Below are 72,089 nucleotides of genomic sequence, written 5' to 3'. Positions count from 1 at the left end.
TGGACATTTTTCTGCTCAGAAATTGAGGGCAATTGAGATAATTTCCAAATGAGAGAACTTAAAACCTCATTAATGTATTAGATATTATTTTACTTTAGAGGTTATATAATAATCTATCACAAACAAGAACCAGTTGCATTGTAGACTAGACTAGACTAGACTAGACTAGACTAGACTAGAATAGAATAGAATAGAATAGAATAGAATAGAATAGAATTCTTTATTGGCCAAGTGTTATTGCACACACAAGGAATTTGTCTTTGGTGCATATGTTCTCAGTGTATTTTTTTTATAAAGGTTTTTATTTATAAAACATATACATAAGACAATAAGACAAACAGAAAACTAAAAAGAAAAAAAATGGACAATTTTATGATGTGCCTTTGTTACATTTCTATTAGTGTTTCTTTAGTATTACACAGAATATACTTACATCATATATACAAGATCTAGGTAATGGTCTTAATTAGGTATATCTATCTTTTTTCCCTTTTTTATCCGAAAACTCTGATCTTTATTCCTCAAATTTCCTATCACTTGTTAACTCTCTTTGTTGTTCTTTTTTTTCTCTCCCCTTTCTTCATAGCCATTTGTAAAATTTATCCCAACAATTGGCAAAATCTTCCTCATCTTTGTTTTTTATTTTCTTGGTTAAGGTGTCCATTTCCGCACATACAGTTATTTTTTCAATAGTGTCTTCTTCAGTTGATATAATTTGATTGTTCCAGTATTGTGCAATCGTTATCCTTGCTGCTGTTGTTATATGCAAAATTAGATATAGCTGATCTTTATCAAATTTCTCTTGGGCAATTCCTAATAAAAATAATTCAGGTTTTTTCCTCATTTTCCTTTCTAATATACAGTATCTTCTAGCCAAAAATGTATTATTCGCCAGAATTTTTTCACAATCCCACTACATATGCTAATTTGAACCAAATTCTTTGTGGCATCTCTAGCATCTGGGTGAACGTTTTTTATCTATATTCGCTATTCTATCTATCTATCTATCTATCTATCTATCTATCTATCTATCTATCTATCTATCTATCTATCTATCTATCTATCTATCTAGTCCAATACACAATGAGGGATTTAGTGGGTATATATACATATACACATAGTAAAATACATGATGAAGGTTATAGAGGAGATACTCATAGTAAAATATATCTAAGAAATAATAGAGAAGAAGATATAGTAATAGAACATATCAATGAAAGAATAGAAGAAGAGATATAGGAATAGAAGAAAGGTATAGGAGATATAGGAGAGCAATAGGACAGGGGACGAAAGGCACTCTAGTGCACTTGTATTCGCCCCTTACTGACCTCTTAGGAATCTGGATAGGCCAACCGTAGATAATTTAAGGGTAAAGTGCTGGGAGTTTGGGGATGACAACTCGGTTACTGAAGTCATATTTTTTACAGTCAAGTTTGGAGTGGTTAATATTAAGTTTAAATCTGTTGTGTGCTCTTGTGTTGTTGTGCTTGAAGCTGAAGTAGTCGCCGACAGGCAGGACGTTGCAGCATATGATCTTGTGGGCAATACTTAGATCTTGTTTAAGGCGTATTAGTTCTAAACTTTCTAGGCCCAGGATTGAAAGTCTAGTCTCATAGGGTATTCTATTTCAAGTGGTGGAGTGAAGGGCTCTTCTGGTGAAGTATCTTTGGACATTTTCAAGGGTGTTAATGTCTGAGATGCGATATGGGTTCCAAACAGATGAGCTGTATTCGAGGATGGGTCTGGTGAAAGTTCTGTAAGCTCTGGTAAGTAGTGTGAGATTGCCAGAGCAGAAGCTACGTAGGATTAGGTTTACAACTCTTGAAGCCTTCTTGGCTGTATTGTTGCAGTGGGCTTTGGCACTTAAATCTTTTGTTATTAGTATACCAAGGTCTTTAACCGAGTGGGGATTATCTGTGATAATTTGATTATTCAGTTCGTATTTGGAGTTCAGATTATTCTTCCCAATGTGTAGGACAGATCATTTGCTAGTTGAGATTTGGGGTTGCCATCTGTTAGACCACTCAGAAACAGTGTCAAGGTCTTTTTGGAGAGTAGTTGTGTTATCGGTGGTGTTGAAGAGTTTTACATTGTCGGCGAAGAGGACACAGTTGCTTGTGATGTAATCGCAAAGGTCATTGATGTAGAGAATGAAGAGTGTTAGTCCCAGTACACTACCTTGGGGAACACCGCTTTTAACTGGGACGGGGGTGGATATGGTGCTTCCTATATTGACCACTTGTTGTCTGTTTGACAGGAATGTTGTAATCCAGCTATGGAGGGATCCTGAGATGCCATAGCATTTGAGTTTTAGGAGTAGTTTGTCGTGGACCACTGAATCAAAGGCTTTGCAGAAGTCAATACAGTAGTACCTCTAGATACGAGTTTAATTCATTCCAGAAGGGAGCTTGTATTTCAAACAACTCGTATCTGGAACAAATGGCTTTAGACTTTGTTTTTCCCCTCTGAGATAACCAGAAGCAAGGATTCTTGTGCCACCTAGTGGACGCTCGGCTCGTATCCCGAATTTGAGCTCGGGTCTGGAACAGAAATTTCTCTCCCCTTGTGGCTCGTAACTTGGAATACTCGCATGTGGAGCAGCTCGTATCTAGAGGTACTACTGTATAAATTGCATCTGTAGATTTCCCTTGATCTAGATGAGTTATCCATATATTTTTGCAGTGGAGGAGCTGCAGGTTGCAGGATAGTTTTTTTCTGAAACCAGTTGTGTGGGTGTTAATATGCCATCTGAAATACATCTTAAACCAATTTTCTTTGTAGGCCGTGGCTAGTGTTAATTTTTTTATTTCTATTCCATATCTTTTCCCATTCATTAAGATTAATATTATATCCAAAATCCTGTGCCCACTTGATAATATTTTCCTTTACTTGTTTGGTCTCCATTTTATAAAATAATAGATAACAATACAATTTCTTAATCAATTTCTTCTCCAGACCTAACAATATTTTATCTAATGCTACTTTTATTTCCATATTCTCTTCTATCTTTTCCTAATCTTGATTTGATCTGTAAGTATTCCCACCATTTCAGGTTAATCCCCTCTTCTTTCAGTTCCAACCTTGATTTTAAGATCCCTTCTTCATTTATTACTTTTTTATATGTTATGATTGGACCAGTTTTTCTAAAATTTGGGTGTGTAATTGCGCTGGGGGAGAAAACCAATCTGGGATACCTCTATACATTTGTGTTTTTATTCTTAACCATACAGAGAGTAATGAATTTCTTATAAAATGTTTGGTGAAATAGCGATGAGTTAAATATTTTTGTCCCACAGAAAATAATGCCAGCCACCATGTAGATCATAGCCTTCAAGTGTTAGTATTTTTTGGTTTCTTTAGGTTCTCTCAATCTGCTACTTAAGACCAATTCCTATTGAATTTGTGGTTGTTTCTTTCTGACATCTTGTATTTCCTCCCTCTCTTTACAGGCAGCCCCCTATTGCTCTTCTTTATTTTTGGATTCTTTATTTGGTTGTTCTGTACTATTCAATCAATTTTGCACGAAAAAAGCTCTTGCTTGTTCTACACTCTCAATCTTGATCTTTGCACCTTGCCAAAATAAGGAAAGTCCTTCTGGTACAAGCCAACGGAAGGTTATATTTTGTTTAATTAGTACCGTAGTAAGGAAGTAATATTCTCTTCTGATTTCTCTCACACTTCTTGGAACTTGTTTTAAAATTATAATTTAGATTTTGTTCTAAACAGGATAAAGATTCAGCAATTGAAAAAAGGTTCCATACCCATTTGCACTATTTATGTGACCCTGAGGACACAGATAAACTTCCAAATGAGCTCAACAACTTTCAGAAATACTGCTAACGACCTGATGATTGCAAGGAATATAAATCCTTCCAAATTCCTCCATTCAGTCAGAACTGAAGAAGCTTCTTGAATGAGAAGCGAAACATCTTCTAGGGAAAAGAAAGATCAGTTGTGTTTTGAAAAAGAACCTTTAGGAGAAATCAAGAATATGAAGTGTTTAGCCCATTGAATTGCATAAATGAAAGATATCATTAAGTATGTTTGATGGAAATGAGAGCAGCTAAAAAACTCATGTACACAATGATCAGTGGTAGGAGAGAAAGATAGGGACTATAGAGAAAGCTAGATGCTGGAGGTTTCCTAAGAAAGTAAAGATGGATATATATGGGCAAAAAGGAAGCTGTATGCTCCTCCCATATACCAGGGTGACTCAACAAAAAAAAAAATCAAACATATCCCTTCCCTGGTACAAGCTGATAAGGAGGCGAGCCTGTAGCCTAAAGGCTAAGGCCACTGCCTTACAAGGAAGAGGTCCAAGTTCAAATCCCAGTAAGGGTAAGGGTATGCCTACCTGATGAGAGCAAATAACCTCAAAATAGATCTATAGCAGTCTCCCTTCCTTTTCATTATCAGCAAAAATATGTTACACACACACACACACACACACATGTAAAGCCTGTGTTAAAAGCACTGCCCATGTTAAAAGCCTGTGTTAAAAGTACTGTCTAGCAAGGCATACCCAACCCAGGTTCGAATCCTAGAAAGGTATGGCTTGGCTGACAAAATTTAAAAAGTTTGAAATAGATCTATAGCAGTGTCCCTTTATTTCTTTATCAGTTCTTTGCAAATTTGAATGTGTGTGTGTGTGATTTTTGTCGAGTTTTTGTCTCCCTTCCTTCTCATTATCAGCAAACTATGTTACATATATACTGTATCTCTATCATCTCTCTCTCTCCCTATCTCCCTATCTATCTACTGGTCAGCCTACCTGCCTGCCTGCCTGCCAACCTACCTACCTACCAACCTACCAACCTACCAAACTATCTATCTATCTATCTATCTATCTATCTATCTATCTATCTATCTATCTATCTATCTATCTATCTATCTATCTGAAACCACTTTTGCAATGGAACAACTTTCCTTTGGAAAGAAGAATAAGGCAAAGAGTCTGTTTTGGGATTTACAATGGAGATTGATAGAGGAAGAGAATGACCTTTCATTTGCCCCTGGCAAGCAGAGTAATTAAAGTTCATGCCACTACTCCTTGACTCATTTTGCTCAATGTGCTCCTGAACTTCTGGAAGCAAGTTGATTTCAGTAAATCCTTCTAATTCATAAATAGCCCTGATCAATCTTTCTTAGAATCATAGTGTTGGAAGGTACCTCCAGGGTCATCAGGTCCAACCCCCAGCTCAATGCAGGATTCACCATCCCAAAAAGATGACTGTCCAGTCTCTATTTGAAGACCTCCAGTGAAGGTGAGCCCACCACCTCCTGTGGCAAACTGTTCCACTGGTTTATCAACCTTAGTGTTAGCAACGTTCTTCTGATATCTAATCTAAATCTACCCCTGTGCAGTTTCATTCCATTGTTTCTAGTCCTTCCATGTGCTAATGAGAACAATGCTGATCCCTCTGCTCTGTGACAGCCCTTCAGATATTTGTAGACAGTTATAAAGTCTCCTCTCAGTCTTCTCCTTTGCAGACTAAACATCCCTAGATCCTTTAACTGTTTCTCATAGGACTTGGTTTCCAGACTACTTACCATCTCCTTTGAACTTGCTTTAGTTTATCAATGTCCTTTTTAAATTGGACCCCCCAGAACTGAACACAGTATTCCAAGTGTGGCTGTACCAAAATACTGTACAGAGGAATAATTATTTCACATGAGCGAGATTCTATGCTCCTCTTGATGCATCCCAGGACTGTGTTTGCCTTTTTTACAGCTGCTTCACACTGTCAACTCATGTTTAATTTGTGATCTCCCTATACACCTAGGTCCTTCTCACCTGTACTGCTGCTCAGACACATTCCTCCCATTCTATATGTGCTGTTTTCATTATTTTTGCCCAGATGTAGTATTTTACATTTTTCTCTGTTAAATACCATTCTGTTAGTTTCAGCCCATTGTTCAAGCAAGTCTAGATCTTTTTGAATCCTATCTCTATCTGGTTTACTATTAGCACCACCGCCTAACTTTGTGTCATCTGCAAATTAAATAAGTTTTCCTTTAATTCCTTCATCTAGATCAGACCTGGGCAAAGGGCAGCCCAGGGGACCGCCTGCTGTCTGTGACCAGCCCTTGGAGGTTGGAAGGAAGGAAAGAAAGAAGGAAAGAAGGAAGGAAGGAAGGAAGGAGAAATGGAAGGAGGGTGGAAGAGAGGGAGGAAGGAAGGAAGGAAGGAGAAATGGAGGGAGGAAGGAAGGAAGGAGGGAGGGAGGGAGGAAGGAAGGCAAAATTCTCTTTCCATGCTCTTTTGCAAAAGTCCAATAAATGCTCATTTTTAAATTGTTAATTGGTTTCATTGGCCTTTCCAAGAAATTTAAAGCAAACCTCATCTAGATCATTTATAAATATGTTAAATAGTACTGGGCCTAGGGCTGACCCTTTTGGTACTCCACTTGAAACATTATTCCAATTGGATGAGCAACCATTTATTACCACTCTTTGAGTACGATCACTAAGCCAGTTTTGAATCCAACTAACAGTTCTTTTGTCAATCACATACTTTTTGTTTATGTTTAGATGGTGCCTTATTCAAGATGTACAGAAAGCTGCTCCCCAGGTTATGCCAAGCTTGTGAGACAGGGAGCCCCAGTTTGTTGCTATGACTGTTCTCTCTGTGTGGAAGGAACATTCTCTGGGCAAGAAGGTAGAGTAAGTGCTCCAAACACAACAACAAAAAATTAGTATGCAATCATTATTCTCTATTGCTTTTTCTGAGGATATTTGATCAAGGAGCAACCAAAAAAATGACATTTTCACAAACATTTCAAAGATTGGGCGCTATCACCAAATTTTGTATAATGATGTGAACATTAAAATAAATAATGAAAGATTGCTGCTTTCTATTGAGTTGTTACTTTCTTACTTGGTTTTGGGAAAGAGGAAAGGTTTTCACATAATCACATTCATCTTTAGCCTTTAACAAGAGTGTTGATTGTTTTAAATAATGTCGTGTCATATGGATATCTTTGGACAGAAATATGATATTATTCCTTGCAAGTGAAGTAATGGATTTCTGATGCTGTTTTCATGCTCCTACAGCTGCAGAAACAGATATATACTAACCAATTTTTTTCAGATGCAGTCCATTGTGAAAAGTGTCCTGATCATCAGTATTCCAATAAGAATCGAGATCAGTGTGTCCCCAAAAATATAAGCTTCTTATCCTATGAAGAATCATTGGGACTCACCCTGGCTTTCTTTGCCATTGCTTTGTCCCTAATCACCACCTTTATTTTGGGAATCTTCTTTAAATACCAAGACACTCCCATAGTCAAAGCCAACAACTGTGAACTCACCTACATCCTCCTGGTTTCACTCCTGCTTTCTTTCTTGACCTCCCTTCTATTCATTGGTCATCCCATGAAAATGACCTGTCTCCTTCGACAAACCATTTTCAGTATTATTTTCTCAGTTGCTGTTTCTTCCTTGCTGGCCAAGACTATAATGGTGGTGGTGGCCTTTCTGGCTACAAAGCCAGGCAGCAGCATGAGGAAATGGCTGGGGAAGGGTCTGGCCAACTCTATAGTTTTATCTTGCTCTGGTATTCAAGTAGGCATCTGCATGATATGGCTGGGAATCTTTCCCCCATTCCCAGATTCTGATTTTCATTCCCAACCAGAAGATATCCTGCTCCAGTGCAATGAAGGCTCTGTCACCATGTTCTACTCTGCTCTTGGTTACATGGGTTTTTTGGCTGTCATCTGTTTCTTGGTGGCCTTTCTGGCTCGAAATCTGCCAGGGGCCTTCAATGAAACCAAACTGATCACCTTCAGCATGTTGGTTTTTTGTAGTGTTTGGATCTCCTTTGTTCCCACATATCTGAGTACCAAGGGGAAGTATATGGTGGCTGTGCAAATCTTCTCCATCCTGGCCTCCTGCCTGGGTTTACTGGGCTGCATCTTTATCCCCAAGTGCTACATTATTATCCTGAGACCTGCCATGAACACGAAAGAACATCTGATGCCAAAACAACATTAAGGTTCTTTATGTTGGTATCTATTTTTGTACAGTTTATAAGCAGTATAAAATCACATACTTTGAAGTAATGTTTTATGTGTTGTATTTTATCTTTCTTCATTCCATGTGGATTTTGAATTATAATAATAGTATGGTAAATTTTCTAAAACAACTTAAACTATTTGAATTAATCATATCCTTCAATTGTCACAATTTGAAATCATGTTAAATCATAACCATCATAAACTGTTACCAGTAGTGTTCTGATATGCTTTTTGATTAAATTAAAGACAATGGCTAATGATAATGTGTTCTTGTTGTTGTATAACTTGGCGTTATATTTTAGGTTGACTCAGCCTTCCAGCCTTTCAGTAAAATGAGGACCCAGATTGTTGGGGGCAATATGCTTAATCTCTGTAAACCTCTTAGAGAGGTTTGTAAAGCTCTGTTAACTGGTGTTCTATCCCAGACTTTTCAGATTGAAACAAAAGGCTAAAGCCCACAATTTAATCTTTGAATTACACTCTTTATATGAAAAAGCAACATTTACAGGCAGAATGCAGTCTTTAAAGATCATGGAATAAATTGCATTGCTACAAAGTTATTAGATAGGCCTCCGGGAAAGATCCCAGCATCAGAGCTAATGGCATTCCAGCAAGATAACACAGGCAATAAGTAATAGGGTATACAATTCAGCTCACCACATTCTGCAGGCAGGCAGCTTCTAGCAGATGACTTTTGCAGAGCAGAAATCAGTTATTTAGAAGAATGTTTTCTGCAACCCCAAATCTAACACAGCATCCATGAAATCAATGTTGAAACTCCATCCAGAATTGCCCATCTCTCCTGAATTGTGCATCTAAGAGTGGCTCATCCACTCTAATGTCCCCTTCGTTCTCTGACTTGGACCAATCCCCCCATTGACATATCTACCACCTCTGGTGGTTCCTCGGGTTCATCCAGGTCTATTTCTCCATCACTCTCACTCTGTGCATCAGCTGGCAACCCTATTGGCCCAGGGTAACCAGATGGGCTTGGCTCATCCTCCTCCTTATCTTGGTAATCGTCTCTCAATGGCATTACCTCCGATGTCTACACTATCTCTCTTTGGCTATTCAGAAAGCGTTGGAAAAGCAAAGCCCTCCCAAATGCAATTGCAATGTATTTTTATTCAGGTACTGATCAATTTCATTCATTCATTCATTCATTCATTCATTCATTCATTATTTATTTATTTGATTTGATTTGATTTGATTTGATTTGTATGCCGCCCCTCTCCAGAGACTCGGGGCGGCTAACAGCGACAATAAAACAGTGTACAATAGTAATTTTGTATTGATGATTAAAAATCTATCGATATAAAACCCAAACATACATACATACATACCATGCATAGAATTGTAAAGGCTTAGGGGGAAAGAGGATCTCAATTTCCCCATGCCTGGTGGCAGAGGTGGTTTTTAAGTTGTTTACGAAAGGCAAGGAGAGTGGGGGCAGTTCTAATCTCTGGGGGGAGTTGGTTCCAGAGGGTCGGGGCCGCCACAGAGAAGGCTCTTCCCCTGGGTCCCGCCAGGTGACATTGCTTAGTTGACGGGACCCGGAGAAGATCCACTCTGTGGGACCTAACTGGTCGCTGGGATTCGTGCAGGAGAAGGCGGTCCCTGAGGTAATCTGGTCCGGTGCCATGGAGGGCTTTATAGGTCATAACCAACACTTTGAATTGTGACCGGAAACTGATCGGCAACCAATGCAGACTGCGGAGTGTTGATTAGGATTCTAGATTGTCCTGATTTTGATTTCTGTCATTCTAGTGCCATACCTATCCTAGCCACATCAGGATTACCTGCAAATATGAGAAACATTTCCTCCTTCCAATCATTTATCAAATCAAAATGTCCAGCACTCAACAAGAATGAACTCAATAAGAATGAAATAGTATAGGGATTCCTCCCTAAGCAGGAGGTTGGACTACAACACCTCCAAGGTCCCTTCTAACTCAATTATTTTATTCTTTTCTAACTTGGTTGTGTCCCATATGCAACATGTCCATTAGAAGATTGCCTCATTAAGATTACCTCAGAAAAATCCCACCATTCATTTGCAAGAGTCACACATTTTTGGTTCCCAGGTATAGAAGTATATATGTGTGTATGCATGCACATATGTACAGTTTGGCTTAACCTGGAAGTATATTTTCTCTCATTTACAGTGAATGGCTATGAGATCAGATTCAGATCAGAGCTGAAGAAGCTTCTGGGATGAGAAGCAGAACATCTTCAAAGAAAAAGGACAAAGTCCAATTGGATGACCAAGAATGTCCATAATCATCATCATTAACAACAGATGTTCAACTCATCTAAAAACAAGCCTATGAAAATTTCCCAGTAATAGTTTGTACTGGTTTCAGGCAACTTATATAAGTTCACCATGGGCTTTTAACGCATTTGTTTTAAAGAAGATGAATTCTGAAGATTACTTCCTCAGTCTCAGTATAGGTAGTTCTTGCTTACCAATAGCAATTGGGCCAGATTTTCTGTCTCTAAGTGATGTGATCATCAAGTATGGTATCCTGTGATTACACTACTTAGTGAAGGCAATTGTTGTAGTGCTCATTGCTGTTTTTAAGTCCCAATTGTGGGTCACTAAGGAAAGAACTCAAATGACGGCAACATGCAACTTCCTGCAAGAAGCTGGCAGAAACTCATAATCCTGGGTCGCTTGTAAGCAGGCAGGTGAATGGGTGAGTGCAATGGAGTGAGGTAGGATGGGAATACTGTGCTAGCTGGGGGGAAATGGTGAAGTGAAATATGAGTGCATGCAGGCTAAGGACAGACTGCTGTGGCACAATACAAATCCATGTGAGCTGGGGATAGAGTCCTTCTTTGAGGCACAAGTGCAACTGAGCAAATAATGGGGTGCTGCGTTCTAAGTTCACTCTATGGATTACAAGATCTGTGTATCTTGTATTCTCTAGTGAAACTGCTTGGGGGGGGGGCGGAATATTGTGAGACTAACTTGGAAACTTCCCTACCATATGCCCTTGTAAGGAAAAACCCAGGAGACCAGGAATAACAAAAGCAAAAACTTTATTTCAAATAAAGTCAAAAGAAAAACCAATATGCATATTGAGACCAGAAAAAGTACAGAAAAAGCCCATGTGTATCTAAGGTAACTAATACGTACGGAATATAGCATTTCAATACATTTTTCACTCCCTTATCCTCCCATATTGTACACTCCTAATTTACTCCCATATTGGGGTGGTTCCAGATTCAGCACTTCCACTGTCCATTTTCCCTCTCCTTTTTTGGAACTTTCCAGAGTTTCTTCATCATTGATATTCATACCTTTATTGGTCCTACAGTTACTACATAATTTCCACATCTACTGTTCATTCTTTCTAAAGTCATTTGCACATGGGCCTGTGATACATTTCCATATTTGTAGAGGAACAGATCTCCTTTTATAGGAACAGGGCTCTTGTGTTTTTAACAGAAACAGGGTTGTTTGAGGCAATTAGGACACAGGGCCTTACGGGTTTTTTTATAACTCCTCCCTTTCCCTTTCACCTAAGGAATCGAAGCCCTTAGGATTCATCAATATTCTGTAGCATAATGCTAATTTCCCTTTTGGACCTCCTACTTTCCCTTTTGTACAACCCTGTTTCTAACCTTTCCAGCAGTTCATACATATGGGTATACATTTGATACAGGTATAGGTTACAAGACTTAAGATAATAACTAGAATGTTTCCTATAAATATATAAAGGGAAAGGAAACCCACAGTCCCCACTTTCTCTTATCCAACAAAGAACTCACAACTCACTTTCCTTTCCCTAACAAATCTTAAAGTCACAAATCCTGACTGCACCCTGCTCTATTATACATAAAGGAGACCTCTTTCACACACAGATTTCTACACTAACATGAGAATTCAATAACATGAAATTTATACCTTCCCTACTAACTGCCAACTAAACAGCATAAACCTTTCAGGGAACTAATGTCTTTTCTCTCATTCTCAAACCGCTACGTCAATAAACAAACACAACAACTCAGCTATGTAACTGTAAACCTTCCATCCTTGTTCTAATTTTTCTAATATATGCCCAACCCTGTATTACCACACACCACCTATCCCACTGCATAGTATAATATTCAACATACTATTATAAATTCTATCCCTCATCAAGAGTACCTTCAAAGAAAACATATTCAAAATTCCCTTATTACCTGTTGCTTCCTAGATCAATGGATTATTTTTTGTTCTTTACGTCTATACTAAGAGCCCCAAAACATCTCTTCAATAACTGTAAGTTTACAGCCTAAAAGGGATAAAGCAGTTCTCCCAACGTGGCACCAATATGGCATTCACATTAACTCTTCATATTCCCTGTCTTGAACAAGCAATACTATAATCCCTTAAATTCATCCCTAAATGAATTTCCTGGCTCAAGTCCTTTAAACAATTAACAAAAGGACATTTAATTAACATGTCCAATTAAAACACACATCCTCCCACTTATTAAAAGTTCCCATTTATAAAACATTCACTAAGAATGTACTGTTTATTTTTCCCTTCTATGGGCAATTCTAATGGAAAGCTCTTCACCATACACAAAGCTTACCATAGCTCCAGAAATTTTATTTTTCTGTTTATCAATAGGTTTCCCCAAACTCCTAACCCTGTCAAGGGATTCTTTTCTATCATTTGCCATCATCTTGTTTTCTTGAAGATCAGTATAACTATAACCATATATAGATCCTTAAGTCAAAAGAGGTAATATACCATAACAAATTTATTTATTCAATTTATTTATTTGATCAATTTTTTAATGGCGCCCAGGCCCACCCTGATCTAGGGCCAGCCGTGGCACACGGTTTTTGGACTATAAGTTTGGAGTTAGCACGCAGAATCGCTACTTCCCTCATCAAAGAGGGGTTGGTCTTGGGGGTCTTCCTTTTTAAGTAATTGATTCAGTCCTATCACGGCACAAGACCGTCATAACCCAATCTATTGGAGGATAGCTCCGCCCATGAGGAAGGGCGTATCAGTGTATACCAACGCCCCTTCTCCTTAGACTCAGGGCAGCTTACAACATGTTAGCAATAGCACTTTTTATGCTATTGAATGAAGGAGCTATTGCTACATTTCACATCTACTATTTCTCTTCAGTTTTTACACTTGTCCCTTTTGTCTTTCAATTTGTCAGAGAGTTCTTTACACAGTGATGCTGGTTTCTTTTATGATCTATTATTTTTCTTCTTCATTGATATTGAACTAGTCTGGGCTTTTATAATTTAACTTTTCAAAATTTCCCAAGCTTCTTGAGTTGTTTTCCCTTTGAGTATTCTCATCCAAGGAATCTTTCCCACATTCTCTCTAAATTTATGGAAATTAGCTCTTTTAAAGTCCAAGATGATAGTTTGAATTTGTTCTAATGTTTGTGTTTGCATAATGTTTAATTCCAATATTGCATGATCACTTGCCCCCAAGGTTCCTGTAGCTTCAACACCTTTTATCATTTCATCTCTGTTAGTGAGAATTAAGTCCAATATGGCTGATCCCCTTCTTCCCTTCTCTACTTTTTAGGTAACAAAGTTGTTTGCTCCATTTGTTAGGAACTTGTTTGATCTTCCCCTTGGTGCAGAGTTTGTCTCCCAATTGATGTCAGGGTAATTCAAATCCCTCATTACTATTGTCATGTGCTTCCTATATACCTTAATTAGCTGATTAGCAAAAAGTTCATCTACTTCCTCTGTTTGGTTGGGTGGCCTATAGTATTGACCTATGGCAATGTCATTTTCCCCACCCCCTTTAATACTGACCCAAATGCATTCAAAATGGTTTTCATTATTGTTGTGCTCTATTTCTGTAGAGGTGTATATATAGTGCAATGGCACCTCCTCTTTTATTTGGTCTGTTTCTTTTAAAATAATTTAAATCCCTCTAGTTGTATATTCCATTTATCAATTTCATCCAACCAAGTTTCTGTAATGGCAACTATTTCATATCTTCCCTCATTTACTTGAATTTTTTTTTTCTGGGTCCAACAACATTTATTTATTTCATTTTATAAAAATTTTATAGCCATTCATCTCACAAGTGTGACTTTTTGCAAAACACAATAAAATTAACAATTAAAACCATTTAGAAACAGCTAAATAGAAACAGAAACAGAAACAAGATCAGGAACTAGGATGCATCAAAATCTTGCACTTTGTTTTAATTAACTTATCTGGGACTGGAGGCTAAAACATATAAAGAACGGTTGCTGGAACTGAGTATGTCTAGTCTGATGAAAAGAAGGGTAACACGATAGAAGTGTTCCACTATCTCAGGGACTGCCACAAAGAAGAGGGAGTCAAGCTATTCTCCAAAGCACTTGAGGACAAGACAAGAAGCAATGGGTGGAAACCAATCAAGGAGAGAAGCAACTATATCATATCTTCCCTCATTTACTTGAATTTCTAATTCACCCTGTTCATTCCTCATACTCTGTGCATTGACGTATAGATATTTAAGTCCATTTTGGTTGACCCTGTGTTTACTGTTTACATAACCTGTCTTGTGCCTGACTGCCCACCTTTCTCAGTGTATCATTAAACATTGTACCTTACGATTCTTGATGAAAGTTTTTTTATGTACACTGAGAGCATATGCACCTAGACAAATTCCTTATGTGCCTAATCACATTTGGTCAATTAAAAAATTCTATTCTATTCTTCTATTCTATTATATTCTATTAGTTAAGTATGTATTTTCTTTATTATATTCTCTGGTAATATACCCAACAGGAATATCTCTGGTTTCAACTCTATACGTTGTTTCAGTATTTTTCTATCCATATTTGAATTAAGTTGCAATATGCTTTGCCTTCATCACTTGTTCACCCCATATGATAAAAAGAACCAGATATTTGATGACATTTCCAAATTTCATAGATTTGTCTTTTAAACATTTTAGCTATCCTTTCTGGTTACATGTGCCATTGGTAAAACATTTTATACATATTTTCCTAATATGTAGTTGCTATTGTCAATTTATAATTCCTTTCTCAAAGCTGCCGATTCTATCATATATCCAAAATCCCTTGCCCTCTATGAGAGCTTCAGATAAATGTTCATCCGTAAAGCAACTGATTGTCCAGGCAATGTAAAAAACTATTTTATGTATAAATGTACATGCCATCAAATGGTTTTGGAGAATGCGATGGAGAGAGGTCTCAGGTGCACACTTGGCAGATGAACTCATACCTGCACATCATGTAACATTGGCCCTTGGCTCAAGTCCTCAATTTTGTTTAGCCCTTCAACTTTTCCCATTATGGTACTGTACTCAAATGGCATTATCTCTTGGTTCCCTACTAGATACCTTATGTAAGAGACAGCAAATGTCATTACATCAGTAGTTAGAGTGCAGTATTGCAGGCTATTTCTGTTGCCTGCTGGCTGCCTGCAGTTTTTAAGTTCGATTCTCACTGGCTCTAGGTTGACTCAGTCTTCCATCCTTCTATGGTCAATAAAATGAGGACCCAGATTGTTGGGGGAAATATACGGACTTTGTAAACCACTAAGAGAGAGCTGCAAAAACACTGTGAAGTGGTCTATAAATCTGTTATTGTTATTGCTATAATGAAGAAGTCAGTAATGGGACATTGTTACAGATTAATGCCCCAGGGAATTTTGACTAGATCTTCTTTATAACGATGAAGACTGACAGTCTTCCACTTTTTGAAAGATATAAGACATTTAACAGGGGTCTCCAATGGGTTGTTCAATATGTTATGATCTGGAGTTAACCATACAGGAGTATCTAACTTTTACTGAGGAAGATGGCCTCATCCACATCAGATAAAATAAGAAGGAATTATAATAGACCACTGTCTAGTTCAAGAGTTATGAACTGTTTTTCCACATTTTAATCTTTAGAATCTCAAGAATAAGTTTGGAGACCAAAAACAATCTAACTTCCCTGAACTGTTTCTTTGTCAACTCTCAAATTAGATATATTCTCCTGAGTGAAACAAAACTCTTCTCCAATGGCACACTTTTATGGCAATGCTCATTCCCAATTCCCCATCTAATTATTAAAATAATCATGATTATTTATTCTCCTTTGAACAAGGTTTATGTCATAATCTTCTTTGTAAAGCAGTGGTGGAATCAGAGTTTGGGGTAAAACTGGGCAAATACTGGTGCAGTCTAAAATTACAGATATCTCTTCCAAATTTGAGGCAAACTTTCTTAACCGTAGTTGTTGTCTTTTGTGATTGCTGAGATTTAATTCTGTTCTGAAAAAAGAGCTATAGGAACAATCTTCTGCAGAATACTATATGTCAAATGTTGTTGCTGCTGCATATACAGCTCTTTCTGTTTCTGCTTCTGCTTCTGTCTCAAATTCCCTACGCCAGTATGCTGATGAAATGTCCATTAAAGGTGATAATAGAGGAAAAGGAGTGGTTCCATTTCTACAAGCCAGGAGACTACTGGGTTACTGGAATAATGTCTGAAATTGTAGCTCTATCGTACCCATTTTCATTCTCCAAGCCCCCAACCCACCAACTGAAAAGGTACTTGTCAGCATGTCCAAGGATTCTGGTGACTGATTTTCCCTGCTCCAGTTTCTTTTCTAGATATGATTTCATTTCCTCCTATTCCCCACCTTGAGAAAGGCAAGTCATTATTGATCATCCCAATTTGGAAAGGCACCTGGGGAACATAATGTTGTTATTGTTGGTTTTTTTTTTTTAAACTGAGTTTGCAAAGTTCCCCTTAAGTTCCAACACTGTTGCCAACACTGCCCCATGATGAATCTTGCCTGGATGAATTCTGCCTGCTTTCAAAATGATTACCTTGGGACTGTGAAGAATCAGCGCCTTATTTATTCATGTTTATTTTATTTATTTATGAACAATAGTTAAGCAGTGACTCCCAATAAAATGATTGGCTGAATACCTTAGAACAGAAGAAGAACTATTTTCTCCCAACTGTTTCTTCCCCTTCCTTACATTTACTCTTTAATTCCTACCACCCTCTCCACTCTTTTTTCCCCACCCTTTAACACTTTTGCCACTTTTGCGGCTTCCCTGTTCCTTTTGGTTTAAATAAAAGGGATATAAAATAAAAGAGATGAAATTCAAGGAAGGGAGAGATTTTATGTGACAAGTTAACGTTTAGTCACAGAGGAATCTCATTAACTGTAGTTAAGTGTAGGCTATAGGACAGCAACATTAAAGCCATGAATATTCTGTAGCAAATGTCACAACCCCTACAGTTCCTCATGTTGTAGTGACCCCCAACCATAAGTCTAGCACCAATTCTCCCAACAGAGCATTTATTAATCAAAATGAGAAGCCAAATAGATGAGCATTCAAACACATAGTAGAAATTACTTTGCAAAACAATATAATTATTTGTAGAATTGAATAATTTTGCATCCTCGGCAAAAAGAATGCAATTGCTTTTAAGTTGATCACATAAATCATTGATATGGAGGAAAAAAAGATGATGAAATGTTTTACGTTGCAGTGAGAACACCTATCACATTCTGCCCTTCTTGCTGGCTGTTCATGATGTCAATCAGAATTCAAGGTTCTTACCCAACATCACCCTGGGCTATAACATCTATGAGAACTTTTTCAATGCAAGACTGACATATGAGGCCATGCTGGATGTGCTGTCTACAGGGCAGGAGAATGTCCCAAACTATCGATGTGGAACAGAAAAGAATCTGCTGGCAATTCTTGAAGAGGTGGATTCTGAACTCTTTGATCATATATCTAATGTCTTGAGCCTCTATAAAATTGCACAGGTATAAAGCCAAATAAAATTAATTCAGTGTTGCAAAGTATTGAGATTGTGTTGTCTCTCTCTCTGTGTGTGTGCATACATATATGTGTTTGTGTGTATAACATATTTTTGCTGATAATGAAAATATGTATATATGTACACACACACGGGGGGGGGGAGAGAGAGAGCATCTAGTAGTGACGTCACTGTTCAGAGGAATGAGGGAACAGGACTCGGTTCCAAAAACTTGCATTTTCTTGTTGGGGAGCCTGAAAAGGCACCCTCGGTTCTGGAAGGATTGACCAGAAAAAGTAGGAAAATCCTGGGACCTAGAAGTAACACGCAATTGCCTTGAAGCAATAGGGGAAATCCCTTAACTTTGACAAAGAAACACCAGCCATTCTGGCTGGCCCAAACAGAGACAGCAATACAGAAGGAGGAAGAAGATGATAACCTTAGTAAAGGAGAAAAAAAGTAACCCAAAAGCAAGTAAACTTGGAAATAAGTCTTGATGAGTAGCAATATTGAAGCTCAAAGCTGGTAAAGAGTGGTGATCGAGAAAGCAAGTGTAGAAGCAAGAACCTACAGAATGGAAACAGTGACAGTAACGGTGCGAAAATAAGAGGTTGATGGCAGAACTAAAATATCCAAGAAGATTGGAAGTGCATTTCAGTGGTGAATAAAGGATTTAAATACCTTTTTTTGCTCTTATGGATGAATTTGATGAAATAGATTTGCAGATGCTGAGATATTTGAAATACAGTGATACCTTGTCTTACAAACTTAATTAGTTCTGGGACGAGGTTCGTAAGGTGAAAAGTTTGTAAAATGAAACATTGTTTCCCATAGGAATCCATGTAAAAGCAAATAATGCGTGCAAACACATTAGGAAAATCCAAACTTTAAGGTTTAAAAAAAAGTGGCGGGAGGACAAAGTGTAGGCTAATGGAGGGGAGACAGACAGTGAGGGGAAGCGAGGAATGGAGATCCTAACAAAAGCTAACACTGCCCCAAATTGCTCCCAGTATCACCCCTCCAAAACCTTCCTACATTGCCCCAAATTGCTCCTAAATCCAGACGCTCCAGATGCTTCTTACGCCACCCCAAATTGCTCCAAAATCACCCCTCCAAAACCTTCCTACGTTGCCTCAAATTGCTCCCAAAATCACCCCTCCAGACGCTTCTTACACCACCCCAAATTGCTCCCAAAATCACTCCTCCAAAACCTTCCTATGTTGCCCCACATTGCTCCTAAAATCGCCCCTTCAAAACCTTCCTACATTGCCCCAAATTGCTCCTAAAATTGCCCCTTCAAAACCTTCCAAAGTTGCCCCAAATTGCACCTAAAATTGCTTCTTCAAAACCTTCCTAAGTTGCCCCAAATTGCTCCTAAAATCACCCCTCCATGGGAAAAATGGGAAAAACCAGTATCAAACCCTACCACCACATCAACATCCCCATCACAACAAAGATCAATAGAAAGCATGGTAGGGAAAGAAAAACCAGGCTCAAAATTAAGTTTATAGACTATGCATGAAACCCTTATGATGGTTCAGGAGAAATGATTAAAACACAACAAGCAATAGAAAATATCCAAGAAGAAGCCAAAAACACCATGAGGAAATTAAGATGGAAATGGTAGAAATTAATGGAAATGTTAAGAGTGTGGATGAAAAGATTGAAAATATTCAACAGATGATGGCAGAGAATGAGCAAAGGATTAAGACAGTAGAAGCTAAAGTGGACAAGGTAGATGAAAAGGTAGAAAAGATGGAGGGAAAAATAAATTGATTAATAGACAGTGTGAGGAATCAATAGCCTATCTTGAAATGGAAAAAGCCTCATATTATTTGAAGTTTCAAAATATAATGGAGGAGAAAACAAGCTCATCTCCAAATCAGCCTTTTACCAGGGAAGAGTTAGATGGTTGTTTTTCTGTTGAAATAACCCTGGTATTCACAAATATGGGAGGAAGCAACTTTGCTTTCCTTTTGCCTCTTGGCTTCATGCTGTGGCCATTTTCCAAGGCAGATATTTTTTTAAAATAGTTGACAAACTATAATTTACATGGATTATATAATCCACATATGAAGGCTATATATGTAACCATGTGTGTGTGTGGGGGGGGTTGTGGAGTCACCCTGGTATATGAAAGGAGCATACAGCTTACTTTTTGCCTCTCAGCCCCACTAGGGGTCATATTCCAAGGCAGATCAGCTTCTTTTTATAGCTGACAACTATAATCTATAAGTGTGACATATTTTTGGTGATAATGAAAAAGATCTATTTCGGATTTATTTGCCCTCATCAGGTAGTCGCACCCTTACTTGGATTTGAACCTGGGGCTCTGCCTTATAAGACAGAGGCCTTAGCCTCTAGACTACAGGCTCACCTCCTCTTTCAGCTTGTATCAGGGAAAGGTTATGTGTGATTTTTTTTGTCGAGTCACCCTGGTATATGGAAGGAGCATACAGCTTCCTTTTTGCCACTTGGGGTTTTTAAGGAAGAGACTGGACAGTCACTTGTCCGAGATGGCATTGGGTCTCCTGCTTGAGTAGGGGGTTGGACTAGGGCAGGGTGTAATTCAATTTCATTGAGGGCTGCATCAGAATTGTGTTTGACCATGGAGGAAGGCATTGCAAAGGTGGGTGTGGCCAGCATGATATCACTTGTGTCAGGGGTACCTATGGTAGCCTGAATGCTCTGCCTGAAAGCTCCCAAACTCCAGCTAGGAAAGCCTACTGCAAACCATTGCCTGCCAAAATGGAGGGCTATGTGCAGCCCTCTTTAACTCCATTTTCATGGGCAGAGGCACTGCAGACCGATCCTTTGCTAATTCCAGGATGACCCTGTGGGCCTGATTTAAGCATCCTGGAACTTGAGTTTGATACCCGTAGACTAGGTGGTTGGACTTTCCAGACCTATTCCGATTGACAAATTGACTGAATAGATGGGTGAACCATAGGGTTATAATGTGACCAGAAGTGTGTGCTCTATGAGGATCTCCCATGAACATCACCAAGAGATAATTCATAGCTCCCTGGTTTCAAAGGGAGCATAGAAGACAACAGGACAAAACATCAAGGAAACTAGAAAAAATTCATGCAGTTATTGTTTGAAACGTATCTCAGCAGTGGGGAAAGGCACTTAAATTTACCATCTGACTTTTATCATTAAAATTGGCACAAACTACCAATATCTTCTTTTTTAACTTAGATCAACTATAGTGTCATCAACCAGATGTCTGAGCAAAATCATCACTTTCCTTTTTCATATCGGATGACCCCAAACCAAGAACCTCCTTACTCAGCAATTGTCAAGATGCTCCTGCAGTTCCAATGGACGTGGGTCGGCCTCCTTTCTCAGGACAATGAAAGAGGAGAAAAATTCAAAAGACGCTTGGAAGTTCTAGCCCTAAAAAATGGGATTTGCATTGTCCTCTCAGGAACCATCCCAGAAGCAAATGTGCAGGCAAGTGCTGGAGAAACTCTCATGCAAGAAAAAAGAGAAATGTTCCTTTCTTTTATCGAGAGTCAAATAAAAATTATAGTATGCCAACTAGATTCTCAAGCTTCAGGAATGTTAGCAGTAACACTACAACATATTAATAAGACTAATAAATCCATTGTGGGAAGGGTGTGGATTGCAACAACCTTGACAGCTTTAAGTGTAGGTATTTTTAACCTCTTGGTTGATCTACAAAATAAGTATGCTTTATTTTCCTTCCTCATCCACACAAACAGAAGGACTCAGTATTATGACTTTAATTCTTTTACATCTATGATCCTATTGTATGGAAAGCAAGTGTTTCAATGTTCTTATTCAAGTCCTGTGTTATCTAAGAAAGTTTGGAAAAAATGCAGAGAAAAGGAGAATTGGGAATTCCCACCCCATGATGTGATTGCAAGAATCCTGTCTCAGGATTCCTCCAGTATTTCCCAAATAATTCAAATTGTGGCCTTGGTCCTTAGTGCTACCTCTTCCTCCCAACGGAATAAGAAGAGAAATCCCCAGGTTGTACAGCCCTGGCAGGTAAGTCTTCTCCTTTGAGGTTTCATTGATTCTCCCCTTCCAATTCCTCAATATTAAATTAGATGTAGAAATGGGTGATATATTCCAAAAGCAGTTGCCCAGTTTGTGTTATGTGAGAGTGAGTGTCAATCCTGAAGCTGACTTGACTGAGGCCATTTTGATGCTGAGTTGCCACACTGGAACTGAGCAATAGGGAGGAGATAGAGATATATGGGGTTTTGTAGCCAAAACAAAATATTTTATTCTGGGAACCAAGGAGATTCTCACTGATGGCCAGAGGGAGGGTGAGTGAAATCACCTGGCAACCAGACAGCACCTTGATTGGACCATGTGACTGTTTGGAAAGGGGAGAAAACCTTACTTTTAATTAGGTGAAAACTGCTGGAACATTTAGAATCAGCTTTTACCAACTATGCCTATATGATATGTTGATTAAAACTGATATTTGAGGATCCTGCTTGTCTCAAAATCCTGTTTGCTACAGGTGAATTATTTGGAACGCTGACATTAAATCGACTCTAAATGTTCAAAGGACCAAGGTTCATAGGATATTTCCCCTTAGTGAAAGTGATCAGCCTTGTTACAGTACAACAGACTTCCTCCCTTTTTAGGGAAAGTGCATCTGGTTTTTCACAGTAGCTTGTTAAAGTCGCTGGCAGGTTCCCAGATCAGGCCCAGGGGTGAAATGCTCCTGGTTTAGACTGGAACAGGCATATCAGTAACAATGGCCACCCATGGTTTGCCCACCACCCAGTCCATTATTTACCACTTGCTAGCCATGCAAGCAGATGTCTTGGCACATGTGGTAGGAGTCGGACACAAGTCCGCACTGGAAGAGGGCTTTGGGAGATGTGTTGCACATGTGCAGCAGCTCTGGGGCATCTGCTTGCAATTACCCACTTTGGGCATGGTGCACTCTGCTTCCACAAGACCTTTGGCCAACTGCTGACACTTTCAGACACAGCCCCATAGAATTAGCAGCACCAGAAGGTAATGTGATGTTGGGGGGGGGGAGGAAGTCCCACTGCACCTTTGATCCTGAGAAGAAGGCTGTGCTCTTGCATGGGCCTTCCACCATCCCAGAATTACACTGTGTCAAGGAATTTTCCTGTGTGGCTGCATGGAGGACATAGCTGCCCAGTGAGGCTTTGTTTGAGTGTGAGCTTTGAGGCTGGGAAGGGTTTTCCTGCCTTCCATGTGGCCAACAGTCAAGCAGAAGGCCACGTGGAACGCAGGAAAGTATTTCAGGGCAGCAGAGAAGGGAGGTAGCAGTCTACTCCCTTCTCTGCATCCCTGCCATGCTTGGCAACCTTCCATGTGGCCTTCCTGGTGGTCATCCAGATAAATGATGCTTCAAAAGTTTTTCTCTCTTATTAGAAAGCTCTGTAACAGAAGTCTTCAAACTTGGCAACTTTAAGATTTGTGGACTTCAACTCCCAGACTTCTCCAGCCAGCATAGCATAGACCCCATCTTTAGGTGTGCTGGCAATATAACAGGACATCCCTTATTTATTAAAATAATTTATATTTCACTTTTCCACAATCAGAATAACTTGGAATAAAATATGAAACTTCCACGTAGAAAAAAAAAGGAAAGGAGGAAAGGAATGGAATGGGAAAGGAAAGTAAAGAAAGTAAATTTATTTATTTATTAGATTTGTATGAAAGAAAGAGGAAGGGAAGGGAAGGGAAGGAAGGGGAGAAGAGAAAAGGGAAGGAGGAAAGAAATGAAACAGGGGGAAAGAAAGGAAGGAAAGAAGGAAAGGAAAGGGGAGAAAAAAGGAAGGGGGAAATGAGAGGAAAGGAAAGGAGGAAAGGAATGGATGTGCAACAGCCGAAATCTTGTGCGGATGTCCTTGCGGCAGCAAGATTTGGGCATGTGCGGAAGCAAAAAACCTGCTAATTTTTACTGGAATTGTGCCAGTTGCACGTGCACGATACTTGGTGTAAGGAGAAATATAGTACATTATAAGTTAAAAAGAAGTCCTAGAAAAGCAAGGGAATATTTAGAATCAGTTTTCACCAGCCTATGCCTATATGATATGTCCAATATAAGTAATATTTGAGGAGCCAACTTGCCTCAGAATCCTGTTTACTATGGGTGTATTACTTGAAACCCTGAAAGTGAGTTAGAAAGAGAGGATAGAGAGAAATCTTCCAAAGTTAAACAACCTGTGCAACATAATTTTCAAAATTAAACAAGCATCAGATTTTTTCCACCAATCCTCAGCCCTTTACTGTGGTCACAAAGTGATCTTGTCTTCAAGCTAAGGAGTTCAGATGGGTTCTTTGTTCTGGATTAAAATTGAACTTTGCTGACTAAAAGTTTGTAATGTAGCAACAAGAGATCAATCAAAGCATCTTCTGGGGGCAACAATAGGTTCATCCACACACCTGAACTAATGGATATGCTTCCATAGCTATAATTTAAAAGAGATATCATCGCTATGTAATTTTTGTTATATTTCTAGCCCAAAGTTAAACTCCGTTAAATTCATCTTGATCAGGATTGATGGTAAAATTTTCTATCTTCTCCAATTACAAGTTTTCCCATATCTGCAAACGGTCTTGTTTCAGAGGGACTGCTCTGGAGGATTCTGTGTGATTCAATGAAGCCCACAAATTCCACTCCTGTGAGACCCTGCCCCACCCAATATGCTAGCTCCAGCCCAACCTGCCCCTCCCCTTCTACCCCACCTACCTCAGGAATTTCCATGCACTCTGTTTTGGATGCTATGTAAGGGCAGGGTCAGGATGGAGGCTCGGGGAGGGTGCAAAAGCCCCCATCCCCCTGCACTATGATGCAGAGGGCTGACTAGGCTATGCCCACCATGGCCATGCCCACATAGCAGCCGGGCAGAGAAACCTTTGCTAAACTTTTTGAAGTCTATCCCTACCTAAATCAACATCCTTCAGACTGTAGTGGTGATTTGAAGAGGTTGCATTATTGAGAGTACCTCCAATCCAGAATAATAGCAAGAAAAACACTGAATAAAGGCTTAAATTGTAATATTTTTTCCATGTTTTATGCAGCTTCAAAAGTTCCTGAGAAACTTCCAACATCAAAATATTTCCAGAGGTGGGAATTCTTTTGATGAAAATGGAGTTCCTGTTGTTGACTTTGATATCATGCACTGGACATCAGTTTTGAACAAATCATATGCTGGGGTGAAAATTGGGAATGTACAAATACAAGCCTCCTCAGAAGTCAAGATTTCTGTCAATCAAAATGTCATCCAATGGCCAACTTCATTTAACAAAGTACTTGAGACTGCTTGGAATTTGCTCTTCTATTTGTCTCCATATGTGGAAATATTTCTCCTCAGAAATAATTCTTATTGAGGCCAATTGAGATAACTTCCAAATAAGAGAACTTAAAGCCTCATTAATTTATTAGATATCATTTTACTTTTGAGATTTTACAATAATCTATCACACACTGGAGCCTGCTGCATTGTATTGTGGGATTTCCAATTTACATTATTAAATTTTCAACTGAAAAATTTTCAACAGATCAACCATTTAAATATGAGCCAGCAGTGTGCAGCAGCGGACAAAAAACCCAACACAGTTCTAGGCTGCATTAACAGAAGGATAGAATCAATACCATGTGAAGTGTTAATACCACTTTATAAGGCCTTGGTAAAGCCACATTTGGAATATTGCATTCAGTTTTGGTCACTACGATGCAAAAAGGATATTGAGACTCTAGAAAAAGTGAAGAGAAGAGCAACAAAGATGATTAGGGGACTGGAGGCTAAAACATATGAAGAACTATTGCAGGAACTGGGCATGCTGGTTTAATGAAAAGAAGGATCAGGGGAGATGTGATAGCAGTGTTCCAGTATCTCAGGGGTTGCCACAAATAAGAGTGAGTCAGACTAGTTTCCAAAGCAGCTGAGGGTAGAACAAGAAGCAATGGGTGGAAACTAAACAAGGAGAGAAGTAACTTAGAACTAAGGAAAAATTTCCTGACAGTCAGAATGGTTGATCAGTAGAACAGCTTGCCTCCAGATGTTGTGAATGCCCCAACACTGGAGGTTTATAAGCAGATGTTGGATAACCATCTATCTGAATTAGTGCAGGGTTTCCTGCCTAAGCAGGGGGTTGGACTAGAAGACCTCCAAGATCCCTTCCAACTACGTTAAGAAAAAAAATGGAATGTATTGCCATAATTTATAGTACATCAAATTATCCTGTTTTCAGTAAGAGAAAATCAAGAATGTCTATGGATATTCTCAGTCATCCAGGTCATGGCTGTGTCAAAAATGTTTTTTTCAAGGACTTCGTTTTCCCCTGTAGATGTTTTGCTTCTCATCCAAGAAGCTTCATCAGTTCTGACTGAATGGTGGAGGATAGAATGATTTTGGACTACTGAAAAAACTGTGTTGTAAACAGGATATAGATTCATCAGTTGAAAAAAGGCTCCACACCCATTCAAGTGACCTTGCAGGCACAGATAAATTCCAAGTAGCTTCAACAACTTTCAGAAAGATTGCTAACAAACAGAAGACTGCAAGGAATATAAATCCTTCCATACTCCTGCATTCAGTCAGAACTGAAGAAGGTTTTGGAATGAGAAACAAAACGTTTTCAAAGGAAAACAAAGATCAGTTGTCTTTTGAAAAAGCACCTTTAGGAGAAAACCCATAATATGAAGGGTTTAGCAGAGCAATTAAAGTTCATGCCACTACTCATTGTTCTCCCGAGCTTCTGGAAGCCAGTTCATTTCAGTAAATCCTTCTAATTCATTTATTCCCCTGACTAATCCTTCTGTTTATGTTTAGATGGTGCCTTATTCAAGATGTACAGAAAGTTGCTCCCCAGGTTATGCCAAGCTTGTGAGAGAGGGAGCCCCAGTTTGCTGCTATGTCTGTTCTCTGTGTGTGGAAGGAACATTCTCTGGACAGGAAGGTAGAGTAGGTTGCTCCAAAAACAACAAAAAATCAGAATGCAAGCATTATCCTCTATTGATTTGGGGGGATTATTTGATCAAGAAACAAGGAAAATATTTATTGAAGGCATCCAAAAACATTTCAATGATTAGAAACTATCACCAAATTTTGTATGATGATGGGAACATTAAAACAAATAATGAAAGGTTGCTGTTTTCTATTGAGTTGTTACTTACTTTCTTGTTTGGTTGCTTGCTTGGAAAGAGGACAAATTTTTAGAGCTGATAATCACATTCATCTTCAGCTTTTAAAAAGAGTGTTTATTGTTTTAACTAATGCTGTGTCATATGGACACCCTGGACAGAAATATTATATTATTTCTTGAAAATGGAGTAATTTATTTCTGGTGTGGTTTTTAAGCTCCTACAGCTGCAGAAAAAGATTTATTTATTTATTAATTAATTAAATTTGTATGCCGCCCATCTCCGTAGACTCGGGGCGGCTCACAACAGTAATAGAAAAAACAATGTAGAATACAAATCTAATAATGAAAACTAAAAACCCATAATTTAAAAAACCATACACACAACATACCATACATAAACAATATAAGCCTGGGGAAGTTATATCAGTTCCCCCATGCCTGACGACAGAGGCGGGTTTTAAGGAGTTTACGAAAGGCAAGGAGGATGGGGGCAGTTCTAACCTCAGCTAACCATTTTTTTCTAGATGCAGTCCATTGTGAAAAGTGTCCAGATGATCAGTATTCCAATAAGAAGAGAGATCAATGTGTCCCCAAAAATATAAGCTTCTTATGCTATGAAGAATCGTTGGGACTCACCCTGGCTTTCTTTGCCATTGCTTTGTCCATAACCACTGCCTTTATTCTGGGAATCTTCTTTAAATACCGAGACACTCCCATAGTCAAAGCCAACAACTGTGAACTCACCTATATCCTCCTGGTTTCACTCCTGCTTTCTTTCTTGACCTCCCTTCTATTCATTGGTCATCCCATGAAAATGACCTGTCTCCTTCGACAAACCATTTTCAGTATTATTTTCTCAGTTGCTGTGTCTTCCATGTTGGCCAAGACTGTAATGGTGGTGGTGGCCTTTCTGGCTACAAAGCCAGGCAGCAGCATGAAGAAATGGCTGGGGAAGAGCCTGGCTTACTCTATTGTTTTATCCTGCTCTGGTATTCAAGTAGGCATATGTATGATATGGCTGGGAATCTTTTCCCCATTCCCAGATTCTGACTTTTATTCACAACCAGAACATATCCTGTTGCAGTGCAATGAAGGCTCTGTCACCATGTTCTATTCTGCTCTTGGCTACATGGGTTTTTTGGCTGCCATCTGTTTCTTGGTGGCATTTCTGGCTCGAAATCTGCCAGGGGCATTCAATGAAACCAAACTGATCACTTTCAGCATGTTGGTTTTTTGTAGTGTTTGGATCTCATTTGTTCCCACATATCTGAGCACCAAGGGGAAATACATGGTGGCTGTACAGATCTTCTCCATCCTGGCCTCCAGCCTGGGTTTACTGGGCTGCATCTTTATCCCCAAATGCTACATTATTATCTTGAGACCTGCCATGAACACCAAAGAACATCTAATGCTAAAAAAGCATTAAGATTATTTATGTTGGTGTCTATTTTTGCACAGTTTATATGCAGTATAAAATCACAAACATTGAAATAATGTTCTATGTGTTGTAGCTTATCTTTCTTCATTCCATGTGTATTTTGAATAATAATAATTGAATAGTAAAGTTTCTAAAACAACTCAAACTATTTGAATTAATCATATTCTTCAATTGCCACAATCTGTATTCATGTTAAATCATAACCATCATCAATGGCATTAATAAATTTTCTGTTATCAGGGATGTTCTGATATCCTTTTAGATTAAATTAAAGACTATGGCTAATAATTATGTATGTTTTGGTGTTATATTTTATTTTCTAGTGTAATGTTCTGACGTTGTTTTAAAATAGTTAATTTCAAATACTGTATACTGTATATTTGATCAATCACTTCTGGATGGATAATGCAAGATCACTTATAGAGGGATAAATTATAAAGATGGGAGAGAGAAGGAGAAACTGACAGACAGATAACATTCTATATATTAAGAATAGATAAAATAGAAACATAAACATTGGAATAACTTTAATTTTTTCTCATCCATTTGAATAAATTAAAGAAACTAATTATTATTATAGACAGTCTTCAATCAAAAAGGAAAAAATACAACTCTGAATGTTTGGGGGGAATCATATAGACATGTGATATGATAATGAAGGTTCTTATGAGAGTATTAAAATCCTGTTTTATTCATATCCATTTCCATATGCATAGTGTGTGTGTGTGTGTGTGTGTGTGTGTGTGCCCTGCCAACCTAGCAATTTGAAAGCATATAAAAGTAAATAAATATGAACCAGTTCAGTTGAAAAGGAATAGTGTTCTGTGCATCTTCAGCGTATGGTTATGCCAGCCATATGACCATGGAAGTATCTCCAGAAAAACCTGGCTCTTCATTTGTGAATCAAAGATGTACACCACTCCTTGGCTTGATCATCTGTGACAAACCCTTTACCTATACATACTTATACCTTTACCTAAAAATATATAACTACGTTTTAATGCATCTGTATTTTCTTTGTCTTTGTTTTTTTGTCAGTCAGCCCTTCAGTGTATTACAGATTCGGAAAACTTTGTCATATAAATCAGTACTACTTGTAGCTGACCTTATCTTGATAATGGTCTCTCAATGCCATGAACTCTGCCTTCTACACTCACTCTCTTTGGATAGTCAGAAAGCATTGGGAAAGCAAAGCCCTCCCAAATGTAATTGTAATGTATTTTTATTCACATACTGATCAGTTTCATTCAATTTGCTAAATCAAGATTCTAATTTGTCCTAATTTTGATTTCTGATATTGTAGTGTTGTACAGTAGACACTTCTAGGTTGTCTGAAAAGGTGAGAAACATTTCCTCCTTCCAATCATTTACCGAATCAATATGTCCAGAGTACTGAACAAGAATGAACTCAACAAGAATAAAATGGTATAGGGATTACTACCTAAACAGGGGCTTGGACTAGAAGACCTCCAAGGTCCCTTCCAACTCTATTATTTTATTCTAATCTACTTTGGTGGTGTCTCATATGCACAATGTCCATCAGAAGATTGCCTCACAATACATCAGGAAAATCATGCCATTCATTTGAAAGAGTCACACATTTTTAGTTCCCATTTATATGAAGTATGTATGTATGCATGCAGGGATGGGCTGCTGCCCAGATTTTTGGGGGGGGGGGCGCAGTGGAGTAGCGAAAATGGAGCTCTACTCCAGAGCACCCAATTTGCACTGGAAAATGTTGAATTCCAATATTGCATGATCACTTGACCCCAAGGTTTCTGTAGCTTCAATGCCTTCTATCATTTCATCTCTGTTAGTGAGAATTAAGTCCAATATGGCTGATCCCCTTGTTCTCTTCTCTATTTTTTGGGGTAACAAATTGGTCTGCTAGGTTTGTTAGGAACCTTGGTGCTGAATTTGTCTCCCAGTTGATGTCAGGGTAATTAAAATCCCCCATTTCTATTGAGATGTGCTTCCTACATACCTTAGTTAGCTGACTAGCAAAAAGTTCATCTACTTCCTCTTTTTGGTTGGGTGTAGTATAGACCTATGGCAATGTCATTTTCCCTATCCCCTTTAATATTAACCTGCTGAATTTCAACCCTGGTATCATCCTGACTCTCTTTGTCATTGTTTTATCCATAGCTACTGCCTTTGTCCTGGGAATCTTCATTAAACATTGAGAAACTCTCATAGATAAAGTCAACAGTCAACAGGCACTCAACTACATCCTCCTGGTTTCACTACTGCTTTCTTTCTAGACCTCCATTCTATTCAGCAGTTGCCCTATGAAAATGACCTGTCTCGTTCAACAAACTATTTCCAGTGTTGTTTTTTCAGTTGCTGTCCCTTCCTTGCTAAGTGGTTTTGGAGGATGCAATGGAGAGAGGTCTCAGGTGCCCACTTAGCAGAAAAATGCATACCTGTACATCATATGGCATTGGCCATGGGCTCAGGTACTCAAATTTTGTTTAGCCCTTCACCTTCAGCCATTGTGGCATTGTTCTCATATAGCATCATCTCTTGGTTCTCTACTAGATGCCTCCTAATTATCACATCAGGAGGAGGTGGCACAGTGGTTAGAATGCAGAATTGCAGGCTATCTCTGCAGCTTGCTGGCTGCCTGCAATTTGGTAGTTCAATTCTCAACAGTTCAAGGTTGATTTGGCTTTCCATCCTTCAAGGTCAGTAGAAAGAGGACCCAGATTTTGGGGGAAATATGCAGGCTTTTAAAAGCACCGTGAAGTGTTATTTACATCTGCTATTGCTATCATGAAGAACTCAGGAATGGGCCATTGTTTCAGATTAATGCCCCAGGGAATTTTGACTACATCTTCTTTGTAACCATAAAGACTTCTACATTTTGAAAAACAAAATACATTTAACATGAGGCTCCAATAAGTTGTTCAATATGTCATGGTCTGGGGTTAAACATTCTGATGTATCTAATCTTCATTGAGGGAAATGGCCTCATCCACACAGGGCAAAATAAGGAGGAATTAAAATGATCCACTGCCTAGTTCAAGAATATTAAACTGTTTTCCCACATTTTAATGTTTAGAATCTCAAGAATAAGTTTGGTGACCAAAATCAATCAGGTTTCCCTGAATTTTTTTTCTTGACTCTTAAATTAGGATTATTCTCCTGAGTCAAACAGAACTCTTTTCTCCAATGGAACACTTTTATGGCGATGCTCGTTCCCAATTCCCTTTCTAATTATTAAAATTGTTAGTATTTATTCTCCTTTGAACAAAGCATATGGGATTTTCAATTAGTGGCCAATCAATGTGACAACAAATGCAATAGACAGCATGTGATAATCTGCTTTGTCACAGCCTCCTGTGATGAGATCAAAGTTTGAGGTTAAGCTGGGCAAATATTGTAGCAGTCTTAAATTGAAGATAGCTATTCCAAATCTGGGGCAAACTGGACTTTCTTCAATATAATTGTGGTCTTCTGTGATCTCTGAGATTCAATTCTGTCCTGAAAAAAAGAACTATAGGAAGGATCTCCTGAAGAATATTGTATGAGTCAAATGTTGCTGCTGCTGCAAATACAGCTCTTTCTGCTTCTGCTTTTGCTTCTGTCTCAAATTCCCTGTGTCAGTACGCTGATGAAATGTCCATTTAAGGTGATAATAGAAGAAAAGGAGTGGTTCCATTTCTACAAACCAGGAGATTACTGGATTACTGGAATAATGTCTGGAATTGTAGCTCTATTGTATCAATTTTCATTCTCCAAGCCTCCAACCCACCAACTGGAAAGGTAATTGCCAGCATGTCCAAGGATTCTGTGATTGATTTTACCTGCTCCAATGTCTTTTCTAGGAATGATTTCATTTCTCCTATTCCTCACCTTGAGAAAAGCAAGTCATTATTGTTCGTCCAAATTTGGAAAAGTACCAGGGGAACATAATGATTATTTTAAAACCTGAGTTTGCAAAGTTTATTTTTAAGTTGTTCCACGAGTGTCAGATTCAACACTGGGCAATACTGGGCACTGCCAATGCTGTCCCACAATGAATCTTGCTGGGATGGATTCTGCCTGCTTTCAAAATGATTACGTTGGGACTGTAAAGAGTCAGCACCTTATTAATTCATGTTTATTTTATGTATGTATGTATGTATGAATGTATGTATGTATGTATGTATGTATGAACAATAGTTAAGCAGGGACTCCCAATAAAGTGATTGGATGAATACATTAGAACAGAGGGCGATCTCATGTATTTTCTCCCCATCATTTATTCCCCTTCCTTACATTTACTCTATAATTCCTACTACCCTCTCCACTGTTTCTTTCCACCCTTTAACACATTTGCCACTTTTGTGGCTTCTCTGTTCTTTTTGGTTTAAATAAAGGGGATACAAAATAAAAGGAATAAAATTCAAAGAGGGGAAAGTGTTGTGGTCCACCTAGCAGCCTATGCAGCCAGAACCTTTGGAAGTCTGCAGTGCCTCTTGTTAGGGTTGAGAAAGGAGGTGTTCCTCCTTTGCATGTATGCAAGAGCACACAGGGCTGCTTAACAACAGAAACTGTAGAAATGCAGAAACGTTTGCTCTGGTGAAGGTCTACTCATGAGTAGACCTGCAGAATAATTGGCCATGCTCTTAAAACTACTTAACCTAAGGCTAATTGGAGGGAACAATGCTCCTCTTGATTCATGACTCCAGTTTCATGCTTCTCTGTTTCCAGTTTGTATTGTGGCTTGAATCTTGGTTTCAGTGGTTCCAGTCTTCAAAAAAACCTGTCTGTAGAAAACCTGTCTGAAAACCTGTCTGCTCATAGCCTGCTCAATGACTCTAGTTTGCTTTCTTAGTTCGACTTGAAGTTTTCAAGGACAAATTTCTAGGAACTTTGCTAACTCCTGGACTTCATCCAGTTGATAAAATAGGAATTAACAACTGGGAGTTGAACAGAGTGAATTCTGCCTTGTTGTGTTATTATGAGAAGTTGCTTCGCTGACTAAAACAGATCATGTTTAAACGTTTGTGTGTTGTGAAGTTATTTGTGGCTTCGGTGCTAGGACAGAACAGGAGATGATATGATTAGGTAATGTTTAATCACAGAAGAATCACATTAACTGTAGTTAACTGTAGACTATATAACAATAACTCTAAAACCATGAATATTCTGCAGTAAATATCTAGGTCTAAAAAAGGCTTGTTGGGGAGATATCCATCTTCAGATAGGTAATATCTCTTGCTAATCTGGCCCTTGAATCCAGCTATTAGTCATCTCCAGAAGGTATAACAGAAAAAAAATCATATGATCACAACATACAGAATATATACTTGATAGCATCCCTTATAAACATTCTGGAGGTGTGTGAAGATACAAATCTTCTCAAAGTTATCATTTAAGAAATCTTCAGTAAGAAAAACCATTTTCCTTGCCTGGCTACTGAACCATAAGAATAATTTTCCTTGTTTTTCCTCCCAGGCCATAATGTGGAGAAAATAATAGGCAGAATTAATTCTGGTGATTTTGATAGGATTCCTTTGATCCTGACATAACAATCATGCTATCTCTCTCTGATATTTCTTTTAGCAAGGAGCTCCTAATGCTGTCAATGAGATTGTTCTTCTCATAGAAATTTTAAAAATGTCTATCACGTGCAAAGTCCAAATAAATTGAATAATTTAATTGAATAATGAGTAACTGATTATCTTTTTTGGCACTACAATATATATATACATAGATAGATTAAACTATAGTAAATATGACATGCTTTCATTAAAATCCAAATTTAAGATTTTATTTGTTTGTTTGTTTGTTTATTTGTTTATTTATTTATTTATTTATTGGAATTTATCAGAAAACTTTGAACAAGAATAAGAAAATAAAAATTCTCAACAAGGACAATAGGCACCTCAGTGCACTTATGTACCCTCCCTCTACTAACCATTTAAGTATGAAGTAAAGTCCACGAAAGTCAATTTGTGATTGAAAATTTGTAGTTGAAATCGTATTTTTTAAAAGTCAGGTTAGAACAATTACATAGATGTTAGGTATATGGTAGGGATTTCAAATAGTTGGACAATACTCTAAATTGGTATAATATAGATTTTATAAGCTCTAATTAGCAATACAATGTTTCCAGACAAAAAGCTTCACAAAATTATGTTTACAACTCTTAATGTTCCTTTAGCAATGCTGGTACAGTGACATTTTGACCACAAATTGTCAGAGATAAGTACATCTAGATTCCTAACAAGGTGAGGATCATCTGCTAGATCAGTGCCACCTAACTTAAACTTGACATTCTGATTATGTTTACCAACATGTAAGACAGAGCATTTATTAATCAAAATTAGAAGTTGCCAAATAGATGAGCATTCAGACACATAGTTGAGATCACTTTGAAAAATAACAGAATTATTTGTAGAATTGAATAATTTTACATCTCCGAGTCTACGGAGAGGGGTGGCATACAAATCTAATAAATAAATGAATAAATAAATGAATAAATAAATGAATAAATAAATAAATAAATAAATTGGCAAAAAGAATGGAATTGCTTTTATGTTAATCACATAAATCATTGATATGGAGGAAAAAAAGATGATGAAATTTCTTATGTTGCAGTAAGAACACCTACCACATTCTGCCCTTCTTGTTGGCTGTTCATGAAGTCAACCAGAATTCAAGGCTCTTACCCAACATTACCTTGGGCTATAACATCTATGAGAACTTTTTCAATGGAAGAATGACATATGAGGCCATGCTGGATGTGCTGTCTACAGGGCAGGAGAATGTCCCAAACTATAGATGTGGAACAGAAAAGAACCTGCTGGTTATTCTTGAAGAGGTGGATTCTGAACTCTTTGATCATATATTTAATGTCTTGAGCCTCTATAAAATTGCACAGGTATAAAGCCAAATGAAATTAATTCCATGTTGCAAAGTGTTCAGATTGTGTGTGTGTGTGTGTGTGTGTGTGTGCATACCTGTGTGAGTGTGTAACATATTTATGCTGATAATGAAAATATGTATATATGTACACACACATACACACAAGTGGGGAGGGGGAGAGAGCTTCTGGTGGTGATGTCACTGTGCAGAGGAATGAGGGAAACTTGAATTTTCTTGTTGGGGAGCCTGAAAAGGCACCCTCAGTTCTGGAGGGATTGACCAGAAAAAGAAGGAAAATCCTGGGACCTAGAAGTAACACGCAATTGCCTTGAAGCGATAGGGGAAATCCCTTAACTTTGATAAAGAAACACCAGCCATTCTGGCTGGCCCAAACAGAGACAGCAATACAGAAGGAGGAAGAAGATGATAACATTAGTAAAGGAGAAAAAAAGTAACCCAAAAGCAAGTAAACTTGGAAATAAGTCTTGATGAGTAGCAATATTGAAGCTCAAAGCTGGTAAAGAGTGGTGATCGATAAAGCATAGTAGAAGCAAGAAGTAAGAACCTACAGAATGGAAACAGTGACAGTAACAGTGCAAAAATAAGAGGTTGATGGCAGAACTGAAATATCCAAGAAGATTGGAAGTGCATTTCAGTGGTGAATAAAGGATTTAAATAACTTTTTTTTCTGCTCTTGTGGATGAATTTGATGAAATAGATTTGCAGATGCTGACATATTTGAAATACAGTGATACATTATCTTACGAACTTAATTGGTTCTGGGACGAGGTTCGTAAGGTGAAAAGTTTGTAAGACGAAACATTGTTTCCCATAGGAATCAATGTAAAAGCAAATAATACGTGCAAACACATTAGGAAAATCCAAACTTTAAGGCTTAAAAAAAAAGTGGCGGGAGGACCAAGTGTAGGCTAACGGAATGGAGACAGACAGTGAGGGGAAGCGAGGAATGGAGGTCCTAACAAAAGCTAACATTGCCCCAAATTGCTCCCAAAATCACCCCTTCAAAACCTTCCTACATTGCCCCAAATTGCTCCTAAATACAGACGCTCCAGACGTTTCTTACGCCACCTCAAATTGCTCCAAAATCACCCCTCCAGATTCTTCTTACACTGCCCCAAATTGCTCCCAAAATCCACCCCTCCAAAACCTTCCTACGGCCATACAGTAGGAGGAAGAAGGGTATAAAATTAGTAAAGTAGAAAAAAAAACCAAAAGCAAGTAAACCTGGAAATAAGTCTTGATGAGTAGCAATATTGAAGCTCAAAGCTGGTAAAGAGCAGTGATCGAGCATGCGAGAGTACAAGCAAGAAGCTACAGAATGGAAACAGTGACAGTGCAAAAATAAGAGGTTGATGGCAGAAGATCTCCAAGAAGATTGGAAGTGCATTTCAATGGTGAATATATAAAGGATTTAAATACCTTTTTTTTGCTCTTGTGGATAAATTTGATGAAATAGATTTGCAGATGCTGAGATATTTGAAAAATATGAAAACTTGGGGACTAAAACAAAGAAACAAAAAAATCGCAGTGTCAATAGTTGATTGAATAGGAAGAGGAATTAAAAGGATCAAGAACTTGAATTGTAGTGGACTTACCTGATAGAATGCTAAGAGTATGATATTTGTGTGTGTCTCTCTGTGTGTGTCTTTTTGTTTGTTCGATTTCTAGGCCACCCTTCTTCTGAGACTCAAGGGTGGCTTACAACATATTAATACCTAACAATGGAAGAAATCAAAATTATATAAAACAACACTAAAAAACATCACTCTATATATATATAGAACTCAGAACAATCTACATACATATACCCGTGAAAATTTACGAAAACTTACGAAAACAAATATATATATTAAGTTAAGAGATTTATATATATATATATATATATATATATATATATATATATATATATATATATATATATATATATAAATCTCTTAACTTAAAACATCTCACAGACAACCCACCTCATACAACTCTATCTCCAACAGTCAGACAATATTTGGGGCTGGCACAATTGAGGAAAGAAAAGGAAAAAAGATCAATTCAACAGACAAGAATAAAATATTATACCACCAATTAGAAAAAAAAGAGATAGCATTAGAATATTATAAAGAACTATATGATAAAGATAACATTAGAGAAGAAGATATATTAAAATATTTAGAAGATTCAAAAATTAAGCCAATAAGTAAAGAAGATAAAGAAACGTTAAACAAAGAAATAACTAAGGAAGAGTTAGAATATGTAATCATGAAACAGAATAATAACAAAACCCCTGGACCGGATGGATTCCCAATTGAATTTTATAAAGGAACACTACATATAACAGGAGATTTATTATTAGGAATTTATAATAACGCGTTAAAAAATGCCTTATATTCCTTATCGTGGCAAGAAGCCAATATAACATTGATACATAAAGAAGGTGCAGATCCAGATCAGATTAAAAACTATAGACCGATATCTTTGCTAAATGCCGATTACAAACTATACATGTCAATTATAGCAGAGAGACTAAAAAAAATACTAAATAAGACAATTCATCCAGATCAGAATGGTTTTCTGGCTGATTGACAAATAAGGTACAACATTAGAATACCTTTGCTCTCCAGTGTCTAGTGCCATAGAGAGGTTGCAACAGTGCAATCCGGTCAAGAGCCTCCGTCACAGCCTTATTCAAGGCCACGGCAAGAGATTCTGCCAAACTGTGGACGAGTGAATCTGGTATGACCCCAAGCGCCCTTTGAAAGCACTCTGGGTCCATCAGGCGTCTGGGGCGCAACCACCTAGTCAGTTCCACCTCCCTGCAGGGGAGGATTGGAGCCAGGAAGTCAAGCTGCAGTAGAAAATGGTCTGACCATGACAAAGGCAACACTTTTAAGGCCCTTAGTTTCAGACCATTACTCAATTGCTCAGAGAGGAAAACCATGTCGGGTGTGTATCCCCCTCGTGAGTCAGACCCTGTACTACTTGAGTCAGATCCATGGCTGTCATGGTGGCCATGAACCCCTGCGTTAGCCCAGAGGTTTCACCGAGCGATGGTAGGTTAAATCCCCCCAAGACAATAAGTCTGGGGAACCCCCCACCAGCCCGGATACCACCTCAAGAAGCACAGGCAGGGCTGTTGACACGCAGCTGGGAGGCAGGCAAGCCCACCTGAACCCCTAAGTCCAACTTCACCAGGAGGTTCTCACAACCCGCAATTTCAGGAGCAGCAAGTCTACATAGGCAAAGGCTCTCCCTGGCTATAATAGTCACTCCTCCCCTCCTCCCTGGGGTCGAGGCTGATGTCATACCTGAAACCCAGCTGGGAAAATTTTAGATAGATAGGGAAATTGTATCTCTTTGAGGCGAGGAGAGGCCAGGCATCCTAACCCTAACCCAAACCCTTGATGCGAGTCATGTCAAGTCACCCACCTTTAAGCCAGTCATATGACCTTTAAAACACCCCCGGGCATATGATCATCAAGTCACTCCCACCTGGTCATATGGCCGGCAAGACACAGCCCAAAAATAAGCCACATCCACAGTGTGGTAGTAATTTTTTTTACAACCTTTCATTGCATACATGTATACATACATATACACACACTAACACAGGGGTCCCCAACTGCCGGGCCGTGGACCAGTACCGGGCCGTGGGGCATGTTGCACTGGTCCGCAGAGTTAGCAGCTGCTGTGGAGCTGGCGAGTGCCAAGCTGTTCCTGTCTCTTTCCCCTCCCGTTCACTCGGGACCGCTGTTTGCCTCGGGCCGAGAGAACTTTTGCTTGCTTGCTTCCTTCCTTTCCTGTCTTTCTTCCCTCGTCGAAAGTGGTCTATTTCCTCCTCGCAAAGCCCTTGCTCTGCCTGCAGCTCAGACGGAAAGGCTTTGACATTGTGCAGCTCTTTTTTTGCTAGGCTTTCCCGGGGGCCTGGGTGGGAGCGAAGCCAGGGGTGTGCATGTGGCCATGAAGCCCCCACCACCAGCTCTGGTAATTTTATTTTGGAAGGATTCCTTGCTTCAAGAAAATTACCGGACCTGGCAGTGGTGGGCGCTCCAAGCAGGCAGCGATTGCAAAGGAAGACGACTGTGTCCGTGGAGGCACCTCCCCCACCTCTGGGATTATTTGCTGCAAACCCAGCCAGAGCAGGCGGTGGAGGGGGGGTGCTCTGAAACTGATGGAATGAACGAAGCAAGCAAGCAAAACTTTTCTCCCTCAGGTGGACCGCCTCGGCTGGAGGCAAACGGCGGTCCCGAGTGAACGGGAGGGGAAAGGAAACCATACCCTCCTAGCCTTCCTCCCTCTGTCACCTCGGCTCCCCTGAAAAATTAAAGGGGGGGGGAGGAAAGAGAGGCAGTGGAATGATAAGCTACACCCCCATGCTTAATCCCGTCCCCCAACCACACCCCTTTCTGCCCCCACCGGGCCATAGAAAAATTGTCTTGGTGAAACTGGTCCCTGGTGGAAAAAAGGTTGGGGACCACTGCACTAACACATATAACATAAAATGATATAAAATTTACCTTTCTAGCAGTAATTGTAATAATACTTTACAGTTGGAATAAGGGGGAAATATTTTTCCTTCCTTTTTTGTTTCATTATATGTTATTGTGGAAAAACATATGCCAAACAATTAAAATGACTAGTATAAATACATCACTAAGTTAGGGGAAAAAACAGTATCAAACCCTACCACCACAACAACATCCCCATCACAACAAAGATCAATAGAAAGCATGTTAGGGAAAGAAAAACCTGGCTCAACATTAGGTTTATAGACTATGCATGTAACCCTTATGGTGATTCAGTAGAAATGATTACAACACAACAAGCAATAGAAAATATCCATGAAGAAGCCAAAAACACAATGAGGAAATTAAGATGGAAATGGTAAAAGTTAAAGGAAATGTTAAGAGCGTAGATGAAAAGATTGAAAATATTAAACAGATGATGGCAGAGAGTGAGTAAAGGATTAAGACAGTAGAAGCTAAAGTGGAGCAGGTAGATGAAAAGTTAGAAAAGATGGAGGGGAAAAATAAATTGATTAATAGACAGCTTGAAGAAGCCTATCTTGGAATGAAAAAAGCCTCATATTATTTGAGGTTTCAAAATATAATGGAGGAGAAAACAAGCTCATCTCCAAATCAGCCTTTTACCAGGGAAGAGTTATTTGGTTGTTTTTCTGTTGAAATAACTGGTATTCACAAATATGGGAGGGAGAAACTTTGCTTTCCTTTTGCCTCTTGGCCCCATGTTGGGGCAGTGTTCCCTCTAATTTTTTTTTGGGGGGGGGCGGAAAAGTACAGTGTCTGAGCGGCAGTCCCTTTGGGACTGGGCGGCACAGAAATAATAAATAAATAAATAAATAAATAAACAAAGAAACAAACAAATAAATAAATAAAAAACCCACCCTGTTTTGCCTCAGAGAATTTCAAAATAAAATACTGTACTGTGTGTCTATAACAGGGAGCTGATAATAGGGCAACTCTATCAATATCAAAAAGCCACTTAAATAGTTGAGCTAGTTTCAAACTAGAGTTTGATTTTCTTTCTCTCTTCCTTACTCCCATTCTTTTTCTTTCTCTTTTCCTTCCTCTCTTTTTTCTATCTGTTTCTCTCCCTTCCTCTCTTCCTCTCTCTCTCCTTCCCTCTCACTCTTTCCCTCTCGGCTTCTGGGCAGGTTTGGAAAACTCTAAGTTGATGGTGGTTTTTAAGTGAGCGATTGCTCACTACTCAGCTTAGAGGGAACTATGCATTGGGGCCATTTTCCAAGGCAGATGTTTTCAAAGGGAGCATAAAAGACAACAGGACAGAACATCAAGGGAACTATCAAAATTCATGCAATTATTGTTTGAAACGTATCTCAGCAGTGGGGAAAGGCACTTAAATTTACCATCTGACTTTTATCATTAAAACTGGCACAAACTACCAATATCTTCTTTTTTATCTTAGATCAATTATAGTGTCATCAACCAGATGGCTGAGCAAAATCATCATTTTCCTTTTTCATATCGGATGACCCCAAACAATGAACCTCCTTACTTAGCAATTGTAAAGATGCTCCTGCAGTTCCAATGGACGTGGGTCGGCCTCCTTTCTCAGGACAATGAAAGAGGAGAAAAATTCAAAAGACGCTTGGAAGTTCTCGCCTTAAAAAATGGGATTTGCATTGTCCTCTCAGGAACCGTACCAGAACCAAATGTGCAGACAAATGCTGGAGAAACTCTCATGCAAGAAAAAAGAGAAATGTTCCTTTCTTTTATCGAGAGTCAAATAAAAATTATAGTATGTCAACTAGATTCTCAAGCTTCAGGAATGTTAGCAGTATTACTAAAACAATTTGATATGACTTACAATTCCATTGTGGGAAGAGTGTGGATTGCAACAACTTTGACAGCTTTAAGTGTAGGCATTTTTAACCACTGGGTTGATCTACAAAATAAGTATGCTTTATTTTCCTTCCTCATCCACACAAACATAAGAACTCAGTATTATGATTTTAATTCTTTTGCATCTATGATCCTATTGTATGGAAAGAGAGCGTTTCAATGTTCTTATTCAAGTCCTGTGTTATCTAAGAAAGTTTGGAAAAAATGCAGAGAAAAGGAGAACTGGGAATTCCCACCCTATGATGTGATTGCAAGAATCCTGTCTCAGGATTCCTCCAGTATTTCCCAAATAATTCAAATTGTGGCCTGGATCCTCAGTGCTGCCTCTTCCTCCCAATGGAATAAGAGGAGAAAACCCCAGGTTGTACAGCCCTGGCAGGTAAGTCTTCTCCTTTGAGGTTTCATTGATTTTCCCCTTCCAATTCCTCAATATTAAATTAGACATAGAAATGAGTGAGATATTCCAAGAGCAGTTTCCCAGTTTTTGTTATTTGAGAGTGAGTATCAACCCTGAAGCGGACCTGACTGAGGCCATTTTGAGGTTGGGGTTTTGTAGCCAATTTTTTTTTTATCCTGGAAACCAAGAACATCCCCACTGATGGCCAGAGTGAAGTCACCAGGCAACTGGATAACACCTTGATTGGACCATGTGACCTTTTGGAAAGGGGAGACAAACTTACTTTTAATTAGGTGACAACTGCTGGAACATTTAAAGTCAGCTTTTACCAACCTATGCCTATATGATATGTGGAATAAAAGTGATATTTGAGGATCCTGCTTCTCTCAAAATCCTGTTTGCTACAGGTGTATTACTTGGAACCTTGACATTGACTCTAAATGTTGAAAGCACCAAAGTTCATAGGACCTTTCCTCTTGGTGAAAGTGATCATCCTTGTTACAGTACAACAGACTTCCTCGCTTTTTAGGTTAAGTGCATCTGGTTTTTCACAGTGCCTTGTTAAAAGTCGGCAGTAGGTTCCCAGATCAGACACAGGGGTGAAATTCTCCTGGTTTGGACTGGATCGGGTGGATCAGTAACAATGGCTGCCCATGGTTTGCCCACCTACCGGTCCATCATTTGCCACTCACCCACCCTGCAAGCAGTTGTCTTGTCACTGTGGTAGGACATAAGTCTGCACTGGAAGAGGGCTGTGGAAGATGTGATGCACATGTGCAGCAGCCCTGGGATATCTGCTTGCAGTTACCTGCTTTTGGGGTATGGTGCACTCTGCTTCTGTGGGGCCTTTGGCTGACTGCCAACAGATTCAGCCTCATAGAAGTAGCAGTAGCAGCTAAAGGTAAGGTGATGCCGGGGGGGAAGGAGAGAGGAAGACCAGATGCACCTTAGGGCCTGAGGAGCAGGGTTTGCTCTTGCCTGGGCCTTCCACCATCCCAGAATTGCACTGTGCCAGGGAAATTTCATATATGGCTGCAAGGAGGGCAGAGCTGCCCAGTGAGGCTTTATTTGAGTGTGGAGCTTTTAGGCTGGGAAGGGATTTCCTGTCTTCCACATGGCCACCTTGCAAACGCAGTCAAGCAGAAGGCCACGTGGAAGGTAGGAAAGCATGTCAGGGCAGCAGAGAAGGGAGGTAGCATTCTACTCTCTTCTATGCAACCCTGTGATGCTTGGCAACCTTCCATGCGGACTTCCTGGTGGTTGCCCATGCCCACATGCCTTCCGACGTCGGTGTCCATCCCGTGACAGGAGAAGCCCTGCTTCTGGCCAAGCTTGGCCAGTGGGTGGGTGAGTGGCCCTTTAGGGGAGACACAGCTGCTGCATTGAGGCTAAGAGGGATGGTTGCAAGAGAAGGAAGAATATGAGTCGTGATTGTGGTGCTCCAGGACGGTAGGTTGTTAGGATCCTTCACAGCTGTGTACTGCCTCTTTCTGGGAGAGGCCATGCCTGTGCTTGGAAGTGGCTTACTCTCCCACTGTTTGCTTTCTTCTTTCTCCCACTGCAAAACAAAAGCAAAGGGCCCCAGCAAGGCTTCTGAAGGGCAGGAGCCTTGGTGGTGCAGTGGTTAGAGTGCAGTACTGAAAGCTGCTTCTGCTGACTTCTGGCTGTATTTCACCAGTTCAAATCTCACTAGGCTCAAGGTTGACTCATCCTTCCATCCTTCTGAGTTGGGTAAAATGAGGATCCAGATTGTTGTGGGCAATATGCTGACTCTGTAAACCACTTAGACAGGGCTGTAAAGCACTGTGAAGTGGTATATAAGTCTAAGTGCTATTGCAATTGCAATAATGTATCCCTGCCAGGCAGGCAGGGAGGGAGGCAAAAGCGGTGGCCCCTTCCAAGAGCAGGCCTGGCCCTCTCCATTCCCTGTGCAGGGGGCTATTGCTTGCCTGGCCGCAGTGTCCACACCACACCCTGCCTACCATCTCCATGTGCTGTGGTTGGCAGGAGCTGCCAACACCCCTTTCACTGCCCTCCCTCCACGCATGGCAGGAGGTGGAGGTAGGTGCAGTGGGGTGTGTTGGGCTTCGATCAACCGCTGAGCCTGTGCTATGGCTTTCCCAGCTCTTGGGCTGATTGATTGATTGATTGATTGATTGATTGATTGATTGATTTGGATTTGTATGCCGCCACTCTCTGAGGACTCGGGGCAGCTCACAGCATATATAAAAACAAAACAATAATGTAAATTCAATTAATACTACAATTTAAAAACAATTTAAAGAAAAACTTATCAACCAAACATTCAGCAATCATCTAAAATTTGGTATGCTAGGCCGTCTAATAATAATAATCAGGCAGATATGGCAACAGTGCTGGCCAAAGCTGCACAGGTCTGGCTACGCCATGGACAGGAGCTCTACCTGTGGCATGGCCCCACCTTGGGCCTTTCTGAGTACCTGCCAGCTGCTCACAGTTGCATGGCTTTTGCTGCTCACATCCATGTGGACTTCAGGCAGCCAAGCTGTGGGCCATGGTTGGAGCTGGGTAATGAGTTGTGCTGCACTGGTGTGCCAAGCCAAAGCCATGCCAGCTTTGCAAAAAATTTTGAAGCACAACCCTAGCTAAATCAACATCCTTCAGACTGCAATGGTGATTTGAAGAGGCTGAATTATTCCGAATACCTCCAGTCCAGAATAATAGGAAGAAAAACACTGAATAAAAGCTCAAATTGTAATGTTTTTTCTCTGTTTTTATGCAGTTTCATAAGTTCCTGAGAAACTTCCAACATCAAAATATTTCCAGAGATGGGGATTTTTTTAAGGAAAATGGAGTTCCTGTTGGTGACTTTGATATCATGCACTGGACATCAGTTTCGAACAAATCATATGCTGGGGTGAAAATTGGGAATGTACAAATACAAGCCTCCTCAGAACTTAAGATTTCTGTCAATCAAAGTGCCATCCAATGGCCAACTTTATTTAACAAAGTACTTGAGACTGCTTGGAATTTGCTCTTCTATTTGTCTCCATATGTGGAAATTATTCTGCTCAGAAATAATTCTTATTGAGGCCAATTGAGATAACTTCCACATGAGAGAACTTAAAGCATTAATTTATTAGATATCATTTTACTTTTGAGATATTACAATAATCTATCGCACACTGGAACTTGCTTCATTGTAATGTGGGATTTCCAGAATGCCCGTGCAACTGGAAGAATCCTCTGGGGCGCTCTTGCGCTGCCACGCGAGATCGCCCCAGCTGATAGGTGGTGCTGAATTGCTTCCCACCTTCAGCAAATGTCAGCCAGCTATTAGTTCACATGACCTCTCAAATAATGATATAATCAGTTGTATGAGAGAAAGACAGGACTCTAAAGAAAGCTAGATGTTGGAGGTTTCCTGAGAAAGCAAAGATGGAGAAATATATACTGCTGAAAAAAATAAAGGGAACACTCAAATAACACATCCCAGATCTGAATGAATGAAATATTCTCATTGAATACTTTGTTCTGTACAAAGTGGAATGTGCACAACAGCATGTGAAATTGATTGTCAATCAGTGTTGCTTCCTATGTGGACAGTTTGAGTTCACAGAAGTTTGATTTACTTGGAGTTATATTCTGTTGTTTAAGTGTTCCCTTTACTTTTTGAGCAGTGTATATATAAGTGATAGCATTCTCATACATGACCTCAGGAAAAACAGCTTTCACAATGGAACTACTTTCCTTTAGTAAAAGGAATAAGACAATGAGTGTGTTTTGGTATCTACAATAGAGATTGATAGAAAAAGAGAATGACCTTGCAAGCAAAGTAATTAAAATTCATGCCGCTATTCCTTGTGCTCCTTAGTTTCTGAAAACCAGTTGATTTCAATAAATTCTTCTAATTCATATATTTCCCTGACTAATCTTTCTGTTTATATTTAGATGGTGCCTTATTCAAGATGTACAGAAAGTTGCTCCCCAGGTTATGCCAAACTTGTGAGACAGGGAGCCCCAGTTTGCTGCTACGTCTGTTCTCTCTGTGTGGAAGGAACATTCTCTGAACAGGAAGGTACAGTAGGTAGCTCCAAAAACAACAAAAAATCAGGATACAATGGTTATTCTGTATTAATTGGGGGAGGGTGTTATTTGATAAAGAAGTAAGAAAAATATTTCTTGAAGGCATCCAAAAAGATTTCAATCATTGGGCACTGTCACCAAATTTTGTATGATGATGGGAGCATTAAAATAAATAATGAAAGGTTGCTGCTTTCTATTGAGTTGTTACTCACTTTCTTGGTTTTGGGAAAGAGTAAAAGTTTTGAGAACTGATAATCATATTCATCTGTCTTTAAAAGAATGTTTATTGTTGTAACAAATGTTGTGTCATATGAAAATATCCCTGGGCAGAAATATTATATGATTTCTTGAAAATGAACTAATTGATTTCTGATGCAGTTTTCCTGGTCCTACAGCTGCAGAAACAGATACATGCTAACCATTTTTTTCAGATGCAGTCCATTGTGAAAAGTGTCCAAATCATCAGTATTCCAATAAGAAGCGAGATCAGTGTGTCCCTAAAAATATAAGTTTCTTATCCTATGAAGAATTGCTGGGATTCATCCTGGCTTTCTTTGCGATTGCTTTATCGCTAACAACTGCCTTTATTCTGGGAATCTTCATTAAATACCGAGACACTCCCATAGTCAAAGCCAACAACTGTGAACTCACCTACATCCTCCTGATTTCACTTCTGCTTTCTTTCTTGACCTCTCTTCTATTTATTGGTTGCCCTGTGAAAATGACCTGTCTCCTTCGACAAACCATTTTCAGTATTGTTTTCTCAGTTGCTGTGTCTTCCTTGCTGGCCAAGACTGTAATGGTGGTGGTAGCCTTTCTGGCCACAAAACCAGGCAGCAGCATGAGGAAATGGCTGGGGAAGAGTCTGGCCAAATCTATTGTTTTATCCTGCTCTGGTATTCAAGTAGGCATATGTATGATATGGCTGGGAATCTTTCCCCCATTCCCAGATTCTGATTTTCATTCCCAACCGGAACATATCCTGTTGCAATGCAATGAAGGCTCTGTCACCATGTTCTACTCTGCTCTTGGTTACATGGGGTTTTTGGCTGCAATCTGTTTCTTGGTGGCATTTCTGGCTCGGAATCTGCCTGGGACCTTCAATGAAGCCAAACTGATCACTTTCAGCATGTTGGTTTTTTGCAGTGTTTGGATCTCCTTTCTTCCCACATATCTGAGTACCAAGGGGAAATACATGGTAGCCGTACAAGTCTTCTCCATCCTGGCCTCCAGCCTAGGGTTGCTGGGCTGCATCTTTATCCCCAAATGCTACATTATTATCCTGAGACCTGCAATAAACACCAAAAAACATCTGATGCTAAAACAACATTAAAGTTCCTTATGTTGGTGTCAATTTTTGTACAGTTTACATGAAGTATAAAATCACAAACTTTGAAATACTATTTTATGTATTGTTGCTTATCTTTCTTTATTCCATGTCACTTTATGAATTAAAATAATTGAATAGTAAAGTTTCTAAACAACTAAAACTATTTGAATTAATTACATTCTTCACTTGTCACAATCTGAATCCATGTTAAATCATAACCATCATAAATATAATTTCTGAAACCAGGCCAGATAAACTGTTACCAGGGTGTTCTGATATGCTTTTAGATTAAATTAATGGCTAATGATGATGTGTGGTTTTGTTATTATATGAAGGTGGTGCGTTGGATATTGCCTATCTGGACTTCAGCAAAGCCTTTGATACGGTTCCACATAAAGAGCTGATAGATAAATTAGTGAAGATTGGAGTTAATCCCTGGATAGTTCAGTGGATTTGCAGCTGGCTGAAGCATAGACATCAGTGAGTTATTGTTAATGGCGTGTACTCTGAGCAGAGACAGGTTACAAGCGGTGTGCAAAAGGGTCTGTTCTGGGTCCTATTCTTTTTAATATGTTTGTGAGTGACATAAGGGAAGGTTTGGTAGAGAAGGTTTGCCTATTTGCCAATGACTCTAAAGTGTGCAATAGGGTTGATATTCCTGGAGGCATCTGTAATATGGTAAATGATTTAGCTTTACAAGATAAATGGTCAAAGCAATGGAAACTGCAGTTCACAAAGCATCAGGAATCGTGCTCGGCCCAGGCCGAGAATCTGGATTAGCAGAAGGGCCCCCCACAGCAGCCACCAAGCAGGAGGGCATAAATCGATAGCCATCTGGCATCCATCATGTTGAGGTGGTCTAGGATCCTAGATAAGAATGAGCAGGAACATTAGTATCATGTCAATGTGACACCCTAGGCCTGCATTCAATTCTGGCTGGTATCTGTCTAGACTTCTCCACCTGTCTGACCCTGGCAGAAAGCACTGACACCCTTCTAGGATGGGCGCTGGGTGTAGGTGCCGCCGGCTTAGTTCTCTTTCTCCGTGGAGCCATAGCCCAAATAGTGTTCCATGCAGTATCAAATAAGGTCAGCTAAATTAGTGGTGTACCCCCAGGTAGCTTGGCCTCACACACAAGGGAAACATATAAATAGTGCCACTCCTACTTCAGGAAATAATGAGCAAACATGCCAGAGAAACCAGAAGGCTAATATTTTAGAGGATCTGTTAATGCAATGCTTTTCCACTGGAAGAGTGGTGCATGTTTGGGGAGGTTGGGGGGGCAGTTGGGAGAGGTAGGGATGAAGATTCCAAGCCCGAAAACCCCTTAGCATTAAATAACTAGTAAGCAATTTCAATTGTAAACTTATCAGCAAACCCCCCACTTCGTTACCAAAATGACCCCAATCGCCCAATCCTCTGCCTTGCATAAAGCTATTGAACGTGCAACCAGTTTCTAACCCCCTTCAAACTGAGCATGACCTGCTCGAAAGCCTGTGCCACATGGCTCCCTTGTTGGCCAACACCAAATGTGTTCACTCTTTGGCAACTGGGGGGAAAAAGAGGAGAGCACAAGGTGAAGTCCTTTTATAGGGCTCACCAGGACCGCCCCCAGCTGCAACATGAGGCATGCGCAAAGGCGTGAAACGAGCCCCCATGATTTCACGATGCCTCATGAGATCGCGGACGCACCAGCCAAGGCGCACGCCGAAGCCATGTTCTCTTTACCCCGGCACAAATTTTGGCCAGCCATTAATTCAGCTGACTATGCAATTCTGCTGCCTGCCAGCTGCCTGCAATTTGGAAGATTCTCACTGGCTCAAGGTTGATTCAGCCTTCCATCCTTCCAAGGTCAGTAAAATGATTACCCAGATTGTTGGGGAAAATAAGTGGACTCTGTAAACCAATTAGAGAGGGCTGTAAAAGCAATATGCAGTGGTCTGTGAGTCTGTTATTGCTATTGCTACCATGAAGAACTCAGTAATGGGCCATTGTTTCAGGTTAACGCCCCAGGGAATTTTGACTAGATCTTCTTTATAACCATGAAAATTGATAGTTTTCTACATTTTGAAAGATACAAGACATTTAACAGGGGGCTCCAATAGGTTGTTCAATATGTCATGATATGGAGTTAACCATTTTGTAGTATCTAACCTTCATTGAGGAAGATGGCCTCATCCACACCAGACAAAATAAAAAGGAATTATAATACCCCACTGTCTAGTTCAAGAGTGTTTTTCCACATTTTAATCTTTAGAATCTCAAGAATAAGATTGGAGACCAAAAACAATCAGGTTTCCCTGAATTTTCTTTCTTGACTCTTAAATTAGAATTATTCTCCTGAGTCAAACAAAATTCTTTTGTTTGGCACAATGGGCTCACTTTTATGGCAATGCTGGCTCCCAATTCCCCTTCTAATTATTAAAATAATTATGATTATTTATTCTCCTTTGAACAAGGTTTATGTGATAATCTGCTTTGTAAATCAGTGATGGGATCAGAGTTTGGGGTAATGCTGGGCACGTACTGTTGCAGTCTAAAATTGCACATAGGTCTTCCAAATCTGAGCCAAAGTGGACTTTCTTCACTGCAATTGCGGTCTTCTGTGATCGCTGAGATTTAATTCTGTCATGAAAAAAGAAATATAGAAAGGATCTCCTGCAGAATACTGTATAGGTCAAATGTTGCTGCTGCTGCATGTACAGCTCTTTCTGCTTCTGCTTCTGTCTCAAATTCCCTGTGCCAGTATGCTGATGAAATGTCCATTAAAGATGATAATAGAAGAAAAGGAGGGGTTCCATTACCACAAGCCAGGGAACTATTGGATTACTGGAATATTGTCTGGAATTGTAGCTCTATTGTACCAATTTTCATTCTCCAAGCCTCCAACCCACCAAGGGATTTGAGTTTTAGGAGAAGTTTGTCATGAACCACTGAGTCAAAGGCTTTGCAGAAGTCGATATAAATCGCATCAATGGATTTTCCTTGATCAAGGTGGGTAGTCCAGATGTTTTTGCAGTGAAGTAGTTGTAGGTTGCAGGATAGTTTCCTTCTGAATCCAAATTGTTTTTTTGATAGTAGGTTATTAGATTCTAGGTAAAGGGTAATTGATTGATTTATGATTGATTCCATGATTTTACAAGGAACGCAGCATAGAGATCTTGGTCTGTAGTTGTCAACTAGTGATGGGTCTCCTTTTTTGAAGATGGGGATGACTACTGCTTTAGACCACAGCTTGGGGAGAGTACTGGTCCTGAAGGATTTTTGGAAGATAATGCTTAAGGGCTCAGCTATGGCCCAAGAAAGTTTTCTTAAGAAGTATGCACAAAGACCATCTGGTCCAGCAGATAGGGAAGGTTTGAGATCACGGATTTCTTTTTCAACGTGGTCTATAGTGAAGATGATTTGGGTTAGGTTGTTTAATGAGTTAGAAGTGCGGTTTGCAAAGAGGGGGGATGAGCCATTACTGTTAACAAAAACGGAGCCAAAAAAGGAGTTGAAGAGGTTAGCTTTGGATGGGTCATCGTGGTATTCTATGTTGTGTGGTCCTACGAGAGGTGGAATAGGTCTGGAGTCGTTAAGTTTGTTGTTGACGAAGTTGTAGAAGGCATGGTTAGATTTGGAGCGTAGGAGGTTTTCCTCTTGTTCACTGTGGTAGTTGAGACATTCTGCTTTTATTTGTTGGCATATGCTTCTGTAGCGGCTTTTAAAGTTGGTTACTGGACCTTTTTTGTTTCTACGCCAGAGGGATCTTTTTTTGGTTTGAAGTTTCCTTATTGAGACAGGAATGTTATTTTTTTGTTTTCTTCTAGGAGAGGTAATTGGGACATGCAGATTTATGAGATTATTAATTTGGTGTAAGAACGTGTTGTAAAGTTCATCAATGGTGATGCAGTTGGAGAACAAGGAATGCCAATTGATTAGTGAGAGATTGGCGTCTATGAGTTCGTAGTTGGCTTTCCTGAAATTGTACTTAGGTGCCGTGTTGTTCTGTTGAGTGTTATGATGGTGTAGGTTGAGGTTGAAGTTGATCATACTATGGTCGCTGTTGGAGAAGGGTTCTATGATATGCAGTCCATAAATAGCACTTTTGCTGTTACAGAAGATGAGGTCGAGACAGTTGTTGAGTCTGGTATTGTTAGATACTAGTTGTTCTAGTCCCAGGCTGGTGACGGTGTTATAAATGGTGGTATGTATGGGTTCGGTGGAGCATTCATTTAGTGTCCAGTTGATGTGTGGTAGGTTAAGGTCACCTAGGAAGATGATGGGATAGGGGCAGGAGGATGCCCATGTTAGTAGGGAGGTTAATTTTGATGCATGGGTAGTGTCATAGTTTGGAGCTCTGTAGCACAGTAAAAAGCGGAGAGTAGTGTTGAGGGAAAGATCGCAGATTAAGGTTTCAGGAAGGGATAGATCGTGTGCTACTTGAATGTTTTTTAGATTGAGTGAGCTTTTATAGAATATGGCTACACCACCTCCTCTGCGGGATTCGCGGTCAGACCGGAGAACCAGGTAGTTATTATGCGTGATGATGGAGTCAGGAAAGGAACAATTCAACCATGTTTCGCAAACAAAGATTAAGTCAAATAAGTTGGTGTCGACTAGAAGGAGGAATTCTGATAACTTATTGATTAAACTTCTTGCATTGATGAGTTTGCATTTGAGATTGAATTTGTGTTCAGGGATGAGAATAATGGAATAAAAATACAATGACAAGGATGATAGGCATGTTAGTGCACTTGGGCATGCTCCCTCTAATGACCCCTTAAATAAGGTCCACTGAAGTCAATTTCTGAATGAAACTGAAAATTTGTAGTTGAGACAACTGAATCAGGTAAGGTATTCCAGAATTTGACAACACTATTACAGAAATAATATTTTTACAATCAGGTTTAAAATGATTTTCATGGCATTTAAAGCAGTGTTTTGCATGCATATTATTGCAATTAAAACAGAAAAAATTTACAAGTAAAACATTAGAATAGAATAGAATAGAATAGAATAGAATTTTTATTGGCCAAGTGTGATTGGACACACAAGGAATTTATCTTCGCGCATATGCTCTCAACGTACATAAAATAAAATATACATTTGTCAAGAATCATGTGGTACAACACTTAATGATTGTCATAGGGGTCAAATAAGCAATGAAGAAGCAATATTAATAAAAATCTTAGGATATACGCAACAAGTTACAGTCATACAGTCAACATGGGAGGAAATGGGTGATAGGAATGATGAGAAAAACTAGTAGAATAGAAGTGCAGATTTAGTACATTACTATGTATATTTTGTATGTAACATGAGGTTTGACCTCAAGTGAGGCAATTCTAAGTTATTCAATTGAAATAATATTGAAATAATTTTTAATTCACAAAGTATGTGTGCATGCATGCTCACAGAACCTGTTGTTAAAGCCTACCATCGTACACACACACACACACACACATGCATTGTGCATGTGTTTGTATATTCATATATCCCTTTCATGGATCACTGCCTTGTCGTGGCACAGGGCTTGCCTAGCCTAATGAACTTTGAGCTTTGCTGTGCAGGGCCACCCAAGATGGACACATCATAGCAGAGAGATCTGACAAAACGTGATCCATTGGAGAAGGAAATGGAGATCCATTCCAGTATCTTTGCCATGAAAACCCAATGGACTGTAACAAAAGGCAAAAAAAATATGATGCTGGAAGATGAGACCCTCAGGTTGGAAGGTGCCCAATATGTTACTGGGGAAGAGAAGAGAGCTTAGTACTAGTAGTGCCAGAAAGAATGCAGTGACTGGGCCAACACCGAAAGAATGCTCCACTGTGGATGTATCTGAATGAAGGGAATGTTTCATGCAAGGATGAGCATGAGGGAATGTTTCATGCAAGGATGAGCATGAGAAAGGACTAAAGTGGCAGGGCCTAATAGAGAAAGAAGAGTTTAAAAAGAGGTGGTAAAATTACACAGAAGAACTACTTGGGAGTTCCATTAAAAAAATCTACTTCTGTTTCACTGGCTATGCTAAGTCTTTGATTTAGATCACAACAAATTGTGGCAAGTTGCACCGGATTCAGAGAAAGAACACGGACAAACAATAGCTGGAATTAGATAGGGTCCCTTTATTGAGTTAAACCAAACTGTAATGATCATTAACAAATAACCAGGACCTGCAGAGGCCACTAATAACTTTGGGGTGGAAGTACTACTCCATAACATTCCTGGGCAACTATGTGCGTAGCTCCTTGCTGAACCAGGCGAAGGTACCGATGCCTTTGCCAGGTACCTGGCCATGCCTTAGCATGTAGGAGGGCTCACTGTCCAATTCCCGTCTGGTTATTGGGTTAGGTGAGTCCCAAGTGCATTCCCCCTCCAATTGCCCCAGCCACAAGGTACTTTGTGTTCCTGGCGAGAGGCTGCCCATCATCTTTGAAAGATGCGCAAAGGAGAACATGGACAAAGGAGAACATGGAGTTGCTACCACTGCCCACTGCCCGCTAAGATGTGGTGGCCGTGAAAAATTCCTATTCGGCCTCATAGGTGACCCCCCGCAGGCACACTAAAGATAGGGAAGGTGGGAGGGTGTTTGTGCTGCAAAAATGTGGGGGGGGGGGAAAGGAAGAGGCTGCATGGTGCAGCCCTATAAGCTGGAGACGGCGGTCTCACATTTCTTGTGAGACCGCCATCCTGGAAGAGGCGGAACCGCCAGACTGTGCTCTTCTGACTCTGGCACAACCTTTCGCTGGGCATTTAATCAGCCAGCGATGCAATTATTAAAACGATGGAAGTACCAGACCATCTTCTTTGTCTCTTGAGAAACCTATATGTGGATAAAGAAGCAACAGTGAGAACTGGCCACCGAATCACTGATTAATTCCAAACTGAGAAAGGAGTTTGGCAAGGCTGTATACTGTTACCCTATGAATATATGCAGAACAGTTCTGGCAAATATATGGGGGAGGGGCGTAATGGAGGAAGTAACAGATTTTATTTTCCCGTGGTCCAAGATCATGGCAGAAATTAAAAGATGATTGTTTCTGGGGAGGAAAGCTGTGGTAAATCTAGACAGCATACTAAAAAGCACAGGCATCATCCTGCTTACAAAAAGTGAAGAACTGGGTGGTGCAGTGGTTAGAGTGCAGCACTGCAAGCCACTTCAGCTAACTGCTAGCTGTAGTTCAGTAGTTCAAATTTCACCACTGGCTCACGTTTGACTCAGCCTTCCATCCTTCTGAGGTGGGTAAAACGAGGACCCTGATTGTTGGGGGCAATATGCTGGTTCTGTAAAGTGCTTAGAGAGCGTTGTAAAAGCACTATGAAGTGGTATATAAGTCTAAATGCTATTGCTATGTAGTCACGTCTATGGTTTTCCCAGAAATTGATATGTTTGTCAGTTTAAAAAGATATTCCACAGGTGTATAGCTGTATTCCAGTATTTGAGAGGCTGCCACAAAGAAGAGGAGGTCAATTTATTTTCCAAAGCACCAGATGGTAGGACAAGAAACAATGGATGGAAACTAATAAAAGAAGAAAGCAACCTAGAATTAAGGCTTTGAGGTCAATTAAACATTGGAACAGCATGCTTTCAAAAGTTGTGGGTGCTACATCACTAAGGTTTTTTTTAAAGAAGAGAATGGACAGTAACTTGTCTGAAAAGGTATTGGGTCTCCTCTTGAGCAGGAGGTTGGACTAGGGCAGAGGTGTCACTTGATTTCATCGAGGGCTGCATCAAGGTTGTGCTTGATCTTGGGGGAGGCATGGCCAAAGTGAGCATGACAAGCATGATATCACTTGTGTCAGGGGCACCTGTGGTGGCCTGAATGCTCTGCCAGTGAAAATGGGCTCCTGAGCTCTGTTTTCAGCTGGGGCAGCCTCCTGCAACCTTCTGCCAGCCAAAACAGAGCTCGGGAGGGCCATGCATAGTCATCTCTATCTCCATTTTCACTGGTAGGGAGACTGAGGGCTGGTCATTTGCTATTTCCAGATTGGCCCTGCAAGCTTGATCTAAGGATCCAGGGTCTTGAGTTGGACTAGGGTCTCCTAATGGAGCAGGTAGTTGGACTAGAAGACTTTCTAGCTCTATTCTAATTGACTAATGGACTGATTGGATGAGTGATCCACAGAGTTATAATGTGATCAGAAGGGTGTGCTCTATGAGGACCAACCATGAACATCACCCACAAATAATTCAGAGCTCCCTGATTGTAAAGGGAGCATCCAAGACAACAGGATAGAACATCAGTGGAACTAGCAAAATTCATGCAGTTATCATTTGAATCTTCTCTCAGCAGTGGAGAAAGGCCCTTAGATTTATCACCTGACCTTTACCATTAAAACCTGCACAGACAACCAATACCTTTTCTTTTATCTTAGATCAACTATAGTGTTATCAACCAGATGGCTGGGCAAAATCATCGTTTCCCTTTTTCATATCGAATGACCCCAAGCCAAGAACCTCCTTACTCAGCAATTGTCAAAATGCTCCTGCACTTCCAATGGACATGGATGGGCCTCCTTTCTCAGAGCAATGAAAAAGGAGAAAAATTCAAAAGACGCTTGGAAGTTCTCGCCCTAAAAAATGGGATTTGCATTGTCCTCTCAGGAACCGTCCCAGAAACAAATGTGCCGACAAGCACTGGAGAAATTCTCATACAAGAAAAATGGAAAATGTTCCTTTCTTTTATCAAGAGTCAAATAAAAATTATAGTATGCCAACTAGATTCTCAGGCTTTAGGAATGTTAGCAGTAGCACTACAACTAATTGATAAAATTAAAAAATTCATTGTGGGAAGGGTGTGGATTGTAACAACTTTGATAGCTTTAAATTTAAGGATTTTTAACCTTAATGTTGATTTCCAAAATAAATATGCTTTGTTTTCCTTCTTGATCCAGACAAAGAGAAGGATTCAGTATTATGACTTTAATTCTTATGCATCTATGGCCCTATTGTATGTAGAGAAAGCATTCCAATGTTCTTATTCAAGTCTTATTCAAGTCTAAGAAAGTTTGGAAAAAATGCAGGGGAAAAAAGAACTGGGAATTTCCACCCCATGATGTGATTGCAAGAATCTTCTCTCAGGATTCCTCCAATATTTCCCAAATAATTCAAATTGTGGCTTGGGTCCTCAGTGCTGCCTCTTCCTCCCAAAAGATTAAGAGGAGAAAAACCCAGGTTGTACAGCCATGGCAGGTAAGTCTTCTCCTTTGAGGTTCCATTGATTCTCTCCTTCCAATTCCTCAATATTAAATTAGATATAGAAATGTGGGAGATCTTCCAAAGAGCAGTTGCCAAGTTTGTGTTATTTTTGAGTGGGTGTCAACCCTAAAGCTGACCTGACTAAGCCTTCAATGTTGCCACATTGGAGATGAGGGATAAGAATGGAGGAATAGAGATAGCTGGGATTTTGTAGCCAAAACAAAATACTTTCTCCTGGGAACCAGGGACATTCCCACCAATAGCCATATGGAGGTTGCGTGAAGTCATCAGGCAATTTTTGCTACATTACTAGCCCAAAGTTAAACTCTGCTAACTTTAAGTTTAAGTTTAAGTTTTATTGGATTTATATGCCGCCCCTCTCCGAAAACTCGGGGCGGCTAACAACAATCATGAAAATATACAATAAAATCCAATACTAAAAGCAAATTAAAACCCCTTAATATATAAAAACCAAACATACATACAAACATACCATGTATATAGTTGTAACGGCCTAGGGGGAGAAAAAAGTCTTAATTCCCCCATGCCTGGCGGCAGAGGTGGGTTTTAAGTTTACCTTGATCAGGACTGATGGTAAAATTTATTCTTCATTTTCTCCCTTAAAAGTTTTCCCATATCTGCAAATGATCTTGCCTCCAATTGACTGTGATGGTAAAGCAGCAAACTTAGAATATAAAACAGAATAAGAATTTGAAATGACCTCAGAGGTTTTCTAGTCCAACCCACTAATCGAGCAGGAGACCCTATTCCATTTCAGACTAATGATTGTCCAGGTCTCATTTTGAAAGCCTCCAATGATGGAGCACTACAACTTCTGAAGGCAAACTATTCCATTGGTTGATTTCTCTCACCATTAGGAAATAAACTATCTCTCGATGTCCATACTGCTCCCACCTTACTGGCCTTCCACAAGGCCATAAAGACCTGCCTTTGCCAGCAAGCCTTGGGGTCATGAATTGTACATCTTTCATGGCCAAACTGTATGAATGGTGTGTATGCATATGATTATGACTGGTTTTTATACAAATGGCTTTTATTATGGGGTTTAGTTTGAGATATTACATTTGACTTCTTTTTATTGCTTGTATCTTTTTGTATTGTATTATATTATTTTGTAAGTCACCCTGAGTACTCCGGGATTGGGCAGCATAGAAGTCAAATAGATAGATGATAGATAGATGATAGCTAGCTAGCTAGCTAGCTAGCTAGCTAGCTAGATAGATAGATAGATAGATAGATAGATAGATAGATAGATAGATAGATAGATAGATAGATAGATAGATGATAGATAGATGATAGATAGATAGATTTTTCTTTAGTTCTTGGTTACTTCTCTCCTTCGTTAGCTTCTAACCATTGTTTATTGTCTTCTCTATTGGTGCTTTGGGAAATGTTTTGACCCCTCATTTTTGTATGAGCCCCTCAAATATTAGAAATGTGATATCATGTCTCCGCTGTCATTCTTTTCCTTAGACTAGACATTCCAAATTCCTGTAACTGTTCTTGGTATGTTTTAGCCTTCAGACTTCTTATAATTTTTGTTGCTCGCCTCTACAGTGTTTACAGAGTTTCAATATCTTTTTTATACTATGTTGACCAGAATTGAATGCAATATTCTAAATGTGGTCTTACTAAGGCTTTGTAAAATGATACCTGTGAACTTCATGTAATCTTGATTCTATCCCTCTATTAATGCAGCCTAAGAATGCTTTGGCATTTTTGTCTGCTGCCATACATTGTTGGCTCACATTTAAGTGATTGTCCACTAGGATTCCAAGATCCCTCTCACCGTTACTGACATTAAGCCTTAAGCCTAAGTGTAAAACCTTATTTTTATCTATGTTGAATTTCATTTTGTTATGTAGGGGCCTGTGTTCAATTTGTCAAACTCTTTTTGGAACTTGAATTGTCTTTTGGGGGGTTAGCTATTTCTGCCAGATTAGTGTCATGACCAACACCAGCAAATGACATGGCTCTCCAAATCAACCCATGCTGTGGAAACTTTTGCATCTCATTTGGAAACCAAGGACCCAGAGTATGGAGGAAGAATGGAGAGGCACACATTGCAAGATGCTTGAGGTCCAGTGTGAAGTTTCCACAGTCTGTGTTGATTTGGGGAACCATATCATCTACTGCTGTTGGTCCACTCTGCTTCATTAAGTCCAGGGTCAATGCAGCCATCTACCATGAGATTTTGGAGGACTCCATACTTTCATCTGCATATGAGCTTTATGGTCATGGTGACTTAAATTTTCCAGCAGGACTTGTTACCTGATCACACTACCAAAAGCACCAAAACCTGCTTCAATGACCATGGAATTATTGTTCTTGAGTGGCCAGCAAACTTGCCTGACGTGAACCCCATAGAGAATCTATGTGGCTTTGCCAAGAGAAAGATGAGAGACATGAGACCGAACAATGCAGAAGAGCTAAATGCCGCTATTGAAGCCTCCTGGCCTTTCATAAAAGCTCAGAAGTACCAAAGGCTGATAGCATCCATGTCACACCACATTGAAGCAGTAATTGCTGCAAAAGGGGTCCAAACAAAGTAGTGAATACAAATGCATGCTTATACTTTTCAGAGGTCCAATGTTGTTCAACATATAATCCTTTTTTTATTGATCACATGTAATATTCTAATTTTCTGAGATGGTGGATTAGGGTTTTCATGAGCTGTGCCCCATAATCATCACAATTATGACAAATCACAGCTTAAAGTATCTTGCCTTACATGTTATGAATATCCCCCATATATTAACTTTTACTTTTTAAGTTATATTACTGAAATAAATGAACATTTGCACAATATTCTAATTTTTGAGTTTCACCTGTATTCCATGTTTTCAAGAATATGAGAAAAATATTTGAAAAAGAGCTGTAAATTACTGGAAAAAGACTGAAAGAAGCTTCTCGTGAAATACTGAATCAATCTGTAGTGGTGATTTGAAGAGATTGAATTATTCAGATTACCTCCAATCCAGAATTATAGCAAGAAAAAAATTGAATAAAAGATCAAATTGTAATATTTCTTCTATGTTTTCTATGCAGCTTCATAGGTTGCTGAGAAACTTACAACATCACAATATTTCCAGAGATGGGATTTCTTTTGAGGAAAATGGAGTTCCTGTTGGTGACTTTGATATCATGCACTGGATATCAGTTTGGGACAAATCAGATGCTGGGGTGAAAATTGGGAGTGTAGGACTTCCGGTTGTGGTGCAGTGCTGTCGCTGTGTGTTTCCCGGTTCTCCGGGTTACATCTGGCCTTTTGCGTTGATTGATTGCCCTATTGGGCGACCGCGGACCCTTAGAGCCCAAGGTCTTTGAGGGGAAGTTTACGTGCATCCGGGGGTGTTCGGCGGACCCCCCCGGGGGACGGGAGATCCCCCAAATCATCAACCAAAGAGATCAGCTTTTTTTTGCTGATCCGGAAGCGCTGCGCTCTGCTTTATTTTGGAAGCCGCGGTAACGACAAATACCTTGGGGGTGTTATTGCTTGCTGCAGAAGGACTGAGGACGGTTTTTGGATTGGTGGTATACGTGTTGGATTACTCCTTACGAAAGAGACATCCCGGCTCTCTTTTTTTGAGTCTGAAGAACGGGAGGCGGCGACTTCGATCTGTGAGTGTTACGATCCCCTTGGCAAAGATGGCGACGATGACTCGGCGGAAATTACTTGAAAGTTTTTAGAATGAATTTTCGCCACGTCTATTTGTGATTTCGACTTGCCCTAGAACTATCAGCTACACTTTAAATTTTCGCAAGGAGAGAAGGTTTAAGTAACGTGTTTCGAAGGTAGGAGAAAGTTTAAACCCCCCGCAACAAGAAAAATAATATTTGTCTTTGAAATAACACCCTGATTAGTTGGAAAAAAAGTAAAGCAGATAAGAGTTAAAACAGCAACCGGAAAACCCCGACCCTACTTTTCTACCTACCATTTACCCTTCCTTTCCATACCCTTTTTTGCCTTAATTTTCATTACTTTTTATCTCCCTCCTTTAATATTAAATAAATAAAGTTTGCTTACTTTTGAATCTCATACATAGATAGATATTTTTGCTTTTTTTTTTAAATTTCCACTACTATTATCCTTTTTCTTTTTGGACATCTTTGCATATATTGGATTACTTTTGGATACTTTTGGAAATTGGAAATTGAAATTGAACAACTTGGACATTTTGATATTAGGACACTTGAATACTGGACGTTCATACATCCGGAACTTTGGACAACCTGCTAATCCTCTACTGTCACCCTCCCTGGAACTTCATCACTAAAATTTATTTCATCAACTACAAACAAAAGTCTTAACAAAATCATTGACCTTACTCTTTGAATTTATACCCCACCAATATCTTTCTATCAAACTCTCAATATAACTGAACCGAACTGTACCGAACTTGATCAATTTAATAGCACCATATTGTTGGAACACGAACCCTTTGATCTGGATTGATTTGGATTGAATTTTGCTTTTCTTCTAATTTACTTAAATCTCATTTTGATATCTTTGGACTATATATACTGACAAAACCTCCTTATCCAATTGTGTAATACATAAAATATTGTAATATTTACTCTAGCTACTGAACTATTTATATAGATTATATTAAGATAGATTGTACTATATTTAGGTAGAATATACTGATAGATTACTTTGAGTTGATAGCTTTACTTTATATTAACATTAAACTTTAGACTTTATTATTATTTATCCTTAATTAACTTTAAATAGCAAATAGTAACTGGACTTCTTTTTGATTCTATAACTTATAGTAATTTAATGTTTTAAGATTTATCTGATTTAATCAACTTAATTGATTCAACTGATTTAAACCCTTAATAGAGTAACCCCCCGATTGATTGACTGTCTTTCCCCTTATACTGAATATCGAATAATTGTGCTACTGAATTATTACTTCCTCCCATTTTCTCTCCCCTTCCTTTTCTTTTCCATACATTGAGATATTACTACTGGAGTCATACTGATTTAAATGCTATTTTATTGATAATTTGAACCCTAAATATAAACTTTCTTTCTCTTGCTACTTCTTAAGTGTAACAAATTCTGATATTCTCTTAACAACTCTCTACTAACTGTATCTTTAAAAAACAAAACAAAAAACCTTTACTACACATACTGCAACTTTCTATACCACCTTAATCAATCTAACTTTATCACTTCCGACAACATTACATACACTCCTCTACACCACATACATCCTTTTACTATATCATACACACCATCTATATACTGTTCTAACGACCTCTCCTTAATACAAAAATGTCTACCTCAAATCAACCAACCCTAATGAAATCTTGGAAGAAAAACCCCAATCAGCCTGCAACACCAAACTCAACCCAGCAACGTTCAGCTGACTTGTCAGACAAAACACCTCTCCAACAACAAACACAGGAAATTCCCAATATATCACTAAACGCCTTATTGGAGAAGATGAACAAAATGCAAGACACATTAGATATTAATTTTGAATCTATAAAGGGAACGATGGGAGAGATGAAACAAGACATCAAGAAAATTCAAGAACATGCGGGTCACCTTGAGGAGCGAACGACCAAATTGGAAGACCAAATGGAAGTCGTTTGTGAAACAATTACCAAGAATACAGAAAAAATAAATAATATTGAAGAATTAACCAATAGGATGGATACCAAATTTCAGTTTTCAGAAGCAAAGGCAGAATATACCAACAAATCCCTGGAAGAGTCCCTTATGAACCTGGAGCTCGAGAAATCAGCCTTTTTTTTGCGTTTCCAAAATATCATAGAAACCGATCAACAAGACCTTCCTCACACGGTGGCGACAATAATAGCTAAAATCATTGATAAACCAACGGACGAAATTTTAGCACAAATTGACGAGGTATACCGGCTTACAACTTCATACGCTAGACGAAACAGACTTCCACGAGAGGTCCATGTACGTTTTCTCAGAAGGAAATTCAGAGACGAAATTTACAATGCCTCTAAGGATAATCCAGCTACCCATCAAGGTCGAGACATAGTAATCCTACGCCAAATCCCAAAGCGGGTAAGGGAGAAACGCAAACCCTATCAAACGCTAGCCACCAAATTAAATAAAGAATCTATACAGTTTAGGTGGATGATACCAGAAGGAATGACGATTACACTTCTGGATAAAAAATATAAAATTTCCACTCCTGAAGATGCAAGAGACTTCTACGCCCACATCCTGAAGATGGATCAGTCTGCCCTTAAGGAATTCGACACTAGAGACACTCCCCGAAATGAAGAAGCTACCTCTGATGACAATTTGATAAACAATGATCAAGAATTACAAATTCAGAATGACGAGTCAAGCAAACATGGACCAGTTACCCGGGCAAGAGCTGAGGCAAGAAAGGAGAAATTTAAGGAACCAACACCACAACAATAGACAACCCCAAATCACACTATTCTCAACAAACATAAATGGTCTGAACTCATATAAAAAGAGACAAAAAATATTCCATAAACTATTTGAAAACAACTATGATGTAATCTCACTACAAGAAACCCACATTAAAAATGAAGATACTACTCTTTTAGCTATCCCCAACCTTAAAATTAAATCTGAGTTTGAATTCTTTTGTGCTTCCGCCTCCGAAAAAAAGAGAGGCATAGTTTTATATGTTAAAAAAATTTATTCTCCAACATTAATATATACCGATGAAAATGGTCAATTACTAATTGTGCAAATAACTTTACAAAATAAAAGAACAATAAATATAATATCAATATATGCACCATCTGTTAGACAATCTTCCTATTTTAAAAATTTACACAAAAAAATATTAGAATTAGATCTAAACAATTTTGTAATAATTGGAGATTTTAACGCAATAGTTGATGTAAACAAGGATTATAAAGGTAACTCCAAGTGCCGTACTCGTAACATTATCCCCTCTACCTTTCAACAAATAATTTATGAATATGCCTTAAAAGACATTTGGAGATACTTTTACCCTAAATCTATACAATATACCTTTTTTTCTCCCCCCCATCGAACCTGCTCACGTATTGACATGGCTTGGTCTAATATAGAAATCATAAATCAAATAATTGATGTTCAAATACTCAATGCAACTTGGGCAGACCACAATCCCCTCCTACTCACAATAAAAGACAATACTTACAATATTCCGCATAGATGGTCGATGTACTCAACAGTGATAAACCAAAAACAATTCCAGCATAAAATACAGAATGATATCCCCCTTTTCATCCAAATTAACTTCAATGGCGAGATACCCAACGAAATAGCGTGGGACGCCACTAAAGCATATATACGCGGTATTTACATTTCATATACGGCAAACAAAAACAAAGAAAAATATGCGCAACTTCAAAAACTAAACATCTCTCTTCAAGAAGCAGAAAAGCTACTTTGCAATGATCCTAAAAATAACATAATTCTATTAGAAATAAATACGATCAAAAATCAAATAAATTTAATAACACAACAACACATTGCTCAAAAGGTTAAAAATGCGAAACAAACATACTTTGAATCGGCCAATAAACCAGGACGTTGGCTTTCTCTCAAACTAGCCCATCAAAAATCCGATAGAAACATAGATACTTTAGTTGACCCTTCTGGACAATTGAAAACGACCAATTCTGATAAAAAACAAATTATCCAAAACTTTTATCAACAACTCTATCAAGTCTCAAATTTGGATGCCGATTTAATATCAAAAAATTTACAAACAAATGAACAAACAAATATGATAACAGATGACCAAAGAACTCTTCTAAACAAACCAATTTCTATTTCGGATATTGAGGCTGCAATAAACAAACAAAAAAACAATAAAACTCCAGGACCAGACGGAATCCCATCTGAATTTTATAAATATCATATTGATATAATGGCACCCATACTCTTAGACATCTATAACAATGCGCTCTCACATGCAAAACTGCCTACGTCCTGGTTTGAATCCTATATAACCCTTATCCCTAAAGACATTGAAAATAGACATCATTTGGAGAATTACAGACCGATTGCATTACTTAATACTGACTATAAAATATTTACATCAATAATTGCGGACAGACTAAAAAATATACTAAACAAAATTATCCATTCTGACCAAAACAGATTCCTTCCGGGAAGAAACATTTCCACGAACACAAGAACTATACTAAATGCCTTGGAATACTATGACAAAAACTATGACAAAGCAGCTGCATTAGTATTTATGGATCTCAAAAAAGCTTTTGACAGTCTTCAATGGCACTATCTTATAAATCAAATTAAATACATGAATTTCGGCTCCAAATTTTTCAATCTAATCAAAACTATTTATTCTACCCAATCGGTCAAAATTCTCTTTAACAATGATATTACCAACACAATTACTATAACTAAGGGTGTACGTCAAGGATGCCCTCTGTCCCCACTTATTTTTATTCTGGCCATCGAGACCTTTCTCAAAACTATAAGAAATAACTCACAAATTCACGGTATTATGATTAAAAAAGAACATTACAAATTGCAGGCCTTTGCGGATGACATTGTATTCATCCTACAAGATCCAATTCGAACAGCACCCATTTTATTTGACGAAATTTACAAATTTGGTGAAATATCTGGCCTGCAAATCAATAAAAATAAAACTCAAATTTTGACAAAAAATATGATACCAAAAGAGATAATTACCTTGGAAGAATTAATTAAAATAAAGACCACAAAAAAAATTAAATACTTAGGAATTTGGATGACTTCGAACTATGCTACGATCAAAAAAGACAATTATGAACGATTAATTAAAGAAATACAACAAGATCTTAACAGATGGTCAAAATTAAACCTATCTATTATGGGGAAAATAGCCGCCATAAAATCAAACATTCTTCCAAGGTTTCTTTATCTATTTCAAGTTGCTCCAATAAATTTGAATAAAACCTTTTTCAATACTCTTCACAAACAAGTAAAGAAGTTTATTTGGACCAAGAAGAAGGCCAGAATAAAATTGAAAAACCTTCAAGACCTTAGATCCAGGGGTGGACTTGGACTTCCAGATTTTTATATGTATTATCAAGCTACCATTTTAACCATGATTAAAAATTGGATTACGCTCCAAAATACAAGACTCCTAACTTTGGAAGGATTCGATCTTCTTGCTGGGTGGCATACTTTCTTGACAGCAGACTACCACAAAATACCTAAATACTTCAAAAATCATTACTTACGTAAAACACTAATAACAATCTGGTTTACTATTAAAAAAAATTATTACACCTCAATACCAAAATGGATATCCCCCAATGAAATACTAATTTTTCCCTATCTTTTCTCGCACTCTAAAATTCTGAGATACCAACAACTACTCGACGAATCAGATGCTCTTATCCCTAAACAACAACTGAACAATCAAGGAATTAATATAGACTGGTTAACATATTTACAAATTAAATTAAAATACGAACAACATAAAAAGCAATTTGGATTTCAAAATAATAATGTAATAGACACGATTCTTTTCGGCCCCTCTACAAAAATGATCTCAAAATTGTACAACTATTTACTAATCCAAGAAAATCCTGAAGAGCAAGTGAAATCCTGTATGATAGCTTGGGCTCAGAATTTTGGATATACGATTAACCTAATTGAGTGGGAGAAAACATGGACATCAAATTATAAAATGACAACGGCAATGTCTTACAAGGAGAACCAAATTAAAATGTTTTATCGTTGGCATTTGCCCCCAGCAAGAATATCCAAAATGTTTCCCAACTTTTCACCGATCTGCTGGAAGTGCAAGACCAAACCTGGAACTTACTACCACACATGGTGGACATGCCCAATTGCACAAAAATATTGGACAACAATTCAATCCCTAATCGACCAAGTCATGTCAATCAAATTACCACTCAAACCCGAGCTTTATCTTTTAGGTATATTTAGACAAAACCTTACCAAGACACAAAAATATCTTATACTACAAATTATAACTGCAGCCAGAATATCATATGCCTCTCTTTGGAAATCTGATCAAATACCCTCTTTCTTTACAATAATTACGAAAATTAATGAATGTGCTGAAATGTCTAAAATAACAATGGAAGCACAAAACAAAAAAGATTCAGAATACTATGAAGTATGGGAAAATTGGCATAAATGGGTTTCTCAGAAAAAATACAAAAAACTTTTATTGTAAAATTCATACTCTATCACACCCCAAAGTACCTTCAACACTTAAATTAATATTAAAATAAATTAGAAAAGAAGCACCAAAAACTAATTAAATTTGCAACAAGAAAATATATTAAATCTCTTTTTATCTGTCTTCTAACTAACTCAACACACACTATAAACGTATTAACTACCTTTAAAATATCTAATCTTTATATACACCCATTATATCACCTATATACTCCCCACACTACAACTAAACAAAAGTCGTCTATAAAAACGTCTACATTAAATGCAGATTCTTCTCTCTCTCCCTTTCCTTTTTTTTCTTTCCTCCTCCTTCTTAACCGTTAGAACTTTAATGCCTATATATACTAAGAAATACGACATTTGAGTTATTTCCAAATATAAATATTAAGACTAGGAAAGTAAGAGTTATTACATTCCCTTTAAGACACTTGTGTATTACAACTCACATGTATTACAACTCTATCATAAATGTTTTGTTTTTGAATTCTCCCTCCCCTTCCTACTCTACCCCATCCCTCAACCCTTCGTTCTGTCCCCCTTCCCCCCAATCCTTTTCCTTGTTTTTAATTATATTTGTAAATAAATAAAGTATATTTTCAAAAAAAAAAGAAAGAAAATTGGGAGTGTAGAAAGACAAGGCACCTCGGAAGTCAAGATTTCTGTCAATCAAAGTGCCATCCAATGGCCAACTTTATTTAACAAAGTACTTGAGACTACTTGGAATTTGCTCTTGCATTTATCTCCATATGTGGAATTTTTCTGCTCAGAAATAATTCTTATTGAGGCCAATTGAGATAACCTTCAAATAAGAGAACTTAAAGCCTCATCAAATGATTAGATATCATTTTACCTTAGAGGTTTTACAATAGTACATCACACAATGCAATCTGCTGCATTGTTTTGCGGGATTTGCAATTTACATTATTAAATTGGAATGTGTTGGCATAATTTATAGTACATCAAATTATCTTGTTTTCAGTAAGAGAAAATCCAGAATGTCTATGGAGATTCTCAGTCATCCAGGTCATGGTTGTGCCAAAACTATTTTTTTCTAAAGTATCTGGATTTGTTTACCCTGGAAGATGTTTTACTTCTTGTCCAAGAAACTTCTTCAGTTTCCAAGGAATGGTGGAGAATTCAAAGATTTGGAGCTGCTGAAAAGACTGTATTGTAAACAGGATATAGATTTGGCCACTGCAGGAAGGTCTCAAATCCATTTGCACTATTCAGGTGACCCAGAGGGCACATATAAATTCCAATTGGCCTCAACAATTTTCAGAAAGACTGCTAACGACCAGATGACTGCAAGGAATATAAATCCTTCCATATTTCGCCATTCACTTAGAACTGAAGAAGCTTCTGGAGTAAGAAGTAAAACATCTTCAAGAGAAAACAAAGATCAGTTAGAAACATAGAAACATAGAAGTCTGACGGCAGAAAAAGACCTCCTGGTCCATCTAGTCTGCCCTTATACTATTTTCTGTATTTTATCTTAGGATGGATATATGTTTATCCCAGGCATGTTTAATTTCAGTTACTGTGGATTTATCTACCACGTCTGCTGGAAGTTTGTTCCAAGGATCTACTACTCTTTCAGTAAAATAATATTTTCTCATGTTGCTTTTGATCTTTCCCCCAACTAGCTTCAGATTGTGTCCCCTTGTTCTTGTGTTCACTTTCCTATTAAAAACACTTCCCTCCTGGACCTTATTTAACCCTTTAATATATTTAAATGTTTCGATCATGTCCCCCCTTTTCCTTCTGTCCTCCAGACTATACAGATTGAGTTCATTAAGTATTTCCTGATACGTTTTATGCTTAAGACCTTCCACCATTCTTGTAGCCCGTCTTTGGACCCGCTCAATTTTGTCAATATCTTTTTGTAGGTGAGGTCTCCAGAACTGAACACAGTATTCCAAATGTGGTCTCACCAGCATTCTATATAGCGGGATCATAATCTCCCTCTTCCTGCTTGTTATACCTCTAGCTATGCAGCCAAGCATCCTACTTGCTTTCCCTACCGCCTGACTGCACTGTTCACCCATTTTGAGACTGTCAGAAATCACTACCCCTAAATCCTTTTCTTTTGAAGTATTTGCTAACACAGAACTGCCAATACAATACTCAGATTGAGGATTCCTTTTCCCCAAGTGCATTATTTTACATTTGGAAACATTAAACTGCAGTTTCCATTGCTTTGACCATTTATCTAGTAAAGCTAAATCATTTACCATATTACAGACGCCTCCAGGAATATCAACCCTATTGCACACTTTGTTTTTTGAAAAAGTACCTTTGGAAGAAAATCAAGAATATTGTTTTACCTTATTTTTGTTTTACCTTATTTTTATGTATCCTGTACTGCTTTTATCCAACTTTTGCTATACTGCTATTTTACTGGGGGATGGGGAGTAGGGGGGGTAGAGTAACTGTGTTGAAAGAATGAGTTGAAGAATGGGAAAGCTTGGGCCACCCCCTCCCACTGATTGTGTAAAAAAAAGTAGATGGGGGTCTGGCCAGAGCCCCCAGCCTGGTATGAGTGTGAAACTGGGAATGCCAGGGATTAGGGGGGATGGGGGGTCCTCTGGGGAGGAAGAGAGCTGGGACATTACAGCTATGACTGGGAGGGGTAGATACAATGGGAGCCAGAGGGTAGACCGCTCTTGGGGAACTAGAACTCACTACCTCAAAGCAATTACTTGTTCCGGCCACTCTAACCTCAATTCATATAGCTCACCCCATAGAGTAGGCAACAGGAAAAGCCTGGCCTCAGGCTGTTGCTGGTCAATGCCAGGTTGGTTGCTAATAAAGCATTCCTGGTCCGGGACTTATTCCTGGACGAGTGAGCCAACCTGGCATGTATAACTGAGAACTAACTGGGACTCGAGGGAGAGGGTCCCCCTCTCAGAAATGTGTCCAGACGGGTTTCAGATGCTGTATCAGCCATGACTCCAGGAAAGGGGTGGAGGAATGGCTGTCATAGTCTGGAAGACTCTCAGCCCCCACAGGATCCCTACACCCGAGTTCGTTGGCTGTGAGTCCCTCTTTGTGAGGTTGGACATAGGGGTTCAGGTGGGCTTGCTTCTAATATACCTGCCTCCCATCTATGTTGCAACAGCCCTGCCTGCATTACTAGAGGTGGTAGCTGGATTGGCAGTGGAATTCCCCAGGCTTATAGTCCTGGGTGACTTCAATTTACCAACTTGGTGTTTCTCTCAGGATAGTGGAGCAATGATTTGATAATTAAAGTTTACAGAAAGGGGTGGGCTGCTGCCTAGATGGGGTGGAACACAGTGGGGGTAGCAAAAATGGAGTTCCGTCGCAGAGCACCCAATTTGCACTGAAAGATGTTGAAAGAAAATTCAGGGCATCCTGCATAGCCACACCCACAGTGTAGTAGTAAAAAATTTGGTAGCCCTTCACTGGGTACAGATAAATTTCCCTTGTCATGGTCAGATCATTTCCTGTTAAGGTTGACTTTACGATGCCAATCCTCCACTGCAGGGAGGCGGATATGGTTAGGTGGTTCTGCCCTAGACACTTAATGGACCCAGAAAGGTTTCAGAGTGTGCTTGGAGAAATACCTAACTCCCTTGCTCACAGTCTGGCTGAGTCCCTGGTGATAGCCTGGAATAGGGCCTCATCAGGAGCACTAGACCGGATTGTGCCTATGCAATCTTTCTGAGACAGTGGATCCAAGAGAGCTCCTTGGTTTTAAACTGTTGTACCAGAGTCCTCAAGGAATTGGGTTGCTTAGAAATTTAACTAATAAATTTAACTAATAAATATGAAGGGTTTAACCCACTGAATTCCATAAGAGAAAGATATCACTAAGAATGTGGTGAAGGAAATGAGGGTTGCTAAAAAAAAGTTATTTGCATATGATGATACAATGATATGTTATAGGAGAGAATGATAGGGACTCTAGAGAAAGCTAGATGTTGGAGGTGTCCCCAGAAAGCAAAGATGGAGAAAAATATAAGTTATAGCATTCTCATATATATTGTAAGGAGAAACACTTTTTGCAATGGAACTACTTTTCTTTAGTAAAAAGAATAAGGAAACAAGTCTGTTTGGTTTCTACAATGGAGATTGATAAAGAAAGAGAATGACCTTTCATTTGCCCCTTGCAAACAGAATAACTAAAGCTCATGCCATTACACTTTGCTCAATTTGCTCAATGTGTTCCTGAGGTTCTGGAAGCAAGTTGATTTTAATAAATTGTTCTAATTCATATATTTCCCTGAATAATCTTTCCATTTATGTTTAGATGGTTCCTTATTCAAGATGTACAGAAAGTTGCTCCCCAGGTTATGCCAAGCTTGTGAGAGAGGGAGCCCCAGTTTGCTGTTACGACTGTTCTCTGTGTGTGGAAGGAACATTCTCTGGGCAAGAAGGTAGATTAGGTAGCTCCAAAAAAGAAAAAAAATAAGGATACAATAATTATTCTCTATTGATTTTTAGTGGTATTTTATCAAGGAGCAAGAACATGATATTTCTTGAAAGCATCCACAAACTTTCCAAAGATTGGGCACTATCACCAAATTTTGTATGATGATGGGAGCATAAAAATAAATAACGAAAGGTTGAGTTCTTACTTTCTTACTTGGTTTTGGGAAAGAGGAAAAGATTTAAAATCGCATTCATTTTTACCCTTTAAAAAGTGTTGATTGTTTTAACTAATGTTGTGTCATATGAATATCCCTGGGCAGAAATATTATATTATTCCTTGAAAATGAAAATTGATTTCTAATGTAGTTTCCATATTCCTATTGCTGCAGAAACAGACACATGCTAACCATTTTTTTCAGATGCAGTCCATTGTGAAAAGTGCCCAGATCATCAGTATTCCAATAAGAAGCGAGATCAGTGTGTCCCCAAAAATATAAGCTTCTTATCCTATGAAGAATTGCTGGGACTCATCTTGGCTTTCTTTGCCATTGCTTTGTCCCTAACAACTGCCTTTATTCTGGGAATCTTCATTAAATACCGAGAAACTCCCATAGTCAAAGCCAACAACTGTGAACTTACCTACATCCTCCTGATTTCACTCTTGCTTTCATTCTCGACCTCCCTTTTATTCATTGGTCACCCCGTGAAATTGACCTGTCTGCTTCGACAAATCATTTTCAGCATTGTTTTCTCAGTTGCTGTGTCTTCCTTGCTGGCCAAGACTGTAATGGTGGTCGTGGCCTTTCTGGCCACAAAGCCAGGCAGCAGCATGAGGAATTGGCTGGGGAAGAGTCTGGCCAACTCTATTGTTTTATCTGGTATTCAAGTAGGCATCTGTATGATATGGCTGGGAATCTTTCCCCCAT

At 38.9% G+C, this 72,089-nt stretch overlaps 3 protein-coding genes across 3 annotated transcripts in view; all 3 read left to right on the top strand.

Annotated features, from left to right (window-relative positions):
- Positions 1 to 7,992, top strand: part of LOC139159342 (vomeronasal type-2 receptor 26-like) — a 12,227-nt gene extending 4,235 nt beyond the window's left edge. Inside the window, exons 4-5 of the mRNA XM_070736663.1 lie at positions 6,532 to 6,658; positions 7,091 to 7,992. Of these exons, the coding sequence (XP_070592764.1) occupies positions 6,532 to 6,658; positions 7,091 to 7,992 (1,029 nt within the window). The remainder of the gene's footprint in view (positions 1 to 6,531; positions 6,659 to 7,090) is intronic.
- Positions 7,993 to 27,378: 19,386 nt separating this feature from the next.
- LOC139159341 (vomeronasal type-2 receptor 26-like) lies at positions 27,379 to 28,320 on the top strand. Its single transcript, XM_070736662.1, has one exon. It carries the CDS (start codon positions 27,379 to 27,381, stop codon positions 28,318 to 28,320), a length of 942 nt encoding a protein of 313 aa, XP_070592763.1.
- A 6,721-nt stretch (positions 28,321 to 35,041) lies between these two features.
- LOC139159340 (vomeronasal type-2 receptor 26-like) lies at positions 35,042 to 47,374 on the top strand. The gene is made up of 5 exons (XM_070736661.1): positions 35,042 to 35,203; positions 41,143 to 41,958; positions 44,738 to 44,965; positions 45,907 to 46,033; positions 46,473 to 47,374. The coding sequence occupies exons 1-5, from the start codon at positions 35,042 to 35,044 to the stop codon at positions 47,372 to 47,374; spliced, it is 2,235 nt and encodes a 744-aa protein (XP_070592762.1).
- The last annotated feature ends 24,715 nt before the right edge of the window (positions 47,375 to 72,089 follow it).

Source organism: Erythrolamprus reginae, chromosome 2, assembly GCF_031021105.1.
Source record: "Erythrolamprus reginae isolate rEryReg1 chromosome 2, rEryReg1.hap1, whole genome shotgun sequence".
In the NCBI taxonomy this organism is placed as follows: Eukaryota; Metazoa; Chordata; class Lepidosauria; order Squamata; family Dipsadidae; genus Erythrolamprus; species Erythrolamprus reginae.
This window is presented reverse-complemented; position numbering and strand designations above follow the sequence as displayed.

Coding starts and splice junctions, on each gene's coding strand:
- LOC139159341 (XM_070736662.1), top strand. CDS start 27,379: ATGGGGGCAGTTCTAACCTCAGCTAACCATTTTTTTCTAGATGCAGTC.
- LOC139159340 (XM_070736661.1), top strand. CDS start 35,042: ATGACATATGAGGCCATGCTGGATGTGCTGTCTACAGGGCAGGAGAAT. Junction 41,959..44,737: donor AGGTTGTACAGCCCTGGCAG/GTAAGTCTTCTC, acceptor GTTTTTATGCAG/TTTCATAAGTTCCTGAGAAA. Junction 44,966..45,906: donor GGCCAACTTTATTTAACAAA/GTACTTGAGACT, acceptor GTTTATATTTAG/ATGGTGCCTTATTCAAGATG.